The sequence below is a fragment of the Microtus oregoni genome, unplaced genomic scaffold (genome assembly GCF_018167655.1).
Source record: "Microtus oregoni isolate MIOR12 unplaced genomic scaffold, Mior012 000019F_ref0000042, whole genome shotgun sequence".
Classification (NCBI taxonomy): Eukaryota; Metazoa; Chordata; class Mammalia; order Rodentia; family Cricetidae; genus Microtus; species Microtus oregoni.
Window position 1 is genome coordinate 971983 of NW_024543078.1, and position 71311 is coordinate 1043293.

General features: G+C 49.9%; 1 protein-coding gene and 1 long non-coding RNA gene across 3 annotated transcripts in view; both read right to left on the reverse strand.

The window, feature by feature from the left end:
• Positions 1-6690: 6690 nt before the first annotated feature.
• Positions 6691-57284, reverse strand: LOC121459231. The gene is made up of 3 exons (XR_005975945.1): positions 57231-57284; positions 17929-17984; positions 6691-6730 (listed from the first exon to the last, which is right to left on the reverse strand). It is a non-coding gene; the product is annotated as an uncharacterized LOC121459231 (long non-coding RNA).
• Positions 57285-65046: 7762 nt separating this feature from the next.
• Positions 65047-71311, reverse strand: part of Smug1 (single-strand-selective monofunctional uracil-DNA glycosylase 1) — a 12773-nt gene continuing 6508 nt past the window's right edge. For both annotated transcript variants that reach the window (XM_041669806.1, XM_041669805.1), the window contains 2 exons: positions 69138-69439; positions 65047-68173 (listed from right to left, as the gene is read on the reverse strand). In XM_041669806.1, coding sequence (XP_041525740.1) covers positions 67625-68173; positions 69138-69428 — 840 coding nt within the window. In that variant the 5' untranslated portion in view covers positions 69429-69439 and the 3' untranslated portion in view covers positions 65047-67624. The remainder of the gene's footprint in view (positions 68174-69137; positions 69440-71311) is intronic.

A 71311-nucleotide genomic window follows, 5' to 3' on the forward strand; every position in this document is an offset into this window, starting at 1 on the left:
CCAGCCCCTGTTCTTAACTGCTGAGCCATCTCTCCAGTCCCACTAAAGATGCCTTTTAAAAGAGATTTATTTCTTAATTTTTATTTATGTGTACTTGTGTGTCTGTGTATATGTATGTGCACACGTGTGCAGTTACTCCTGAAGGCCGAAAGAGTGTGTGAGACCCCTGAAGCTGGAGTCACAGACTCTGTGAACCATGGACTACGAATGCTAGAACGCTAGGAACTGAACTTAAGTCCTCTGGATGTCACCAAGTGCTCTTCACGGCTGACCAACTCTCCAAATGTCAAAGGCTGCATTTTCTTAGCACTTGTTCCCAATCACCCCTGTGGACTCCAGGCCTGTGGGTAGGTACAATCCTCAGTGGGAAGCTCGAGGCACAGAGAAATGGACATTGTGTCCAAGACCACACAGCTAGGCGGAGGTAGAGCCCAGGCTCCTGCTGCGATAATCTGGTTCCAGATCTCTGGTGCTGCGCCAAGAACGGTACTTGAGCCAAAATTTGTCTGTCTCCCTTCCTGGTCCCTTACCACAGGTGGGGCTTGTCTTTACCCAAGCACCTGAGGTTCTAGCCCTCCTTTTGTGTGCTCCTGTGTCTTCCCACTACAAAATGAGAAAAAGGGAACTTGGAGGAACTTGAAGAAAATATCAATGAGATGCTTATCAGAGTACAGGTTCTAGGGAGCTACCGGGTTCCTCCTGTGGTCTAACCACAAGCCTTCCTGCTATATTTCTCCTCTCTGTTTTCAAGGAGCAGCAATAATTCTTCATTACTTAATGGGAACCGCTAGGAGAAAGCTGGACATGTTCATTCATCCAAATCCCTGCTCTGTCTCTCAGAAGTCTTGCGAAGAATAGTAAAATTGGGCTGGCCTGGGCCGGCCTGTCTCCTCCCCATCTATATCCAGGCAAGCCACTCACGTTCCAACATGAAATGAGACAGGTTAGGCTCTACAATGAAGAACTGAAGGAGATAAGAATTCTTTTTTTTTTTTTTTTTTTTTTTTTTTTTTTTTTTCGAGACAGGGTTTCTCTGTGGTTTTGGAGCCTGTCCTGGAACTAGCTCTTGTAGACCAGGCTGGTCTCGAACTCACAGAGATCCACCTGCCTCTGCCTCCCAAGTGCTGGGATTAAAGGCGTGCGCCACCACCGCCCGGCCGAGATAAGAATTCTTAAACACTAGAGAGGGGCTGAGGATGTGGCCCAACTGGCAGAGTGTTTGCCTGATACGCTTGAAGCCTTTGTGCTATCCCCAGCACCACAGAAACCCAGGGGTGGATGCACCTGAACGTTTGAACAATTAGGAGTTGGAGGTTGGAGAATCAGGAGTTCACGGTCAAGCCCTCTAGGATCTACAGTTCCAGATATCCCGGAAGTTGCTCAGTGGCTGGCCACGTAGCCAGTTTTCTCCACGCTGTGCTGTATAAACATCCACTATGTGCAGTCCTGATCCACTCGGGACAGCAGTGGCTTCCCTGCTCGGCAGCCTCCCTAGATGCTCTTTCTCCTGATAAATCTTGATCCGCACCAGCAGCTGAGGTACTCCTGGCTGGAGCCACTGCCAAGAGATGAGGAGAGAAAGACAGTGCCAAGGAGGCAGCTGAAGGATCATCACCCTGGGAGCCACAGTTCGGCTTTATTTTGCTAATGGGCCATAAAGACAAAGGGAGGCAAGGGGAGGAGGGCCTGCCAGCCTAGCTCCAGCTCCCAGATGCTATGGCTGCCTCAGGAACACCTGGGGAAGCAATTCCTTATAGACAAAGTCCAGGCCCTGGGCACAGGTCGCCTGCCTGCTGGCTCTGTGACCTTGGGTAAGATACTGGAGTTCTGTGCCTCAAATTCCCCATTTTAAAAGTGTGAATAGTAATGGTAGCTACTTTGTGTGGGCATAGAACAGAGACAAGTTAATAACTACAAAATATTTGGTGAGCTGGGTATGGTGATGTATACCTGTAATTCTGACACTTGGGAGATGGAGCATGAGGGTCAGGAATTCAAGGCAAACCTGTTATACAGTGAGCTTGGGGCCAGCCTGTGGTACATGAGACTCTAACTCAAAAGGAAAAATTGGCAGGGCCTACGGTCCATAGTTAGCCCTGTATAAATGTCACTATGTAAAATGAAGCAAGACAGATAGGCTGTAACGTCATGAACTACTTTGTGCAATCTGCCCGGCCTTGGCTCTCTTTTAATGAAAATAACATGTTCAAGCTAGCTGCGTGCCATCCAGAGCATGTGGAAACCCGCCTGGGCAGGTGCCAGGGGCACGGGGTGATCAGCCCTGCTGTGTGAGGACAGAGCTGCTTCCACACCAGCCGCTCTCTGGGTCACTGATAAAATCCAGCCCTCTTCATAGGGTAGCTCAGCAAGTGTTAGGACAAAGCCCAGGAAAGACCACAAACTGGTCCTTCCGTCCTCACCTGAGGCAGGAGTAGCCTCTATACAGTGAAGGAGGAGCCCAGCTGGACTGCTCTGGGCCGAAGGGAGGAGGCTGGGAGGGCCAGGATGGGGCTGTAGTCAGTTATTTCCTAACTTTAAAATGCTGAGACGGCTCAGCGGGAAAGGCACTTTATGCCACGTCTGATAACCTGAGTTTGACCTCTGGAACTCACACGGTGAGTGGAAGAAGAGAATGACTTGTGCCAGTTGTCCTCAGACCTCCGCACACGTGACTCGATGAGCAGATAAGTGTAAAGGGAGCTAGAATGGGCTTTATTATACTTGCTTGGGAGGTAAAAGGTGGGTCGGATGCCATGCAAGAAGCCCCGGGTTCCACTCCCATTGCCACAGAAACCACGTGTCTTGTTGCACACCTTAATTTCAGCACTTGGTAGGTAGAGACACGAGGATCAAAAATTCAAGGTTATTCTCAGTTACAGTGTCAGAATTCCAGGCCAGCCTGGGCTACATGCAACCCTGTCTTAAAAAGAGATGAAAAACAGATCCCTAAATACCTTAGTGCACAGCTGGTTGCAGTAAATGAAGCTATTGTATAGATAGCATTTCGTGCTCTCAGCACCTGCCTTCGTGAAGAGGTAACGCTGATTTCCAGACTAGGAAAGGGGTGGTAACAGTTAAATTCCAGAGAGCACGGAATAATTCCCTCATCCACTCATTCAACAAATGCAGCCTGGCACTGTCTGGCCCTTGTTGGCATCTTGCTGTTCCCGCTAGCATGTCAGGGTTGGTGCAGGTAGGACAGAGTCTGGTGCTGACAGAAAGAGCCAGTGAAGAGAGGTGAGGTGGGGACTCTGAAGAAGCCACGCCTTCAAGACCTTGACTTTCCCTTGGCCCAGGAGCCTCCAAAGGCTCCCTTTGCCAGTAGCACACTGGAGACAGAGGATTATGTGGAACCAAGCTCAGGGAAATGCCCCGTGTTTATGCTGGCTCTGAAGCTGCAGGAGAGGGGTCTGAGGAGTCAAAGGACCTTCTCAGCAGCTCAACACAAGGAGAAGCACTAGGCCAGGGCAAAGGCCTAGCTACCATGGGAACTAGACGCTCCCTCAGAGTCAGGCCTGTTCCTGGCCACAGACCTCATCTTAGATGATTACAACTGCCTAGAGACAAAAAGCAAGAATCATATAATATCTGGACATGGGGAACAATCTGAATGCCCAAGGACTGATGAACACACTTGAAATATGATGTGTCTATTGTCAAGACAACCCAGCCATGATGTATCCAGCCATAGGATGGATACATGCTGCAACATACAAACACGCAGGAACCAAGGCAAAGCAGCAGCCACAGGACAGGAAGTCATTGCTATGGCAGTCCTAGGGAGGAAAGGACATTGAGGTGGGAAGCAGCTCATTGGCTGCTCAGTTGGAAGGGAAACAGCGAATAAAAAAGTGGTCACCAGTGGGCAGGAGGCTACCTCTGAGGAGGCGAGAATGTTCTTCAGTTGATTGTGCTGATGGTTGCCCACGCCCATGAAAACACAAAAGCCATGACCTGTTCGTTCCAAGTGGGGCTGTGCTCTGTGTGAGTTACACCTTAGGAAAGTTGTTTTGAAATGAGCATCAGGGGAAAGGGGCCTCTGAGATGAAGCAGAAAGGCTGAGGTCAGAAACAAAGGCCAGGCAGTGCTATCCTGGCTGCTCCCCAACTCGCAGACTGCATCTCCCACAGCATAGCTGTGGGAGTCCCCAAGCCATGCCTGGGGAAGATAAATTGACCCCTCAAGGTCTGGGGCTGGGTCCCTTCTCCCCTGACAGCTCCCTTTCTGTGTTTTTTCTGGCACAAGAAACACACTGTCTTCTTGTATAAATAGGGGGATTGATGGCAATTTCCCTTTCTCCTTCCTGGTGGGCTAAGAGGTGGGGCCAAGGGGAAGAAGGAGCCCTGGCTTCCAGATAGAAATATGCAGAGACTAGAGAGGGACGGAGCCTGCTCTGGCTCTGGCCCTGCCTTCCTAGCACTTGAACATATGGTAACAAGAGGACGGCGGAGAGGTCCACACCATTCCTCCTCAGGGCAGATGGCCAACAGAGAAGCTGGGAGGCCAAATGCAGACTGTCTTCCCAAGCTCTAGCCAAGGAAACACAGGCACCACCCTACTTCATTCTAGGTGATCCGGGCTGTCTGGAGACAGGAGAGAGAATCACAGCTATTGGAGGTCTGGACCAGTTGCTGCTGTTTGGTTCTTTTGCATTGCGTGCCAGTGCTAGCACGCCTACCCCCTTTTCTTTAGTAAAGCCTTACACAGCACCCCAGCATGTAAAGTGAATGTCCCCCGTGATTCTTGATGGAAATACAGGGATTCCTGGGCCCATGTGGTTAATTGTCAGGGGATGACCTAGTCCAGGTTGCCCTCCCAGGTTCCCTCCAGTTCTGACCTGAGGAGTGGATTTGACCCAAGGTGAAGAGTGTGCCCTGACATGATGGTACACATCTGTAATAGTAATACCAGCACTTGAGAGTTTGAGTCAGGAGGATTATGAATTCAAGGCTAGCCTTGAATTCAATACCCCTCAAAGATTACCAGGCCTGAGGGCTCACAACTCCAATTTCATCATTTGGGAGGCTGGGCCGGGGGAACTGAGGCAAAGGCGAAGTCAGCCTGGGCTGCACAGTGAGCTGCAGGCCAGCTCCTGCTACAGCGTTGACTCTATCTCAAAACACCAAAGTCAAAGCAAAACCCAAATAAAAAGTGTAAGTCAGTCTGCTACCTACAGTGTTCATTGGCACATCACGTCCTTTCTTTAAATCTTCCCTGTAAGATGAAAAGTATAATACTTTCTCAGAGGGTTGTCGGGAAGACTATACAGGCTTAGAACCTTCAGCCTGGTCTCGGGCTCAACAAATGACATCATTATCATAATCCCATCTTGGGTGTGATCCTCAACATGGTTCAAGTCAGGGATGTGCTGTGAGAAAGGGTATAGGAAGGCTGATCAAGAAAGGCCTCGGCAGCAGCCTAGGAAACAGTATCTGTCGTGGAAATGACTGCAGGAGGGGCAGGCAGAGTGCAATCAGCTCTCCTCCCGCTGTCACTGGGGGACACTGTTGCTTTGCTCTCCATTAGGGCCAACCACTCACTCTCCAGCTTCATCTCAGTATCTATCCAGGGCATGGGAGGTGGGGCAGAAAGAGCTTACTGTGCCCTCAGACTTTGGGGACCTTCCTGGGTTCTTGCTTCCACTGGCCACACCTGACAGAGGTGCTGGGATGTGAATTGTTGAGAGAGAAGGCTCTCTGCTGTCCTACAAGGAGAGAACGGGCTTCTGTGACAACTGGCACCCTTCACTGAGAACTCAGATCCCCAGAGGGCATCCATTGCCTGGGAAATGGTGTGGCCCAGCTGGGGTCCTGTGATTCAGCCACACTCAGCAGTCCCAGGAGAGCGATTTAGCAGTTTCCCCTTACAGAATTCTTTCGTCCTTCTCCATGTAAATACGAGAGTAGTTCTTGTCTCTACTGCCTGACCGCCACTCCTTCTCATGGTCTCATTAACCCTTTTCCCCAGTTACCGGTGTGACTATAAAAGGCAGGGCCACTGGACAGTCTGGATCCAGAATGGAAGTAGTGACAGGGACAGGGTGTGTGGATGTCCAGCTGTGCTCGGGTCCTGGCCCCATTCTGCCCCCAACTTTACATGTGTCCTGCCTTTTCCTTCATCTCCTCCTTCAGAAGTGTACAGCATGAAGATGTGTTTCTTTTCTTTAACGTGGGGATTTTGATTAAGAGAAAGGGAATGGAAAAGGCAGGGAGGGGAGGAAGGAGACCATCCTCTGGGGACAGGAGCAGCAGAAGAGAAGAGAGAGTACAGGGGTGGGAGGAGATGTGTTTCTACAGACCAGATGTGATGGCTCCTACCTGCCTGTAAGCCCAGCACATGAAAGGTAGAGTCAGGAGAACCAGAAGGCTACATAGCAATTTCCAGATTGGTATGGGCTTCATGAGACCCTGTCTCAAAGCAAAAGAAGTCTCAGGGCTCCACTATAATTTAAGCATGCAAACCATTTTGTATTCTTTTCTTTTTTAAAAAATTATTTATTTTTATTTTGTGTGCATTGTTTTTTTGCCATGGTTACCGAGGCCCCTGGAACTGGAATTACAGATAGTTTTGAGCTACCATGCGGTTGCTGGGAATTGAATCTAGATTCTCTGGAAGAGCAGTCAGTCCCCTTAACCACTGCATCATCTCTCCAGCCTTGGATACTTTCTCACTTTGACTCTGTCAGGTCCTCTTCTCCTTGGATCTTGTTTTATCTCCTGCTGAATGAGATCTAAAACATAGAGGGTATTTAGGGTTGATCTCTCTCTATCATATGCACCTCCCCAGGCCACTCTCTGGAGACTACCTTGTTTTTTTGGTTTTTTTTGTTGGTTTTTTTTTTTTTTGGATTTTTTTGAGACAGGGTTTCTCTGTAGCTTTTGGTTCCTGTCCTGGAACTAGCTCTTGTAGACCAGGCTGGCCTTGAACTCACAGAGATCCACCAGCCTCTGCCTCCACCACCGCCTGGCTACCTTGTCTTTATAGAGAGGTACGGGATCAAGCAGGCAAATTCTCCATCAATAGCAGCTCAAGGGAAAGAGAAGGGGTTCCTCTTTCAAAGGATAGACACTGGGAGGGCATCATCGACCCGAGAGCCAGACAGAGGTTCCCCCATACCTCCCGGTGCTAAGGATGGTCTTGGGTGATGTGCTCACAGGCTCTCAACTTTCTGATTGCTCACCCAAAGGGCAACTGTGTCCACAGCAGCTAACTCTCATGCAGCGTGGGACTTGCTGTTCTGGGCACCTTGCCCTGACATCCCCTTCTTTCTTTCTTGGCTAAGCTCAGGTGCTATTAACTCCAGAACCACGGAGAGCTTTAGTGATGCCCTGAAGAGCATACAACTGGTTCAAGGCAGGACTGAGAACCAATGCAGCAGCTGACCCCAGGGCTCCTAACTACTGTATCAGAAAAGAGCCAGCACATCGTAGTGGTAACCACATATGGAGCATGATGCAGACACATCATGTGTGCTGCTTGGAATCCCAGACAACCCTAAGACAGGTCCTTCATTATATAATCCATGCTTCACAGACCAAGAAATGGAAGTGATAGAAAAATCTAAGGTCACATGCTAGCAGCTGCAGGACCCCAGCTGCACGCCCTAAATTCTGGGGTTGGGTTTCCAGCTGCTTGGGCTGTTCTTCATAAACCTATCCCATTCCTGGTTTCCAAGTTTCTGTTCCTCTCATTGCCACCTTCCCGTTTTCCTAGCCCCTGTTCTCCACCACACTGCCCCCATCTACCAGCACTCTCCCACAGCTCTGCTTTACAGAATGATAAAGGGGGGCACTCGGAACACCCCCCTCGTCTCACATCCCCAGGGAAGGCTCAGCAGTGGCCAAGCTAGACAGCCAGACATAAAATCCTGCCTGCTCCCCCGCCCTGTTTCCCATCACTCATCTGGGAATCCTGGGTGAGGGAGGGAGCTAAAGTGCAGAGTGTTCATTTAATATTAACAAATTGAAATGAATTCTTTTAATGCCAATTAGCTTGGAGCGGCCCCTTATTAATAGTAATTTAGATTCATACTTGGAGAAGCGGATGGGGGCTGGGCCATATGTGCCCAGAATGTCAATGTGACAATGGGGCTGGGACCAGAGGGAAGCAGCTCTTCCTCTGCCCAGAGAGAGGAACAGATACAGTCACCCCAAGGCCATCTTTCTAGAGTGAGCTACTCTTACAGTTTTATTTTTGTAGATTCAGTAATTCTGAATAGACTGAAACTCTAGACACACATTCCAGTCATTTACCTTCTTAGAAACAATTTTAAAAAGGAAGGATTAGCCAGGAGTCACAGTGCACGCCTTTAATCCCAGCACTTGGAAGATAGAGGCAGAAGGATCTCTCTGAGTTCAAGGCCAACCTGGTCTACATAGTGAGTGCTAGGCTAGACAGAGCTACATAGTAAGACCCTGTCTCAAAAACAAACAAACCAAAGGGGTATTGCCACCCCTGTAGACCCCGGCTTGACCAATAGTAAAGTGAGAAGAAACATCATGTTCCTCTTCTGGGCCCCCCCAGGAGGTAAAAGCCCAGCAGGCTGAAATGGAACTGGCTTGCATGTTTCTAAAACTTAAGGGGAAAAGCAAGAATTAAAAACTCAACTCCTGTACCTAAGAGTTGCCCAGAATAGACAAGTGGCAATGAAAAGTCGGGGTCATCTGATCTTCCTACCTCCACTGACTTTGGAAGCAGAGGAGGTGCCCCAGGTGGAGGAGTGCAGAAATAGGACAATTGCTTCTTCTTCCCGGGCATTCCTCTGAGGGCTGGGGAAGGGCGATTTAAATGCTGAGAGTTCTGGAAGGTGGAGGAGGCTAGTGTGGAAAGGGGGCTGGGGCAAAGGGAGACATGGGCAAGATGGTGAAGCTTAGAAAATAAAAACAAAACCAGCTTAGTATACAAAGGAGCAGATAGAGGCCAGGTTTCTTTCTTTCTTTCTTTCTTTCTTTCTTTCTTTGTGGTTTTTCGAGACAGAGTTTCTCTGTAGCTTTGGAGTCTGTCCTGGAACTAGCTCTCGTAGACCAGGCTGGCCTTGAACTCACAGAGATCCGCCTGCCTCTGCCTCTGCTGGGGTTAAAGGTGTGTGCCACCACTGCTACTGCTACCACCACCCAGAGAGGTCAAGTTTCTTAAACTGAAGTGAATACATAAGAATCAAGGCAAAATAAAAGGGGAAAGAATGTGTTAAGTATTCTATATTGTTCTTCCCACAGGGGGATTGGAACTGATCAAAGGAGAGCTTGTTCACACACTATAGGGTGTCCCAAACAATAAAGTCGTTTCCAAACAAGAAAAGGTACCAGGACAAAACTAAATGCCAGTCCACCTGGAATTATAAAAAAAGCCTGGATATTCTGAACAATATAAAAGCTAGTAGGGGAAAAGAGAGACGAAAATGTAAGATGTGGGAAGCAATTATTTGTAAATGCTGACCTGCAGGATGGCTGGAGAAGGGAAGTGAACTTGATACCGCTGAAGAGTTAGTGTACAAAGATGGACTTCGTCCCCAGGGAAACATAAGCTCGCCTGGAGTGGAGTTCCCTAGCGTCGCCATCGTCCCCCCCCCCAGAAAGTCCACAGATCTTAATATCACCCCCCCCCATAGGAGTACACTAAAGAAAACAAGAGGATTAGTTTTCTTTCAACTAAGAGAAAAACAAAATTGGATTTCAGTTGTCTGCTGGGGCTAGAAAGGAGGTTAGTCTGCAGGTGCCTGAAGAACTGGGTGTTGAGGGGGTAGAGACTAGCTTACCTGGCTGCGCTGTGGGTCAGGAGTGGGTGAAGAACCCTGCTCGAGATTGCTTGTTACGGAAAAGAAGGGCCGGGGTTCCGAATGACCCTAGACAAACAGGCTGGGCTGAAAAACTGGGGGTGCTGTCTGCCCCTCCACCAGCCTCCCTCCCACTGGTACCTAAGCCTAGAGAGCTACTGAAAGTTACAAATTGCTTCCATTATTAGCTCATCCCGGGCGGCCTGGTCATTGGCCAGCCCAAGAGCACGTGGTGTCTTGTACCAATAGATCGAATTTCTAGTTGCAATTCTCAGTCTGTCCCCCGGCTCTGGGGAAGGGGGGGCAGTAGCACAGGGGTGGGGTGGGGCTAAGGGGACCCTCATCCTCCCTTTCCGACAAGTGGGGGTCCTGAGCGCTGCCCCAGAAAGGGTGGAGAGAACGTTGTGGGTTGGAACACACCGTGGGGGGCAGAAACTGGAGGACACGACGGACATCGCCAGCGTCCAGCGCTCTGTCCCTCCTTTCAGCTGCACCATGTTCACCACCCCTGCGTTAGCACCCTGTGGGCCCAGAGCTGTCCCTGGGCTAAAAGACAAGGCGCTCTCGGATGCTCGGCAATCGCCTCTTCCTTTTTACTTTGGGGACGGTCACAGGCGCCCGCTTCCCCCAGCCGCTTTAGATCAGGCGCCAGGGCCCTCTCGGGCATCTCAACCCCGCCCCCAGGGTCAAATGTGCGGCTCTCTTGGAACTTCTCTGAGAAAGGGACAAACTTTTGAGTGGACGGAAATCTTGAGGACCCTGTCTGAAGCAGGTGAGCGGGACGGGAGCGCGAAGCTTTAGTCTGGAAATCTGCGGCTCCTCTTTCTCTCTCCTCTTTCTCCATCCCTCTTGCTTCGCTTTCTTCTCTGACGCTGACAACTCCGACCTGCCCGCCTTTGCCCTCCAAGGGACCTGGGCTGGGGGTGGGCAGTTACCAGTCTTGGGCTTAGGGCATCTTTTCCCTCCTGAGTTTGGGTGCTAGGGTGGCAGGTGGTGGGGGTGGGAGGGGTAGGGAGACTTCTGAGATTAGGAAAGAAAGGAAAAATTAGGGACAGAGAGACCCAGCGTCCGCAGGCCATTCTTTTTCCCAAATGCAACTTGGAGGAACTTCAAAAAAGTTTTTTTTTTTTTGGTTTGTTTTTGTTTTTCCCCAAGGGAAGGAGAGTTGGGGTTTGAGATTGTAGGTGAAAGAAGTCCACCCCCCTCCAGAAGCAAGGAAGTGTTGCTGGCTCCGGGGACTAGACTAAGTACACCTGAAAAAGCCAAATGCTCACCTCAATGAGACCGTAGGGACCCTTGCAGATCCCAGGAACAGGTGCACAGGGAGGGAGGGGAGCCAGAGACTCTTAAAAGTGGCTGTGCTGGGATGCTGGTGTACGGCACAGCCTTCCCAGGATCTGCTGCTGATTTTAAGTCAGGAGTAGTAAAGGTACTCCCACACCTCTACTACTCTAAAATGCTCTCAAGGGAGTTTGCAACTCTTCCCACTCCCACGCAAACCACAACCCTCCCACCTTCTCCAGGGCCCCAGGGAGGCCAAGGAAAAAAGTCCCCCCCCCCCACACACACACACACTGCTTTGGGGCTAACTGCCCCTCCTCAAGGAAGATACCTAGGGGAAACGATAAGGAGGTTTTCAAAGAGAGGTTCACAAAAGGAATTAAAAGCAGAGGTCGGGCTCAGGGAGGAAGTTGGAGAGGGTGGGAAGGGAAGCAGGAGCAGACTGCAGGCCACAGCAGGTGCCTGACTGGTGCCCACCTGACAGAGGTGTTTGAGGTCAGGCCCTTCTGGGAACCGGAAGTTGGAGGAACCAAACTGAAGGCAAATGTAAAACAAAAACAAAAATTGCATTTGGATCGTTTTTTGAATGAGTGCTGGGTCCCACTTTGAGCCACTTTTGAGTTTTTGATGTGGCTGCCGCTAGGCCCCATTTAGCCTGGAGCATATGTGGAGGAGGGGGAGTTTTGTTTTCAATACTCTAGAGAATTTCTTGCCAAGCACCAGCAGCTGCCCAAAGTCCCGGGGAACTGGGTTGTCCCAGATGACACAGCCACACTCCCTAGAATAAGTTTGTCACGCCAAATCTGGACCTTTGATAGGAACCCTAAAGAGACAGGCACCAAAGCAGCGGTGCTCAAACAGAAGTGCAATGTGTTGGTCCGTGCCTGTAATCCTAGCACTCTGAAAAAAAAACAAAGCTTTTCAGAGAGAAGCACAGGGTCATAGGCTTCCCCCTCCCCTTTCAATTAATCTGCTCCTTTTTGCTCCTCCTCCTCAGCACCCCCCCCCCATCTGTGGGCTCACTATCCTTTTCTTTTCGCATTTCCCTCATCCTCTTTCTTCTTAGGATTGACGGGGTGACTCCAGCTTGGGACAGCTTTCCTCAGCCTGTATTGGGGACCGGCGGACCCCACCTACTCTGACATGTTAAGTAAAGGGACACCCAGGGTCCCAAACGGAGGGGAGTTGAAAAAGAACAGTGTGAAGGATGCCAGACAGACCTTCCTCTGGGAAAGGCCCACTAATGCCATCTGCACACTGCAGAGGGAAGACGTAGAAACAAAGGAAGACAGCAAGAAGTGCCAGGAAAATGCAGAACAACAAAGGGAAGAGACTGAAGGGCAGGAAAGATGCCTGCAGGCACCCAGTCAGAGGAAGGGACTCTGGGAGGCCAGGAAGGAGGGAGCACTGATAGAGGGCAGAACCAGAGGCTGTGGTTCATTTGGGTTTGTGTTTGTTTTGTTTTAAGATAAGGGGTAAAACAGAAAGGAGAGAGGGTGAGAAGAGAGAGAGAGAATTCATCCCCAATGTTTCTCACTGGTCTCACCCAGCCCAGGTAATGTCTTGCACAAGTGAGGTTAGGCTAAAGCCAGCCAGGAGACCAGCAGTACTCTGTGTTGACCCTGCTGCTAAGTAAGGGGTCTGGAAACCAGGCCACTCTGCTCTGGGTTCTGGGTGCTTAATCTCCGTGGCCCTGTAGTTCGATCACCTGTCAACAAAGCTCTCCACACTGCAGGTTATGCAACAATTTTGGCTTCCTAAATATGGACAGGAGAAAAGGGAGAGGAGAGAGGGTCTTTGTTTTCTTCATTGGTAAGAAGAAAAAAAATCATGATTTTGTTGATGTTTTTCTAAGACAAGGATGCATTCTAAATCCTAGGCTGTCCTGGTACTTCCTATGTAGCACAGGGTGGTCTTGCACTCACAGCAGTCCTCCTGCCTCAGCCTTTTGAGTGCTGAAATTAGCATAAGCCACTGTACACTGTTTGAAGAAAAAAAAAACCTTCTATCCTTAGCAAAAGGATACCCTTTGCTACCCCCTCCCCATCAAGTATCAAAAAACAAAACAAAACAAAAAACTCTACAAGGTTAAGAGGTACCCTCATGCTAGGACAGGTGAGATTCATTTGAGAAGAATTTGGTCTGAGGTTTGTAAATCCTGGAAAATCAAAGAAGGAATTCTGTGTGAGGAAGAGAATAAGGACAGTCTCTATGACAAGCAAGTCTCAAGTGCATAGGGTAATTTACAGAACCCATACAAGAGATGAGTTGTTAAAATGATTTTAGACTCTGCCTGTAGAGGGATCCACTTGGTATATTTGAGTATATGTTGCCTGTTGGGCCTGTCCTGCATCTCCTATGCCCTGACCCTGGTGTACTGGTAGAAACTGTCCAGTTAGATTCAAGTTTTAGTACTGGGAATCAAATCCAGCACCTCATCTATGCTAGGCAAGTGTTCTCCTACTGAAACTATACGTTCGCCCATGCCATGACTCCAGCTTCTGTGTGTGTGTGTGTGTGTGTGTGTGTGTGTGTACATGACTCAGGTCCATCTGTGTGTCTGGGCATGTATGAATGGAACATTTCCCTAGCATTTGTGAGGTCCTGGGTCTGACTTTAGCACTAGAGTAAATAAATAAATAAATAAATAAATAAATCCCCTTTGTTTCTCCAAAACGGAATGGGATAGGTCTTTGGGTCAGATCTTCCAAGAGCCATGCAACCCTGAGTGTAGACTGGGAACCCAGTCCAACAGCTAGCGAGGCAAAGCTAGTGCCACCTTGCTGGTACCTGCCTCTGTCCAGCACTCCTTCCCTCTCATCCTCCCCTACCCTCTCCTCTCCTTCCCTCTCTTTCTCTCCCCCACCCTTTGTTTCTTTCTGGTGCTCTTTCCCCTTTTGTCTAGACCAAGCCAGGACTCTTGCTCCTTGTATCCCAGCAGCCTCTGCTCTGAGACCCTGAGGCTGGCTGGCACACACTCTGCCTCTGGAGTTCATAATGAGGATTCAAATACAGGGATTCAAAGAAGAAGCTGAGCTTTGCTAACCAGGGGCAGGATACCAGTTTGCTCTCTGTATCAGCTGTGATTTTGACCTTCACATCCCCTAGACTCACTGTAGACAATTCTTCATTTCCATTTGTTTTTTGTTTTTTGTTTGTTTGTTTGTTTGTTTGTTTTTGAGACAGGTTTTTTCTGTAGCTTTGGATCCTGTCCTGGAACTAGCTCTTGTAGACCAGGCTGGCCTCGAACTCACAGAGATCTGCCTGCCTCTGCCTCCCGAGTGCTGGGATTAAAGGCCAACACCGCTGGGCCCCTTCATTTCCATTTCTATCCCATCCCTGTTCTTAGAACACAGGTGCTAGTGCTCTTGGGGTGAAGGTCAGTGACACATATTAAAATCTCAAAATCTCCAAAACAGAAATCATGTTTCCCTATTCTTGGTGCATTTAGGGGTCTTATTTCCCTTGGGTGAAGAGGCTGTCAGATTCTGGCTCCTGAAAACCAGAACATGGATTGCCCCTATCCGCCAGCACCCCTGCCCTGCCAGAATCCACATCTGCAGAGGAAAGAAAAGTGGCCCAATCCAGGTGATTGTGGAAAGGACTGGACTATCTACCCACACCCATTTCTCTACTCTCTCCTGGCTCTGAAAAGGAGAGAACCCAATGAACTTCAGAGGAGCCCGGATCTCGGCCTATGGAGCAGACATGGGGAACAAAGCTTGCTGGCAAACAGCTCCTCCTCTGAGCTCCTTGCTGTTCTCAGTTTTGTATGGTTTTCATTGCCCCCCCCCCAGGTTTGCAGACAGGATGGTGAATGTTTAACCCCATCCTCCAATCGCTTTCCCTGTGCTCCTGTCAACCTCAAAGCTGGGGGGGGGGGGGTTGCAGCTTCCAGCCCTGCCAATAATCTAAGAAAATTCAAATTCTCTTCTAAGAAGGGCAGCCGCTTTCTTCTCCGTTCTCCCTGCGCACACTGATCTGTTGTGAGGGCACCTGGGTCAGAAGAGAGCGAAGACTGTTTTAATTGGTCTAGAATTAGCATTTCCTAACACCAAGGCCAGGATTTCCACACCGGGAACAAGCGGTCTTTGCCCAGACCCATGCCTGTTCTCGGCAATGGTGTGCACATTTGCTAAGGTGGAGAACGAGGAGGGAAATGAACAGTTTTGTCCATTTTGCATCCAGTGCTTTAGCTGTCATGCTTAATGCTTTCTTTTGTACTCATCTCGGGCAAAGCATCACCTCTACCTCAGTGTGCTGTGGACAGATAGACAAATAAACAAAAGGAAAAAAGGAAATTTGACTCAGTTCAGTTGGTTTTCATCCAGCCTTGAAGATGTCAAGTCTCAGGGCCTCTGTCTTCTCAGCTCTATTTCTGTGGCCCCAGCCAGATGAAAAGCGGATGGCGCTAAGCCCTTCCCACCCTGGGAAAATGCACCGGATTTGGTGCTTTCGTCAGTGAAATGAAGGGGGGTGTGGGATGGACGGAAAAGGGGTCCTGGGTGCCGCGCATCTTTGTGGTGTACGCTGTGTCACAGTGTGGTGTGGGTGTCTGATGTAGGGGTGATACGCTTTCTCCAAGCTGCTAAACATGTCTGGAAGTTTATCTTGGTATAAGGTGGTGGCAAGAGTGCGCATGCGCAAGCGGGTTGTAGCGCTGGAGAAATACCCAGTCCAGTCCGAGGTACCCCAGGTGCAGAGACCTGTGTGGGTGCAACTGCCCATGTGTGGAAGGGATATGGGTGTGGGGTCCTGAACATACATCTGCATATGTGACCCTCTATGTGCCAGCGTGTGTGTGCCACTGAATTATTACAAAATTACACCGACCCTTACATAAAATCCATATCAGCCTCAGCCCTTCTTTGCCGACCTCTCGACCTCATGGGTGCCTAAGGAAAGAGCTGACCGGGTCGCAGCCGCCCCTAGTCAATGAGTCTTCCTCCATTAGCATAAAACATGAATCTGCTGGCAGCTTGACAAATTATAACTAACAGCCAGAGTTTTGCCAACTGGCTGGCTTGGACGCTGTCTATTTATCATTGAAAATGGTAAATCATAAGAATCCAGATGACTTAATTATTCAAATCCACCCAGGACCCAGAGAAGCTGCAGTCCCGTCAATCTCAGCCCTGGGCTCAGGGAGGCTGACAGGGGCCACAATGCTGGCTTGGTACGAGGAGAAGGGGAAGCAGGTCTGTGTTGCCAGTGGGCAGGGCTCCTCTCCTCCCTGCCTTCCTGCCCACCTTTCCTGAAGAGGACACTGCCTCCCTGGGGCTCTCCCTTGGGCCTCCCTGCCAGCCAGCCCTTCCCAGCCCCCCACTACCTCTCCTGCCCTTTGTATGAATCTGGTAGTCTTGAGCAGGCTCAGGCCTTTGTTTGAATTTCTTCTTTTCTTTTCACCATTCCCTTTCTCTTCCCTCCCCTTCCAGACAGACAGACACCCACTCTCCTGACCCTTTGTCCCCACTCCTTGGGATCCCAGGGTCCTCACATGTGGGCCCCCACCACATTAGTCATCTGTTCCTTCTTTAGCTTAGGGCTACAAGATAGCCCAACGTCACACAACCTTCCTGTGCTAGGCTTCTATACAGTGTACGGGATGGTGGGCAGGCCATCAGCTGTGCCTCTCTCATCCTTAAAGCAGGACTGTGCTCCTTTACTGTCTGCACCGAAGCACCTTGAACCTCAGCAGGAGACAACGTACACTGTAAAACCAACGCCCCGAGGCTGCCTGCTGTGCTTCTGGAGGCTCTGGTAGGAAATATGCTGTTCCTTCCAGTCCTGCTCCCCAAGGAAAACTGTGTTCTCCAAGCCCTAGAGGGACTCGAGGGGGGTCATTGTGTTCACTGTTGCTGAAGTTCCCTCACACCAGAGTCACCCCAGGCTCTCTGGACCATCGAGGGGCTGTCTGCAGATGCTTGTGGGTCTCGCCCAATGCGATTATGACTCTGCCAGATTGTATGTTTGTGTGGGTGACACATACCTCTGTAGGCATGCTGCCAGGTCCTGCCTGGCGGTGAATATACCTGCACATATGCGCGTTTGCACATGTGTGGGCACACACTGCTGGAAAAGAGCTCTGTGCTTCAACAACAAATGACAATGTCCTCACCAACAGGACACCCGAGGGAACAGCGCCTTTGCTCCATTCTGTTTTAAGATCACATTGCTCTAATGAAATACTAAACCTGAATTTTTATAAAACTCAAACAGAGCTGTTTCTGCGGCTAAAAGAGTCCGGATTCCTCTTTCCTTCAGGGTGAAGTTAGGGTTGGTCAGGGATCTGGGGTGGGGGCTCCCATCAGAAGGGCACATCTAACAGACAGGAGCCCCATCCACAGCACGGCAACATGGCATCCCACCTCCCCACGCCGCTGATATTTGACCAGGGCTATGGTGAGAAGAGAAACTTGGTGGAGAGGATCAAGACTCAAAAGTGGCCAAGCAGCTGCAAGGCAGGAGATCAATAGGAGAGACAGATTGCAAACAGGGTTCCCTCACTCTTTTTTCCTGCTGGTTCAGCACTCAGGCCTTAGCCCTTGAGAGCAGGTGGGGGACAGAACCAAGCCCTGGCCTCTCTCTGCCCTTTTAACTCAAACAGGTTCCTAATCCCTGGGAGGAGGGTAAACAGTTTCAAGAACAGCCAGGATTTACCGTAGAAAGGTTTGGAGGTATGTTCCCTACCCTGTGTTACTCATTAGCCCAGAAAAGCCAGGCAATGTGGAGGATTCCTTTGTACAGGCCCTCCTGTGACTTCAGTGCCTTTGCCTCTTGCCTCTGGAGTGACACCGCTGTGGAGGTGGTGGAGGGATTCCCACCTTCCCTGCTCTCTGCTTCCTGAACCAGGGCAGGGGTGGGATGCTCCTCACCTCTGTCCTTCACCGCTGGGAGGCAGGTGGGCAGCTAGTTGGGAGTGGAACCAGCTCTGGAAATCAAAAAAACTCAATAAAAAAATTAATCATCTAATCAGAATTCACAAGGAAGTCCCTTGCCAGTTTCAGGGCTGTAAAGGCTAGGGATTAGGTCCCTTCAGCCTACAATCCTGGGATTGCAGCTCAGACAACCCGCAAAGCCTCATTGAACTTTCTGCCTTGTGGGGCCTCTTGGAGGTCACCCTTTCCTGGCCTCAGCCTGGTAACCCACCTAATCCGCCTGAGACTCAAGCCCTACACGAGCTCTTCTCAAAAGGACAGCACCCACTGCCCAAAGCAGACAAGAGTTCCTACTTGCCTCTGTCTCCCTGACCTGTATTCTTTCTGCACTTTCTTTGAGACAGGCAAGCTCTAGAAGTTTCCACAACTATAGCTCTTCATTTAGGTTTGTTAAGACTCCCCTGCCCCCTCTTTTTGTTTATTGCTTGACAGAGACCCAGGCCGGCTTCAAGCTTTGGATCCTCTGCCTCATTCTCCCAAAAGCCAAGATTATAGGTGTGCACCACTGTGGCTAGCTCCTGTCTACTGTTGTGAAAAGTGCACTTTACATAATTTATGAAATAACAGATTCCCTCTTTTAAACCTTAGAGCTGATTTTTGTATGTAAATCGTATGTAGACAAATAAGGAATTAATCTGGGGCTGAGGAAGTAACTTAACCCAAGGACAAAGTTCTTGGCTAGCATGTGCGAAGGTCTGGTTTGATCTTTAGCACCGTTCATAATTTTATTGTTCTTTTTGAGACAGGGCCCTGATTGGCCCAAAAATTGTTTGTAAATCAGGATGGCTGAGAATTCAACAGAGATTAGCCTGCTTCTACCTCCAGAGTGCTGAAGATTAAAGGTGTGTGCTAATAAATAAGTTTAAAGAAAAGACTCTTAGGTCTAGAGAGATGGCTCAGCGGTTAAGAGCATTCTGTTCTCACAGAGGACTCTGGTTTGGTTCCTAGCACCACAGTGTAGTTCAGAATCCTCCAGAACTCCAGTCTTCCCATCATCTGACACCCTCTTCTGACCTCCTTGGACGCCAGGCACGTACATGGTGCACAGGCACCAGGCACATACACGGTGCACAGGCATCAGGCACATACATACATGGTGCACAGGCACCAGGCACATACATGGTGCACAGGCACCAGGCACATACATACACGGTGCACGTGCACCAGGCACATACATACACGGTGCACGTGCACCAGGCACATACATACACGGTGCACGTGCACCAGGCACATACATACACGGTGCACGTGCACCAGGCACATACATACACGGTGCACGTGCACCAGGCACATACATACACGGTGCACGTGCACCAGGCACATACATACACGGTGCACGTGCACCAGGCACATACATACATGGTGCACGTGCACCAGGCACATACATACATGGTGCACGTGCACCAGGCACATACATACATGGTGCACGTGCACCAGGCACATACATACATGGTGCACAGGCACATATGCAGGCAAAGCACTCAGACGCAAACAGTAAACACATCTCAGACAAGAAAGGAATCTGAGCCCTGAACTAGAACCAGGCAACACCTTTCCAACCAAGCAAGTCCTCTGGAGAGTGGACAGAGCCAGTCCAGAGAGGGTGCGGTTGGACGTGGCTGCAGTGCAGGTAAATGCCCCACCTTCCCTTGGGCCTGCCTTGTGGGCACAGCAATGGGGCTCTGTTCACTCCTTCCTTTAGCAAAGGCAAACACGAATGTGCCTGTGAGAATGCCTTTCATCCCAGCACTCCGGAGGGAGAGGCAAATGGATCTTTGTGAGTTCGAAGCTAGCCTGGTCTACAAAGTGAGTTCCAGGATAGCCAGAGCTACACAGTGAAACCCCATCTCGAAAAACAAAAACTAAGAGAGAGACAGAGACAGAGACACACACAGAGAGAGAGAGAGAGAGAGAGAGAGAGAGAGAGAGAGAGAGAGAGAGAGAAAGAGAGAGAGAGAGAGAGAGAGAGAGAGAGAGAGAACTCACCCCTGTCCCTGTTGGAGGGAAGGGAGGCTGGCAGAGTATATTCTGTTACGACAGAACATAGAGAATATTTGTCCATGATCAGCATCTCTAAGCCAGCGCAGTGAGACAGCTGAGGGCTAGCCTTCAAAGCAATTATGGTAGGAGGATATGCACCTCTGTTGATAATAACATTTCTGCAATCCCATCTTTAAAAAATGTCCTTAGCCTTAACATAAAGCCAACCAACCACACTGAACCTTATAGAAGAGAAAGTGGGAAGTACACTTGAATGTATTGGCACAGGAGACCACTTCCTAAATATAACCCCAGCAGCACAGACACTGAGAGAAACAATTAATAAATGGAACCTCTTGAAACTGAAAAGCTTCTATAAAGCAAAGGACATGGTTAACAAGACAAAACGACAGCCTACAGAATGGGAAAAGATCTTCACTAACCCCACATCAGAAAGAGGTCTGGTCTCCAAAATATACAAAGAACTCAAGAAATTGGTCATCCAAAAACCAAATAATACCATAAAAAAATGGAGTACAGACCTAAACAGAGAACTCTCAACAGAGGAATCTAAAATGGCTGAAAGACACTTAAAGAAATGTTTAACATCCTTAGTCATCAGAGAAATGCAAATCAAAACAACTCTGAGATTCCATTTTACATCTGTAAGAATGGCCAAGATCAAAAACACTGATGACAACTTATGCTGGAGAGGATGAGGGGAAAAGGGAACACTTTTGCGTTGCTGGTGGGAATACAAGCTGGTACAACCCCTTTGGATGTCAGTATGGTGATTTCTCAGAAAATTAGGAAACAACCTTCCTCAAGACCCAGCAATACCACTTTTGGGTATATATCCAAAGGATGCTCAATCGTGCCACAAGGACATGTGCTCAACTATGTTCATAGCAGCTTTGTTTGTCATAGCCAGAACCTGGAAACAACCTAAATGCCCCTCAACCAAAGAATGGATAAGAAAAATGTGGTACATTTACACAATGGAGTACTACACAGCAGAAAATAATAATGACATCTTGAATTTTGCAGGCAAATGGATGGAGCTAGGAAACATTATTTTGAGTGAGGTAACCCAAACACAGAAAGACAATTATCACATGTACTCACTCATAAGTGGTTTTTAAACATAAAGCAAAGAAAAGCAGCACACAAATCACAATCCCAGAGAACCTAGACAACAATGAGGACCCTAAGAGAGACTTAATAGATCTAATCTACATGGGAAGTAGAAAGTAGAGAAAGACAAGATCTCCTGAGTAAATTGGGAGCATGAGGACTTTGGGAGAGGGTTGAAGGGGATGGGAGAGGCAGGGAGGGTTGCAGAAAAATATGTAGAGCTCAATAAAAATCAATAAAAATATGCATTTGAAAAAAATGGCAAAAAAAAAAGAAAAAAAATGACTTTAGGAGACCAGGCATGGTGTACACCTTTAGTCCCAGCACTTAGAAACCGAGGCAAGTGGATCTCCACGCTGAAAGCCAGCCTGTTCTACAGAGAGAAATCCAGTACAGCCAGAGCTACACAGAGAAACCCTATCTCCAAAATTAAAAAAAAAAAAAGAAAAAGAAAAAGAAGAAAGGGCATTAGGCGCTGAAGGCATGGCTCAGTGGTCAAACGCTGGCTGCTTTTGTAGAGGTCCTGGGTTCAGTTCCCAACACACACATGGTCACTCATAACTGCCTATAACTCTAGCTCCATGGTATCCAACACCCTCTTCTGGTCTCCATGGACCCCTGAACACATGTGGCATATATACACACAGTCAAGCAAGTGAGAGCTCGCACACACAGTAATATATATGTATATTTAATTGACTTTAAAGCCAGTTTATAAAATATTTGAATCAATCAGCATAAACTATAAATTTCAGTGACTTAATACAAAGCAAAAAACACAAATAGCAATCCAAAAATTGAGTCACAGATCCTAAAGACATCACAGAAGAGGCCTCAAAAAGCTGTGCAGCTGTGATGTGAGTGCTCCAGGCAGCCCATCCAGCCCAGCCCGGTGGCCCCATCTGGAGGGTGTTACTTATCATTCCCAACGATCCTCCCTTCATCTGGTTGTTATTTTTCATCTTAAACAATGAACTAAGCTTTCTTAAGTAGAAAAAAGAAGGAAATAAATTCCTGACCCCCATCTGGGCCAAGATTCCATTTCTGATTCCAGCGATTTCCCATTCACGAACACAAGTGTAACCCGTGTGGCCGAGTCACTCAACCCTCAAGACCCCAAATCTGGAATGCAGGCTCTGCTTCCTATTTACCTCCAATTAGATGTGCGCCAGCTAAGTACCAGGCCCCAGTGAGCACTACCTGTGACTTATCTTCCTGCATCCAGGATTTGTTATTTGTTTCTTTAAAATAGGCTTTTTTTGTAGCCTAGGATGACCTTGAACTCATGGCCCTACCACTTCAGCTTCCCAAGTGCTGACCACTGTTTGACCACTACCACATTTCTATCTAGGGCTTTGTAAAGATCATTTTTCTTTCCTGATAGATGTACTCTGTCATTCCTGCTTCCTGCTAATCTTAGACTGCACACCGCTCCAGGGTACAGCTCCATTTTCCAGTGCCTATGTCTCACAAGGACTTAACTTAAACTGTCATTTTGTCCATCTTTGTTTCACTTGAATATTGCTGGTTCTCCAAGAGGCATTAAGATGGCCCACCACCCACATTTCCCTACTGGGGGTGAGGGGTCTACACATGAAATTCTGTGTGAATGGCGCCACCTAGAGTTGTGCTCTGGGAGTGCAGGCGCTGGTGTCTAGAGCTAAGCAACTCAGAGCTGCTTAGCAATTCTGTCAGCCTCACCCTCTGGGATAAAAAAATGAGTTTTGATAACTGAGGTGTCAACACCTCAACCCCTAAAAGGGGGCTCAAAGTGGAGATCCTCCTCACCACATTGGCGGTGGAGAAATCTGCGCTCAGCATACAGCTCACCAATCTTCAGGTCATCCGCTTCAAAGGCAGTGGAAGCCCCCGGAGGAGCCTTCTAGGATACAGGGCAACACCATAGTCAGTGTTCAGTGATGTTGCAGTTAGAGGAGGCATGGAGATGGGCGATGGAGGAGAGCTGGACAGTGAGGCTGGAGGGCTGAGGGGGAGGTGAGTCGGCCAGGAGTGCAGGATGAATGCCCGCAGCTGCCCAGGGCACCCAGACGCCAGCCCAGCTCGCACTTGCATCCTCACCAGCAGGCAAAGTTGTTCTTCCTCTTTGCTGTCTGCCAAGCCTTTCCACCTGCACAACCCTTTTCTTTTCTACCTTGCCCTTCCTTCCCTCCTCTCAGCCACCAAACTGTCTTCTGATTTCAAGCACAGGTCCTCCCAGCCTGCAGGATCATCCAGACCTTGTGAATCCTTATCTCACTGGGACAGAATTCCAAGTCACCCAGATAAGACAAACTCCCCACAAGAGCTCAGTCACAGAGCTCCACAGGACTCCATCTTTAAGATTAACATTTATTTTTCTGTGTGTGGGGTATGCCATGGCGCAGTGGGGGGTATTGGTACCATGGCACATATGGGGGTATTGGTGCCATGGCGCATGTGTGGAGGTATTGGTACCATGGCACATATGGGGGTATTGGTACCATGGCACATATGGGGGTATTGGTACCATGGCACATATGGGGGTATTGGTACCATGGCACATATGGGGGTATTGGTGCCATGGCACATGTGTGGGGGTATTGGTACCATGGCACATATGGGGGTATTGGTGCCATGGCACATGTGTGGGGGTATTGGTACCATGGCACATATGGGGGTATTGGTGCCATGGCGCATGTGTGGGGGTATTGGTACCATGGCACATGTGTGGGGGTATTGGTACCATGGCACATATGGGGGTATGCCATGGCACATATGGGGGTATGCCATGGCACATATGGGGGTATGCCATGGCACATATGGGGGTATGCCATGGCACATGTGTGGGGGGGGCAGGGGACAATTTGCAGAGTTAGTTCTATTTATGCCATAGGGGTCCCAGGGGTTGAACTAAGGGTGTCAGGTTTGGTGACAAGTTCCTTCACCCACTGAACCATTACAGAGGCCCAACGCTACTCTTTCAAAGCATGGACCACTCCAAGAGACAAATCCAGGAAATAGTCAAAAGATAGAGCATTCTGAAAGCTAGTCCACCTGTCAGTGCTTCCCTCAACACAGGGCCAGTCAGAGCTGGACAGTGTGGGCCCAACAAGCACTTGGCCTCTTGTGGCCAAGAGAGAAGAGAGAAAACAGAGAGAGGAGGGGGAAAGGAAAGAGAGAGATTTTAAAGTGACAACAATAAAACCAGCCAGTGAGGAGGAACCTGGTGAATGAGTCTCAGAAGCTAAAGGAGTAGCCAGAAGACCCCAGGAGAGGCCAGCTGGATGCCACCGGGGGAGCCTGGAAGGCAGAGAGTCCTCCAAGCCCCTAGGTTGTTAAGCAGTCATTCATTCCCTGTTCTCCAGTACAACAGGGACCTTGGTCCAGTGCTGCAGGGTAGCATTGCCCAGAGCTAGAAACAAAAGGCAGACATGATTGCCTATTTGGCAAGAGAAGATCCCCAAATGAGGCATGATAGTTTTGGAGGTGGGGTGGTGATGGTGGTGGAGGTGGTGGTGGTGGTGATGGTGGAGGTGGTGGTGGTGGTAGTGATGGTGATAGTAGTGGTGGTGGTGGGGGTGATGGTGAGGATGGTGATGATGGTGGTGGAGGTTGGGGTGGTGGTGGGGTGGTGGTGGAGGTGATGGTGGGGATGGTGATGATGGTGGTAGAGGTGGTGGTGGTGGTGGGGGTGATGGTGAGGGTGTGGGTGGTGATGGTGGTGGGGTGGTGGTGGGGGTGATGGGGTGGAGGTGATGGTGGGGGTGGTGGTGATGGTGGTGGAGGTGGGGGTGGTGGTGGTGATGGTGGTGGAGGTGGGGGTGGTGGTGGTGATGGGGGGGTGGTAGTGGTGGTGATGATGGTGGTGGTGGTGGGGTGGGGTGGGGTGGGGGGTGGAAGGTGCTTGAATACACCTACACCTCTGAGAGGGAGGAAAAATCTTTATAACTGACTTGCTGATGGGGACATATCAACAGCACCCCATGTTCTGCCCAATTGAAGATTACTTTCCACCCCCAAAATAAATCCCCGGCTTCCTAAACCACAGTCCCAGTCCCAAGTCAGCAGCCACATTAGTTAACTCAAGCTCGGGTGGACTGATTTAATCTGAACCAGATTTGATTCCAGTCAGATGCACCACTCTGCCTGCAAGATGCTGGGGTGCAGGCACCTACAAGAGCCAACTGACTCCCAGATCCCCGCCTTTGTGGAAGGTGCACGCTTCCCCAGCTCCCAGCAGCAACTGCCCACATTCCCCCACACTGGAAGAATGTGACCCCCCCCCCCCTTCTGCTCTCCTCCAGGCGCAGACAGGGAGGGAGACAGCATATGGCCCCACTTTCTTTGGCCCGGGGAAGCTATTTGGGAAATGAGAAAATCCCTTGCCCTCCCTCCCCTCTGGGGAGAAGCTGCCCTCCCCCTGCACATTCTCTACAAGTTCTCCGACACACAGCCTCCCTACAAGCAGCTATGTGGTGAACTCACCACGTTCCTCCCTCCACCCACCCCCAGAGGCGCCAGAGCGGGGGAAGGGAGCCTCCGAAAACCTTTGATGTAGGCACGTTTTAAAAGGCCCACCTGTCCTGCGGCTCCCCAGTACCGCCTGAACTGCTGGAGCCCCTTACCACACAGCTTTAAATCCCAAGCTTCCAGAGCCTTAAGCATGACCGGTCTGGGTCACACACCCTCTCCCGCCAGGAGAAATCAAACCCAAGCAAGCTCATTTGGGGACATCTGTCTCCGGTGAATCAGTCAGATACCAAACTTACTTACGAGTAGTTCTGTGACCCTTAAAAACTTCAAGCAGGAAGACCTGCAATTTTTCTTGGACCAGGGCCTGTGGGCAGGGTCGCTAGGAAACCCTTGTTTGATGTTGTGCTTTCATGGCAGCATTCTGATCCAGATGTTCCCCAGTTGTGGGATTTCTTCTTAGAAGGAAGGCACTTGGCTGTGAAGGCTTTTCCATCATGTGCACATCTGGAGCGTGCTGATGGGGAGGCTGCACTTTTGGCTCCCTCCAGTCTGCTTAGTCAACACACCTCCTCCTCTACAAGCACCCCAAAATGGTTCTGCAACTCTGTTCTCCTGGCACCATAAGATGGAGCTGAAGGTGTTTCCCAAAAATGGTTCCCAGACAGGGGGTTAGGGGAGGAAGACAAGGAGACAGGTTTCTGGACAAAACATGGATAGTCGCAGAGGAAACCGAATAGAATTGGACTGAAAGTGAATGAATCGGGGCTCTGGAGCAAGTGATTGTCCCTCTCTGGGGTTCAGTTCTGAAGAGGCAGAAGTGAATATGTCCGGGTCCTTTGGTCTTTCTGCTACCTCAGAGTTTGAAAGCGTGAAATATGTTCCTGTTGTGCCACCAACCACGACGGTCCTTGAATTCCTGGAACTCTTTCCTTTAAGAAACCAATCCTCTTATCCTGGCAGTGGTGGCACACGCCTTTAATCCTAGACTTGGGAGGCAGAGACAGGCGGATCTCTGTGAGTTCAAGGCCAGCCTGGTCTACAAGAGCTAGTTCCTGAACAGCTAAGGCTGCTACACAGAAAAACCCTGTCTCAAAAAAATCAAAAAAAGATAAAAGGAAACCAGTCCTTTTTTGTTTTTGTTCTTTGTTTTGTTTGGGTTTTGTTTTCCTTTTAAATTTAGTTTTGTTTTGGGGGAAGATGCACAGGCAGAGGTGGATGTGAAGGGACAGGGGCTAAGTGGGATCTGGATGCAAGAACCCACAAAGAATTAACAGAAGTTAAGAAAGAGAGAGAGAGAGAGAGAGAGAGAGAGAGAGAGAGAGAGGTCAGTCCTTGAGGGCTGGAGAGATGGCTCAGCGGTTAAGAGCCCTGGCTGCTGCTCTTCCAGAGGTCCAGGGTCCAATTCCCAGCACCCACAAGGCAACTCATAACTGTCTGTAATTCTAGTTCCCGGGGATCTGACACCCTCACACCAATGCACATAAAATAAAATAATTGTTGAAAGAAAGAAAGAAAGAAAGAAAGAAAGAAAGAATCTGTCCTCGCCATCCGCCTGAGGCGGATTCTGGGGAAGGTGTGTGGGTCCCACGCAGGTCCCCGGAGGCCTCTGGTGTCCTTGTTGACTGGGGTTGTCTGGCTGACCCAGAGACTTGAGGATTCCTACCTGCACTGTGAGTCTAACAGCCTGAATTAGACATGTGGACAAGGAACTCAGCAGATGAAAAGTCCCAAAGGAACAGCTATGGATGGACCCCAAGGCCCTCACCAATGCGAGTTTGGTGAGTGGGCTTTTCCAAGGGAGAGCCTGAGTAGAGAGAAAAGCTGCCTGGGTGTGGTACAGTGGGAATTCAGAGGGTGCACAGGCCGGAGCCACCCAGAATTAGGAGACTAGGGGAATCTTGAGCAGCAGAGCAGTGGGCAACCAGGCAGGGACTAAAATGGGGAGAGCAGCTTCACACCCTCGCCCACAGAAGTGGTGACTGGTGCTGCGTTCACAAAGCCTGCTCCGTGCACCATCCCAGCAAGGCACGGTTTGGGGTCACACAGGTCCTAAAGGCCCCCACTACCCTCTTATCCACTCTGGTATAGATGGATTGGGTAGTATAGAATGGGGTAGAAGGAATAGGGTCCCCTGCCTGAATGTTTCATATTTCCCCCACATCCTCTTCGGTAGTCAATAATTCTCACTTTGCCTGGTCTTATATACCCCATATGTCTTGAGCTCTAAGAACTAAGAAACACCCTATCATTTTAAAACCAGGTCTCACCCACCCCAACTCTCCCTATACTTCTTTTCTCTCTGAACAGGGGCCTGTAAGGGACCCTCACAGCTGGACAGCAGCTGGAGGCCCCATCTATTATGTGTACTCAAAAATACTTCTTCAGGGGACCCACATCTAGGGAAGAAGGGGACGACTCCTCCTGACCTGCTCAGGTCTAGGGCATGGCAAACGCCCAGTCAGAGATCCCAGTCAAGTTTGTTGACTCATGCCTATAAGCCCAGCACTCAGGAAACTGAAGCAGATGTGCCCATGAGTTCAAGACAGCCCAAACTACATAGCAAGTTCTAGGCAGCCTGGGCTCAAGAGGGGCATCTCTGCCATGTCCTTTACATGTTCCTGTCAATACTAGCATCTCCGTCATGTCCTTTATATGTCCCTGTCAATACTAGCATATGCAAGCATAGGCTGGCTATCTGGGGCTCTAGAGCTCAGCGGTAGAGGCCTTTCGTAGCACGTTTGGGGTCCTAGAGAGAAAGAGAAACGGGGAAGAAGAGAAGAGTGAACACAGTGGTACACACTTTTAATCCTAGCCCTTGGGATGGCTGAGACAGGAGAATTACCATGAGTTATTCAGGAGTTCAAGGCCCTGCCTGAATAACACAGTGAGACCCTGTCTCAAAAGAAGAAAAGAGAAAAAACAGAAGGTTGACAATGAGAACAGAAACAGGACTTTCTTCGGTATTTACTACAAGCGTGGTTGAACTGAGGTGCTGGGATCCGGCCTTTGAGGTTCAAGCCCAGCCTTCCAAGTCATTCCTTCCAATGAAAAACTCCCAAGCACTGTCAGCCTTGTGTATGGACCCATGGGCACTAGCAAATCAGATCACAGACATGGAACAGCCACTGTGCCTCTGTAAGTGGGTAGGACTTTGCTCACAGAAAGAGGGGAGAAACCATCTATGTCACTAGGTTTGTGCCCCAAACACCATATTAACTCATAGAGGGCCATTTTACAAATCTCAGAGGCTCCCCTGAGTAGAATCCCATCACCTTGTCGTCGCACCCACCCAGACATGTGAACCCCAAGCCCGCAAGGTAGACTGAAGGAAGAACTTCCTTAGAGCGTCAGAGCAGGACAGTAAACTAGACTGGAACAATTCTCTTCTGGAAAGCAATGAACCAGGAAAACCTCACCTTGCTGGACCATAAGTAATGTAAGGCTTCTGGTACAGGAAGAAGGGTTGCCAAAATTAATCTCTCAACAGATCCTGGGACAAGGAAGAGAAGGGGAGACCCTAGGAGGGGCCCAGGGAGGGACTGACAGGAGACGAGAGTTGGTGGGGGGAGCAAAGGTGGGGAGATGAATGGTCTTGGCAGGACTGATGGCCGGGGCCAGGATGGATGGATGGCTGCTGAGGTTTCTTTACTGGCAGCCCCCAGCCTGCTGCTGCCCAGGGAGAGCAATGGTAGCTGGCACATCAGAGGGCTCTTAGAGAAGCTCGGGGAGATGATTTAGATGGGAATGAATCAGCTCCATATGGATTAAGTGTCCCAGCAAATCCCAGGATCTTACAGATGAGGGTCCAGGGCAAGGGCACTGAAGGGAACAGCATGCAAGTGAAACAGAGAAGCACAGGCAAGCTCGGAGCTGCAGAGGACGCCTGGGGTGCGGCAGGGCACCCTGGCTCTGTCACACTCTCTCTTCCCTGTTTGCCACCAGGCTTTAGAGAAAGGTCTCCTCCTCCTCCTCCTCCTTCTCCTCCTCCTCCTCCTCCTCCTCCTCCTCCTCCTCCTCCTCCTCCTTCTCCTCCACTGTCCCCCTTGTCCTGTCTTCTCAGTCTTCCTGTATCTTCCCATCTCTATTTTTCTGTCCCTCATCTTCCACTTTCCCAACCAGGTCTCTGCTGCTGTTTCTTCCCCTAGAGGCATAAACAGCTTGAGGAGCCTGCCTGGTTTCTTTTGGCCCTGGTCTCCCTGCCTCCCTTCCTCCTTGCCAGGCCTGGCATGATCTTCCTTCCAGTTGCGTGCTCTGTGCTCGTCTCTTGTGAATCCTTAGGTTCCAAGAATGAACAGGACGGTCCGGCGTGAAAAGCGACGTTCTGGCTAGGATGTTTATTCTCTTCCTCTCTTGCACTCTGCTTAACGCTGCCTGTTTCTCTGTGATGGAGGCTCAGGAGGTTGTTGCTGTTCTCTGGCTACACACCTTACTCTCAGGCCCTGTCCATCTCCATATACCATTCCCAGGGATCCTCAGGCTATGAAGCCAGCCTGTGAGCGGACAATCTGGAGTCAGAGCCTGGGATAGTCACATATGACGATTGGTTGAATATCACAGCCTCCCCCTCCCCCATTGGTGATCTATGGGCTGTGTGCCCTGTAAAAATTATTTATCGAGGCCTCAGAGTGTCCTGATTTAGTGCATCTGCCTCTGGGGCCAAGGGACCTGCCTGTCCACTGGAGCCTAAGCGTTAAATGACGCTAAAAAGTTAAACGGCCAACGTTGGGGGCTCACTCGAGGAGGCACATAAAGCTGTCGGAGCTGCTTAAATCAGGAATGAGGATTCCCTCAGACATCTTCTCTCCATATGCTGCAAACCAAGAAGCCCCTTCTTGTCCCTCTGCTGCGCCCCAGCATGCAGCTCATACAGGGCAGGCTTGCTTCTGGAAGCAGGCACAGTCACAGTGCCCAAACATCTGGCCAGGGGTCTCCACATGAGATAACAGTCTCAGAAACCCTCAGCAGAAATAATGAAGATAAAGGTGCAGCCTTTCCCTGGGGGCCTTGTCAGGAGCTCTCCTTTTAGGTTTTTGTTGTTGTTGTTTTGTTTTTTGTATTTTTGTTTGTTTGTTTACACTTGATTTCTCATGACCTGGTTTCCCAGTGTAGCTCTGACTGTCCTGGAAGGCTCTCTAGTCCAGGCTGGCCTCGAACTCAAAAAATTCACCTGCCTTTCCTGGGATTAAAGGTTCATGTGTGTGTGTGTGCTTTGTTCGCACGCGCGTGCACACACACACGTACACACACACACACACACACACAAAAGCTCCCACCCCCAGCAAACATGTCTTGATTCAATCTGCATTTCTGTGAAGGGAATCCTCTGGAATTCAGTGTCTTGAGTTTGAAGAGAGAGTTCTGTTCAAGCCAGGATGCACCCTCTGACTTCCTTGCCCACCAGCCCCACTTTCATGACTCCCTGAGAGCCACAGTATATCCCTGAGTATCACCCTTCACTAGGACACTTGAGTGCCAGCATTACACTCAACCGAACCCCAGTCCATGCTGCCACCACCCGGCCGCTGACAGATAGGAGGGAAGGCGGGTCTCCACGGGCTGTCTATCACGCCTACTTTCAGCAGCAATAAAATGTGCCTCTTAAAACCTCCACTCTAGTTCCTAATATTTGCTGGCCGTATATCTCCAGTGATATACGGGCAGGAATTGCTCATAAACAGCAATAAAACCTCTCGGAGCTGGGAAGGAGGCGTAGAGTCTAAGCTGCAGGAAGATGGGAAGTGGCTCAGCTTCCGATCTTCCTGCACCCCAAACTTAATCCTGCATCCCAGTGCTGGATGGAGAAAGGTGACCCAGAAGAAGGTCCTGAAGCCCCTCGTGTTAAACCTCACTGCTCCTGGGATGTACTGTGTGGCCTTAGACAAGTTATTCAGCAACTCTATGCCATGTTTCCTATCACTAAGATCAGGATGGCAATTGCCCATGACCCCAAGAACTCACCCCATTAAAAAAAAATTTAGTACAGGCACTGGGCACAGTCTGGAGATGGGTGCCGTGTATTTGGAGAGCACACAAGCTGGATACAGTCATCTCTCATCTATAACACCCTGACATGTAACTATTACTGTTATCACTTCATTGGGGTCAAATCTGAGGCCCTGAACGTGTATACAGGGAAGCAGTGTCAGACAACTGACTCCAAGACTGGGGTGGGGGTGTCCTTGCCATTCCCATCTTTCAGAATGAAAACCTGGAGGTCAGGGGGCTGAAGGGGACCTTTTCTCCTGGGACTTACTCCTCCCAGGCACCCAGACAGACAGCTTTCAAAGTGGAGGGTGCTTTAAGGGAAGAGCCCCTCTTTTCTTGGATACGGGTGGGCGCTCTGGGTGGATCAGGCAGAAGAGATCTCAAGGGGAAGGAATACAGACCACAACCGCTAGTTCCAGGGTCCCTGGTCCAAAACCCCACAAGCCATCAGCCTGCTGTCTCTCTGGTCTCTGCTGCTCCCTCTCTCATCTCCTGAGTACCCTTTCCTTTGCAGACTCCAGCCCTCTCCCCACCCCCACCCTGCCTTTCTCCTCATAACAGACGCTGTCTCCTCCGGTCAATCCATCTTCTCCACTCCCACCTGGAGTCCCTGCAGCCCCTGGCTTCTCCTTCCCTATAGCATGGCCTCTGATTCTCTAAGCAAATCCCTGCTGCCTCAGCGGTCTCCTGTGACTGCTCACCTCCCTCTCCGATGTCCTGCCTCCTGGGATACTTAGCCCTGGCCCTTCCTAATGTCCTTCTAGACTCTAGCCTGCCCTCAGAACTCCTACCTCAGCCATTGCCTTTTCTCACATTCTGGGATTTCACTTCAAGAGGCCACAGCCCATCACACTGCCTGGCCAGAAAAAAAAAAAAAAACAGCTGCAGCAAAGTCCTGTTTGCTTGGCTAGGTTCATGAGGAAGGTCTGTCACCTCAGAAAGTCTGAGGTCTCCTGAGAAGGATCTGCAGCAGTAAGAGAGAGCTAGGAAGCTTAGGGTGAGGCCAGAAGTGACCAGGGGAAAGGGACAAGGAGGTTGCAGGCAGTCAGGCCCTGCACCAGACTGCCTTGATATTGAAGTCTAAACCACGGCCCAAGCTTCATCTATTGGCAATGAGGGTCTGGAAATAGAGACAAATATGCCACAGCCAACAGAAGGAAGGCCACCATTATGCCCACACCTCCCTTTCCTGGTTAGTTCCCACCTCCAACCCCACTTTTCTTTAAGTTTCCAAATCAACCTTCCTGCAATAATAATGATAAAGCAGGAAGCTGGGCCAGAGGACAGTGCAGATTTTTCTTCTTGACACGGAGTTTCCGATTAAAGGCAGAGGGACATAAATCCTCCTGCGTAATTGCTGTGCTCCAGCTCGAAGCCACTTGGGAGGGGGCTCTCACCCCCCCCCCGCCCACCTCTGTCCTGAGTGGGTTGGGAAAGGGAAGGAAATGTAGCTTTGGTCCACAGGCTGTGGGAGGGGTGCATGCCCATTCTTTTGCCAGGGGTCCCAGCAGAGAAAGACTGAGACCCACACTGATGTTAAAGCCCCTGTTTCTCCCACCAAGGAGTCCTCACCCTTCCCTAGAGCCGCCCATGACTCCTGGGACTCATGAGCTCCTACACACAGTCATAAGACCTTAAATTTTACAATTTAAGACTGTTTTACATGTAAGACTGATGTAGGGAAACTGAGGCCTGCTGAAAGGACTGGAAGGTGGCAGAGCTCGAACTGGACAGCTATCCTAACTTTGTCACACACAGGGAGGGGCTGACAGTGTTTATAGCTATTAAACCTCAGGCCCAAGCAGTTTCCTGTAGAGTAGGAACACACACATACACACACATGCACGGACATGCATGCACATGCACGCACATATACACACACCCCACACTCAGGGAGAGGGAGAGAGAGAACTTTTTGAATAAAATCAGGACTATTCTATACATCTATCCCCACTGTACAAACACAGGGAAACGAGCCCTCAAAGCAATAGTCAACAGTCCCAAAATCTCTTGACTCAGCTTCATGTGCTGGCCTCTGTCTCGGAAACGCCCTTTGCTGACGCCTTTCCTTCTCAGCTTGAGACCAGCTCTCTTCCTCTGTGCAGCCCTCCTAAATTAAAATCCTTGTTTCTATTCTCCTCTTACTTAAGCTATTCCTAGATGTGAGTCTCTTTTCTCTCACCAGACATGGGATGTTTGGGTCCATGTCTCCTCCACTGTTCTGCTCCCCTTAACCCTCGTCTTTACTACTGCTCTCTTCCTTACAAACCCACACCCCAACAGCTCTTTGCATGTGTGCATGTGTGGCCACGGAAGTTCTGGCCCTTCTCCATCAATGGAAATCCCACAGAAACTCCAGGGACTGCATATATCCTTCTATATCCAGGAGACAACTGACTTGCCTTACTCTTGAGTCCTGTCTAACCTCTCAAGAAGCCCTCAGCTGAAACTAGGGAAAGAGATGCTACATTGTCACTCACCGATCTCCAGACACTGGAATTAGGGAAAGAGATGCTACATTGTCACTCACCGATCTCCAGACACTGGAATTAGGGAAAGAGATGCTACATTGTCACCGATCTCCAGACACTGGAATTAGGGAAAGAGATGCTACATTGTCACTCACCGATCTCCAGACACTGGAATTAGGGAAAGAGATGCTACATTGTCACTCACCGATCTCCAGACACTGGAATTAGGGAAAGAGATGCTACATTGTCACTCACCGATCTCCAGACACTGGAATTAGGGAAAGAGATGCTACATTGTCACTGATCTCCAGACACTGGAATTAGGGAAAGAGATGCTACATTGTCACTCACCGATCTCCAGACACTGGAATTAGGGAAAGAGATGCTACATTGTCACTCACCGATCTCCAGACACTGGAATTAGGGAAAGAGATGCTACATTGTCACTGATCTCCAGACACTGGAATTAGGGAAAGAGATGCTACATTGTCACCGATCTCCAGACACTGGAATTAGGGAAAGAGATGCTACATTGTCACCGATCTCCAGACACAACCAGACCCAGCTGATTTCCACTGAACTCTTTAGACCCTCTGACATGGTGGCACTGGCTGGATCTCCACCAGACCCAACTGAAGTCCTGCACTACTAGCCCAGGGGTGCCCTGTGCACATACTCTGCCTCACCTACAGTATCACTTAGTGGAGTCCTGTCTAGGCTGGAGAGGATGAGAAGACAGTATGGAAGACCACCTGCAGCAGCCTCTGCAGAGTTCCAGGCAGTTTGAAATTTCCAGGGCAAAGGGTTTATATGATAGCAGAGAGCAAGCTGAGAAGCATGAAAAGGAGGACAGAGGTGTTTAGGGGAGGGGGAAATGAGGTCCTGTTCTACCCTGCCCTGGGATCCAAGTCCAAACTGTGGTAGTGAGGGTCCTGGATGGAGATGGACCTTTGCTTCCCTGAGTGACCACAGAGCAGACTTCCTACTGGACAGAGGAGTGTGGTTCCCAGCAAGGAACTCCTGGGTGTATATTCCCAAGCAAGCTCTGAGCTTCCACCTCTCCCTAAGATCCCGGCCGTGGGTACTGATGAGACAGGGAGAGCCTTCTCCCAGTTGACTCCAAACTCTCAGGGATGATAGGCCTTCATTATATTCCAGGCAAGCAAAAAGGTAAGTTTTTCACAGCTTAATCCCATCAGACTTCCTGAGATGAATATACAGAGCACAGATTGGGTAGAAAGGTAGTTAGGGAAAGTTTGAACAGCAAGCTAAGGTCATTCAGAGGTGAGCAAGGATGCCCTGGAGACTTTGGGCAGAGACAGAGCCTATGCATCATGGTGAGTGGCTAGATAGTAGGCACAGGACCAGAAGGAGCAGAGATGACCTGAGAGGCAGGGACAGCACCTGGCCTTACCACTCAACTTATGACCTGCCCCTTCCTCAAGGTAGGAGAGGAAAATTCACCTGGGCATCTTCTGGGCCCTGGCTACAGCGGGAGGGACTCAGACTAGACACTCAGAGCATTTACCTAGTGGTAGAGAGGACTGAGGCCAAGGGCAGATGAGTGAGCCTGTGAGGCCAGGACAGATCCGCAGCCAACTTAGCTTCTCACTGGGAGATGCATCGCTCATCTGCCCAGGGGTAGACGGGGGCAGGGGGAGGGGATGAAAAACACCCACAGCCCATTAACCTACTTTTGCAACTTCATTAAAACAGAGTCTCCGCCATGTCGCCATAAATTGTCTTCTGAGGAAGAAGCCAAATCTAACGCGAGTATGAGCAGCCTAAAGAAGAGGCGGTGATACCCAGGCTGGAAGAGGAACTGTGGCCTGGGGTGGGGAGAGAGCGGGCGCTGAGAGGTTCTGTAGGGATCTACAGGCTCCACTCAAGCTACTGGCCTCGAATGAGAGGCAGGAACGAAGTTTGGACTTTCTTTTGGAGAACAAGTCACACGGTGTAACACAGGCCAGTATCAAACCTGTATTCCTCCTGCCTAGCACTCCAAGTGCTGGGATCAGAGATGCAGCTACAGCCCTGACTAAAGAGCAAGCTTTTCTTCTTTCAGTTCTTGGAGTTGAACCGAAGGCCTCCTTGATGCTAGGGAAATGGTCTATCATTGAACTACATCCCCAGCCTGGGGAAGAGAGCTCACACAGCATTAGATAGATAGATAGATAGATAGATAGATAGATAGATAGATAGATAGATAGATATTTACATATAATATATATGCAATGCCCTGGCTGAGAACCCTCAGCACGCCCTAGGGTCCCTCTTCACAAAGCTACAAGCTCCTCTCACCCTGACACAGCCTCCTCCAAGAAGTCATGTTCTAGAGCTGGGTGCAATCCCTGAACTTAGGAAGCTGGAGCAGGCGGATCTCTAGTTCAAGACCAGGCTGGACTACACAGCAAGAAATCATAGGAACCCATGCTGCCCTGAGGCCTCTTCTCAAATATGTGTTGTGGAATGCTCTGTCCCACAGCCTGAGCTCAGCAGACCCTGGGGGTTCTGGAAAGCTAGAGGCTCACTGTCCTGGCTGAGCAGGTAGCTGAACCAGGGAAAAGGAACACTGTCCCACACACAGCAGGGCCAAGTTCCTGACCCTGGTTAGGAGACCTGGATCCAGTCCTTGTATGAGTGACTGAGAGCCAAGCCCTAGACAGGGGTTGCCAAGGTTCTGATTCTGCCTTTGCCACTTACAGGTTCAGTCACTTAGCTTCTTTGTGCCTTGGCTTCCTCATAGAAATAATGCTATGTCATCATGCAGTCGAATCTGTGGTTAGTGCACACACAGCTCTTAGGACCCAGCACATCCTAGGGGTGGGTGTTACCATTGCCGTGTGCTCTCAGTACACCCTAAGGGTCACATACCGTGGGTGTTATCATTGTCGTGTGCTCTCAGTACACCCTAAGGGTCACATACCGTGGGTGTTACCATTGTCATGTGCTCTCAGTACACCCTAAGGGTCACATACCGTGGGTGTTATCATTGTCATGTGCCCATTTGCCCCAGGCTTTCTCCTCTGAAGTTCACAGAATACTAGCTTCATGTCTTACACATAGAGAAACTACAGCCCAGAGAGAAGAGACTTGGGTCAGAATCAGAACCCAGATTTCCTTTGACCTTTCCCTAAGACACGCTCCTGCCCTTAGTGGAGCGATGGGGTGCTGTTGGGTCCCTGTCACTGCTACAGTGCCTGAGGAACACCTTAAAGGGTCATGCCTCTGCTCACAGTTTCAGACCTTCCCGTTACGGCTGGGCAATGCCATGTCCAGTGACGCAGATCACCATAAATGGGATGGTGTAAGGGGTAGAACTGCTCGCCTTACAGCAGCCAGGAAACAGAGAGAAAAGTACATGATACCTCAGAGGTATGACCCAGCTCCTAATATTTCTACCACTTCCTAAAACAATACCCCTAGCTGGGGACCAATCTGTTCCACATGCAAGCCCGTGGGGCCCACTTCATATTAAAACCGTAACAAGTACACAGTGGCCTCGTGTCATGACCATTCTATTAGGGTGAGTACTTTAGATCCTGTTTTCAAAAAGTAAATAGCCGGGCGGTGGTGGCGCACGCCTTTAATCCCAGCACTCGGGAGGCAGAGGCAGGCGGATCTCTGTGAGTTCGAGACCAGCCTGGTCTACAAGAGCTAGTTCCAGGACAGGCTCTAAAACCACAGAGAAACCCTGTCTCGAAAAAAAAAAAAAAAAAGAAAAAAGAAAAACAAAAAAAGTAAATAGAAAGGAAAGAAAAACAAAATAACTCACTCTGAATCCCACAGCAAAGGTGGATCAAGGAGCTGGAGCATTGCAGCCTCATTGCGAAAGTGCTTGCCTAGAAAGCATGACACCCTAGGTTTAGTCCCCATCACCATATAAGCCAGGTGCCATGACACACGCCTAGATCCCCAGCACTCAGGAAGTGGAGGTACGAGAACCAAAAATTCCAGGTCATCCTTGACTATATATCAAATTCCGGGCTAGCCTGGGCTACGTGGAACCCTGTCACAAAAGAGAGACAAGTGAAAGAAATGGTTTGGCTATCTGAAGAAAACAAGAGCGAGACAGCCCGGAGCTAAGCTGAGGGTCCTCTTCCTCTACCTCAGAGGCCTGTCAGAAAGCGCTGGGGTGTCACAGACCCCACATTTAGACCCTGGCAGGGTGGTCTCAGAATTCCCACTTCTGAGGCTCCAGAAGGTGGGTCCCAGAAAGGACATGGGCTCTCCAGGGACTCCTTGGGAGAGAAGCAAGGCCCCAGGAAAGAGTTCCCGGGGTAGGTTCTTTGGACTTGTCTACTCTGACCAGCAGCGGGGTGCCAAGGAGTGGAGCAGATGGCCTCTGGGAACAGCTATATCAGGTTCTGCTGATCCAGGTGTTATACACTGCCATTCCTCTCAGTCCTGAGTGATGCTCTACCCTAGCTACAGCCCAAGAAAACATGCCATAAAACGGATATTGCTTTAATTTTCCTGTGAAGGGCAATTTAGCACAGGCTGTTTGCAAGCTGTTGGGAGTTAAGAAGTCCTCTCATGTTTTCTGTGTCCTCCCCAAAGTGGATTACTGAGGTCAGAGTTCACATGTATCCATTCAGGAGGAAGAGGGTTGGAATAAACATGGATTTGCTGAGAGTGGAGAACACATGTATTTTTCAAGTTATATGGAGGGTGGCTGGGAAAATGGGAGCAGAAGAAAGCCAGGCCCAGCCTGCCATGAAGAACAGACAACAGTGTGTGACTGCCCAGATCTTTTCCCTCCTGGGTTTTGTAAGCAAAGATCAGCCCCCCACCCATAAAATAAGAAATGTGTGTTTGACAGGGGGTGGCAGTGCACACCTTTAATCCCAACATTCAGGAGGCAGAGGCAGGTGGGAGGTCTGGTCTACAGATAACCAGGACTTTAGAGTGAAACCCTGTCTTGAAAAACCAAAACCAAAAAAAAAAAAAAAAAAGAAAAGAAAAGAAAGAAGGGAGGGAGGGAGGGGGAGAGAGAGGGAGAGAGAGAGAGAGAGAGAAAGAGAGAGAGTGATGGGGAGGGGGAAGGGAGAGAGAGACAGAGAGAGAGAGAGAGAGAGAGAGAGAGAAAGAGAGAGAGAGAGAGGGATAGGGAGGGGGAGGGAGAGAGAGAGTGTGGGACTCAGTTCCCTCTCCAGGGCTCATGCCTACTTGAGATGAGATACTCTGATAGTCGCATTTGCAGCCCTAGCATTTTCCTTTCTGGGATCTTGCCAGCTCTTAGTAAGAGCAATGACAGCCGCCCAGCAACACAGACCTCTGTCCTCAACTTCACCCCCTTTGGAGAAGGTGAATTTTATCTGACTGCTCTGAGGAGGGAGCCACCACCCTCAATGCTTTCTTTCCAGGGTTTTCCCATGGCCTTTACCCTCCTCTTTCTAGAGCAGGGCTGAGAGGCAGCTGTTCCTGGGTCTGGATATATTCAAGATCCTTAGGAAACACAGGACTCTAGTGGGCCTTGAACGTACTCCTCTTCGGCTCCTTGCAAGGTACGACTCCTGTCCCTCTGTGAAGCTCAGGAGTTTGAGGTGCTCTCTGGAGTTTCTACCCAGTCCTCTCCCAGGAGTGATGTGGGAAAATGAGGACCAGCCAGAAATGGAAACATAGGATAGGGGTCTCATTCACTTGGGAGCCCTCCTCCTTCCTCAGACTTTGGAAGGATTTTTCTGGTCTCTTAGAATCCTAGCCTGTGTTCTCAGGGAAGGGTGATAAAGCAAGGGGGCTGTTCTCAGACTGTAAGGGGCCCCAGAGGTCAGGGTCAGGGATGGAAGGCAGGATATGTTGGCTGTGGGCCAGGGAGCAGGAATATGGGAACTCAGGGTGATGGGAAATTCTGGTCCCCGAGGTAGCAACAGTAGCAGAGGAGACCTCACCAGGGGCGCCCACTGGAAATTTGCCCAGCTTCTGCAGCCCAGGCTTCCCCGTGGGGACATTGGGCTGGTTCTAGGGGAGGTAAGTGTATGTTCTCCACAGCAGTGGCCGCGGGGAAGAGAAATAGAGCAGAGCTGAAGAGCAGGGAATAAGAGGGAGGGGACCAGACACAACTTCACAAATACTGGGGCCCCTGTTTCATTGTTTGTTTTTTGAGACAGAGTCTCTCTACATAGTTCTGGTTATCCTGGAACTCATTATACAGACCAAGCTGACCTCGAACTTACAAAGATCTACCTGCCTCTGCTTCCCAAGTGCTGGAATGAAAAATATGTGCCACCAAGTCTGCTTTAGTTCCCATCTACTTAACCTCCAAATTCCAAAAGCAGTCTGTGTTATGATTGTTCGTACAAGCCACACCCACTCCCTCCCCCATCTGCTGTTCTTCAGCTCCCAGCCTGAGCTCTCTCTCTTTTCTGTCTTCCTCTCAGAGAGGCAGCTTTGCTTCTGCCTTTGTCCCCACTTCTCTGCTCCCCCCCTCCTCTCTCTCTCTCTCTCTCTCTCTCTCTCTCTCTCTCTCTGTCCTCTTCTCCTTCTCCCCTCCCCTCTCCTCTAAGTAATAAATATCCAATTCTATTCTGTACAATGTGCCTGTCCATGTGCCTCCTACCCACAGCCTGCTTACACTGCCAGGCTAGCTGGGACCAGCCCTCCCACCATGTGTCTCCCTGCCTGGGACCAGCCACTGCTTGGGGACCGGCGGCTGTCTCTGCCTGGGACTAGCTGCTCCCAGGGCCTGCTGCCTGCCACCACATGGCCCGCTACCACCATTTGGGTACCTACAGCATTTCTGCTGCCTACTGCCACCAGGGATCTTGCAGCATTTTTTTTTATTTTCAAGACAGGGTTTCTCTGTAGCTTTTTTGGTTCCTGTCCTGGAACTAGCTCTTCTAGACCAGGCTGGCCTCGAACTCCCAGAGATCCGCCTGCCTCTGCCTCCCGAGTGCTGGGATTAAAGGCGTGCACCACCACCACTCGGCTCTTGCAGCATTTTTACAAAATCATAACAGTCTGTAACACTAATATCATTTTAATATAAATAGACTGGAAGTATAAGCAATAAAAAGTGACTGCTATCATGTGGATCTGTCTAAACTGTCATGCTCACCTGCTTTCTCTGGATCCAGAGCATTTCCAGCTCGATTCAGGGCTGTCCATGGGTTACCACCTACCCTCCCTCCACTCTAGGAAGTGGCTGTCTTCGCACCCGTGTGAAGCTGAGCCTGTCTCCAATCTTGTCACCACAGACACACAAAATCTCAGAGTAGGGAAGCCCAAGCACCTCGTGGTACCACCCCAAAACTGAGAGGAGAAACTCAAGCTTGCTCAGGTCACACAGCAAAGAAGAGACAGGACAGGGACTTGAACCACTTCATCAGGATGCTGTTCTCCGGAGCCAGGCGCTCTGCCATCTACACACAGAGATGCCAGGCACCATGTTAGGTCAAGTAAATGAAAATTAACAGGAACCCGAAGAAGAGAGGACCATCCACATCAACTTGCAGAAAGATTCACCCTCTCCAAATGCAAAGCACCAACTCCTAAGGAAGAAGTTACTTTAAGCAAAAATGGTCAGAACAACCTCTGAGGGTTGGAGATGTAGCTCGGTCAGTAAATCAGTAAGGTTTTTACCTGTGACGCATGAAGCCCAGCGTAAACCAGGGGCGGTGATGGGACACATGTAATCCTGATGCTTGGGAAATAAAAGCAGAACAGAAGTTTAAGGTTATCCTAAGTCACCTCCTGAGCCAAGTACAGGGACACGCTTCTGTAACCCCAGCACTCAAGAGGGAGTGAGGTGACAGGACCGTAGCTCGTAAATAGGAATGGAGAGAGCCAGGCATGGTGGTGCACACCTTTAAGAGGCAGAAGCAGGTGGACCTCAGTGAGTTTGAAGCCAGCATGATCTACATAATGAGTTCCAGGACAGCCAGGGCCACATAGTGAGACTCTGCTTCAAATTTAAATTAAATTAAATTAACCAAGCAAAAACAAGTTGGAGAGGGGTTAGAGAGATGGCTCAGCTGTTAGGAGCACTTGTTGCTCTTCCACAGGACCAGGCTTCATTCCCAGCAACCACAGGACAACTTAAAACCATTTGTAGTTCAAGTTTCAGAGGATCCTGTGCCCTCTTCTGGTCTTTGTAGGTACTACATGGTATACAGATAAAACACCCGCACATAAAATTAAAAATACATATACTTGTTAAAAAGTGGAGCTAGTTCCAGGACAGGCTCCAAAGCCACAGAGAAACCCTGTCTCGAAAAACCAAAAAAAAAAAAAAAAAAAAAAAAAAAGTGGAGCTAGCCTGAGAAATGACACCAAAGGCTGTCCTCTGCCCTGTCCCCAAGTGGCGCTGTGACTCTGGCACTCAGTCAGGGGCAGTGCAAGCAAACGTAAATCACAAGTCCTCATTGAAGGCTTATGAAAGAAGGCGGGAGGCAAGCTGGGATGAGACCAGAGAGTGCTGTTAATTCCTACTGGAAGTCTGAACACTTCTCCATCAGCACTGGGGAGTTACTGAGGCTTCCATCTGGAGTGAAATGAGGTCTCATGCAAAAGGACTAGAGACTTTGCCCTGGAAGCAGCACACAGGACAGACTGCCTGTGAGAAAACTTGAAGCAACAAGAGTTTTGGTACAATACTGTCTTTGGAGGTGAGTGTGTGCTCCCACAGACACACTCCTACATAAGCTGGTGCTCAGCCTAGGAATGCCTGCTTTCATCAAACTCCCCAGCCTGCTGTGGTGCGGAGATGGTGGATCATCATCTCCCTTCCCCTTTCATCCTCATCCTCCCAACTGCCTGGCTGGGCAAGAACACAGCCACATTCCCCGGGCATCCTGTGTATCCAGGGTCTCCCTCAACCTCCTGCTCTAACTCCAGTCTATTTCTGCAGCCAGAAACAAGAGTGAGCATGCCTGCACCTGGCAATGTCCCCAAATCCAATGCCACCAGTGCCAGGGCATGGGCTGGAGACGGACCATCCTGCATCTTAATGAGCTCCAAAAGTGTAGTGAGCAGTCAGGTGCTTGGAGGGACAGAGGGATATTGCTAAAGAGGGCAGGCCAGCTGATGGGGACTCGTATAAACTCTGAAAAATGACACCCTAGAAAGATGTAAGTAGATCTGGAGAATTATCCAGAAGAGGAATCAATGGCGGAACTAGGGGTCTCCTGCCCATTCCCTCCTGCTTACTACACTCCTCATTGAAGTCAAGGGGAAACCCGCTGGCATGATTTGAATCTGCAGCATCCCTCATAGTCACATGTATAAATGCTTGCTGCTCAGCTAGTGGTGTCATTCTGGGAGGCTTCGGCATGTTTAGAAGGTGAGCCTATACAAAGAACTCAAGAAATTGGTCACCAAAAGAACAAATAATCCCATAAAAAAAAATGGAGTACAGACTTAAACAGAGAACTCTCAACAGAGGAATCTAAAATGGCTGAAAGACACTTAAGGAAATATTCAACATCCTTAGTCATCAGAGAAATGCAAATCAAAACAACTCCGAGGCCGGGCGGTGGTGGTGCACGCCTTTAATCCCAGCACTCTGGAGGCAGAGGCAGGAACCAAAAGCTACGGAGAAACCCTGTCTCGAAAAATCAAAAAAAAAAAAAAAAAAAAAAACTCTGAGATTCCATCTTACATCTGTAAGAATGGTCAAGATCAAAAACACTAATGAAAACTTATGCTGGAGAGGTTGTGGGGAAAAGAGAACACTTCTGCATTGCTGGTGGGAATGCAAGCTGGTACAGCCCCTTTTAGATGTCAGTGTGGCGATTTCTCAGAAAATTAGGAAACAGCCTTCCTCAAGACCCAGCAATACCACTTTTGGGTATATATCCAAAGGATGCTCAATCGTGCCACAAGGACATGTGCTCAACTATGTTCATAGCAGCTTTGTTTGTCATAGCCAGAACCTGGAAACAACCTAAATGCCCCTCGATCAAAGAATGGATAAGAAAAATGTGGTACATTTACACAATGGAGTACTATACAGCAGGAAAAAATGACATCTTGAATTTTGCAGGCAAATGGATGGAGCTAGAAAACATCATATTGAGTGAGGTAACCCAGACCCAGAAAGACAATTATCATATGTACTCACTCATAAGTAACTTTTAGACATAAAACAAAGAAATCCAGCCCACAAATCACAATCCCAGAGAACTTAGACAACAATGAGGACAGTAAGAGAGACATACATAGATCTAATCTACATGGGAAGTAGAAAAAGACAAGATCTCCTGAGTAAATTGGGAGCATGGGGACCTTGGGGGAGGGCTAAAGGGGAGAGGGACGCCAAGATGACTCAGTTAGTGAAGTGCTTGCCACAGAAGCATGAGGACTGAAATTCAATTCCCATAGCCTAAGTAAAAAGTCAAGTGTAGGCTGGGTGGTGGTGGTGCACGCTTTTAATCCCAGCGTGCAGAGGCAGGCGGATCTCTGTGAGTTCAAAGCCAACCTGGGCCAGCCTGGTCTACAGAGTGAGTTCCAGGACAGTCAAGGGAACTTGTTGTTCCTCAACAATGGGAACATGGAGAGAGAAGGATGCTTATAGCTACTAGTCAGCTGACCTAAGCTAATCAGCAAGCTCTGAACACAAAGCTCCTGGGGAATAACACCTGAGGATGACCTCTCACCTCCATATGCAGGTACACTCATGTACAAGCAGATAAGTACCTGCACACATGTGAATATAAACATACACAGAGAAAGTGGGCCTAGCTGACTGACGTGGGTCACAAGGGGCAGCTTCCTAGTCTGCTATGACATGAAGCCCTCAGCCAAGCACTCCTACCACCATGGTTTCCTCACCATGACAGTAGAAACCAGGAGCCAAAATGAATCTTCCTTTCAGCTGATTGCCAGTACTGTGGTTATAATGATACTACCATACCACCACCAGACAGTACTGTGGTGATTAGGATGCCACCATACCACCACAGACAGTACTGGGGTCATTAGGATATCCCCATACCACCACTGGACAGTACTGTAATGATTAGGACACCACCATGCTATACCACCAGACAGCTCTTTTCCCTTGTTCTTTTTGGGAGCCCAGGATGCCAAGATGCTTAGGTGCCTTACCCTTCCTCCCTCACCCAAGACCCCCAAAGATAGGTGATTGCAAATAGTGAGTCCCGGTAGGGTTATCATCACTGAGATGTAGCAATTAACAGTGGTTAGCAATTATCATGGCTACCTCATCCTAGCCTCTGCCACCTGGAGAACAGAGACAGGCTGGGTCCTGGTGCGGCCACCAGGTCGGTGCTCGCCCTTCTTCAGCCTCCATTCTTGGCACGCATGGCCTCACTTGGAGGCTCAGAGCAGCTTGGATTCAGCAAACCTGGTGGAGGTCCCATAGCTTCCATCTCTGTAGGCTTGCCCCTCAGGCTCGTGATGCTGAGGAGTTGCTGAATGCATTCTTCTGACCCTTACAGCCTTCATGCCCCTGGGGAAGGGTCAGCAGGAGCTTCCTTCCTCCTTTCCCAAGCCAAGCCAGACTGAAGCTCCTGCCCCAGCACAACACCCTTCTCAAAATGCCAGTCACTGTCACCCACTCCTCTGCTCCAAGCGACAATCCTGGGCTTTTCCTCACGCCCTCCTGCTTTAACTCAAACTACTTCCGCAGCTGACGCCTGCGGGCCACCCACTGAGATGCAACACTCGTCCTTGATCTTGCCCTCTGTGGGAGGCCACGGGCCGTTTATTTAAAGCCCTGCGCTGGTGTGCCAGGCCACTGCACTGTGGCTTTGACAAGCTTTCATTCTACGGGCCTTCCAGAAGCGCTCCCCTCTTTTCACACCTCTGACCAATGCTCCCGTAACCCCATCACCAGGGGCACTGGGGGAACACCTGTCTCGGGCTCAGGATGGCAGCCCTGGCCCCAGAGGGAAAGTTGTCTCCGACTGCCCAGCCCCCAGCCCTCGTTCTAGAAGGAGGTAATTAGGAGCTGTGCAATCCTTGTCCCCCAACAGGTACAGTTAAGCAGCAGCATCCATCATCAGAGGCAGCTGTCAGAGATGGGAAGGATCACGTGATGGGGCAGGGCCAATAGGAGGGTGAGCCGAAGCCTCTAAGCTGGGGATTGGCTGGGCTGAAGCAGGAGAGTTGAGGGCTGTTGGGGATAACCTGAGAATGACCTTGTACAGATTCTAGTGCCCCTGGCTCGGCCCTGTCTCCCCAGACATCTCCCCCAGCTCCTCATCTGAGGCCACCTCCCCAGTCCAGCATTTTCTCCTGCCTTCCACATCATTGATTGGGACTCCTCTTTCTCCCTTTAAAGGACAATGCCTCTTGCGTGCTTTCCTAGTCAGAATGAGAAGGAGACAGTTTTCCAGCCTGATTAGGTAGGTGCTGACGCCTCCACGAGGGAGAAAGGAAAGAACAGAAGCGCTGAGTGGAGAAAAGGCCAATGCAGGTGTAATCCCCAGCTGCCCATGTGCACGCCAGGCCATGCCAGCCAGTGTGTGCTGGCAGCTGTACATATGGTATGGGTGCAGCCCAGGACGTGTCTTGAATGCTTACAGAGATGGGACACATCCGCAGTGCACGAGGCAGAGTTGGACACAATGACCTTGTACTTTATTTCTGTGAGTGTGCACAGGCATGTCGCATGTCCCTGGACCTGTCTGCATACACTAACACAATGGATTTTCACCTTGACTGTTTCTGATCCAGGTAAGGGAACTCCTGTCACTCATTTACCTCCACACCAGATAAGGAACCCCCTCCCCAAACCCAGAGCCACAGGTCAAAGTGGCAGCGGGCAGGAGAGAAGAAAGGGAAAAAAGGAGGGGGACTTCCCAACACCTGTGAAGGGTCTTCATTACACATGCAAATGTGCTCATTAGCAATGCAGAACACTTCCTGAGCTAATGGTTGCTGCTTTTCCTGAGCAGGGACTGTGGTCAGGAGAAGCGTGCCAGGGCTCTCCACCCCTAAGGCTGATCCTAGACAGGCTACAGAAGGGGACTGAGGAGGAGTCTACTACAGGGACCAAAGGCAGCTACGGGCAGGCAACCAGAAGGCCTCTGCCGCTGGAGGTCTTTGCATAGGGTATTTGGCTGTGCTTGAGTAGACTGGACAGAATACAGCACAGCTCCCTTCAGGACCAGGACCAGCAGGAGGAATGCTGGTGCCAAGTTCACCATTCTGCTCATCCACACCCGCACCTCTTCATCCCTCAGGCCCAAATGCTGTGGTCCTTCAGGTTCCTGTGAAGGGTGACCCTGGTCCCAGCCCCATAGGACACTGGGAGCTTCCTCCCTCTTACTGGCTTAACCTGCACTCAGACCTCTTTTCTTCCCACCTATGACCTTGCACACCCAGAAAAAGAAGAGTCTCACAGTCTGTCACCCCAGCTATAGAGAGAGGAGTCAGACTCTCCTTCCCTGCCCCTGCCTCTTGCACACAGTGATGTGCAAATGAGCCATTTCTTGGGGCTCATTTGTGTTGTTTCAGCCTGTCGCCAACATGGCACGAGAAACAAACACAAACAGTCACAGTCACCTTACGAGCCAGCAAGCATCCTCAGAAACTCACAGGCGAGACACAAGGCATCCTGCTCATACTAACTTGCTCTTAAACACACACCCATGCTCTCTCCGGTGTCTGCTGTCCTTGTGCATGCATATAACCCCATTTTAGGGACAGCAGCCACAGAGACCTCCCCTGCCCTACCCCCTACCTCTCCTTTCTTTGCTTCTTCCTCCTTCTCCCTCCCTCATCCCTGGGCACCCGTTTGCCAGGGTTATTTATAGAAGCAAGCGATAAATTCAGTGTGTTTCTCAGCGCGCAAAGCTATAAATAATGGCACAGATCATTAAACCCCGAGAGCAGGCCCAGCCGCCCCGCAAACAAGATGAAGTGCAAACCACCGCGTGAGAGGGAGAGTGGGAGGTACAAGGGAGAGCCCCAGGCCCAGGGCCATTAGGTCCCAGCCTGCACCCCTCAACCCAGGCCCAGTGAGCCTGGGCCTCCAAGGTACCTGCTGGGCACAAGGGTGGTTGGAGCAAGCACAGGGGTGGGCGAAGGGCTCACACATTGGTCTGACAAGCTATCACAACCCCCATTCTTTCTTCCTCTGCCTTTCTCCATCTCATCCTCGCCTCTCTTCCCATCCTGCACTTGTCTCCCAGCCTTCATGTGTCATCTCTTTGTGTGTGTGTGTGCTGACAGGGTTTCTCTGTGTAGCCCTGGCTGTCCTGGAACTCACTCTGTAGTCCAGGCTGGCCTCAAACTCACAGAGCTCCATCTGCCTCTGCCTCCCAAGTGCTGGGATATAAGATGTCCAGCACCATTCCCAGCTTTTTTCTTTTTCAAACAAATTAATTATCCTTTACTTTCCTGTCAATAGGGTTAGGAGTTATTTTTTAAAATATTATTTATTTTTATTTTATGCTCATTGTTGTTTTGCCTTCATGCATGTCTGTGTGAGGTGTCAGAGACCTGGAACTGGGGTTACAGACAGCTGTGAGCTGCCATGTGAGTCCTGTGCATTGACCTCTTCCTCTGGAAGAGCAGCCAGTGCTCTTACCACGGAGGCATTTCCCGGTTCCCTCCCTCCCTTCCTTCCTTCTTGCCTTCCTTTCTTCCTTCCTTCCTTCCTTCCTTCCTTCCTTTCTTTCCTTCTTTCTTTCTTTCTAGACAGGGTCTGACTGTGTAGCTCTGGCTGTTCTGAAACTCGCTCTGTAGACCAGACACTCACAGATCCACCTGCCTCTGCCTCCTCTGCTGGGATTAAAGGCGTGTGCCACTGCAACCAAGTCTTCCCAGTTCCCTCTCCAACTCTCCTTTAGTCTCTCCAAGGTCCCTCCTGCCCTCTTACCTTCTGTCCTTCACCTCTCCCTCTCCATCCACCAGTTTCCCTCCTTCCTCCTTTCCTTCCTTCCCCCCACTCCATGTCTGCAGGCCCCAGGAGGGACCCTGGTCTCACCCAGGAGCCCTCAGAGGCAGAAAGTCCCCTGTCAGCAGAACACTGGTTAGGGCTGCTGATTCAGTGTCTGTAATTTCCCAGGCGGAGGCGGGGAGGGGGCAGGAAAGATGGATGAGGAAGAGAATAGCATGGACACCAGGGCCAGGCTGTGGATGAGGGGGCTTCTAGGGAGCAGAACCAGGGCTCCAGCAGGATCCCACCGCCAACTGGTCATCCCAGGGAAGAGTATGGAGGGAGAAAAGCGGGAGTAAGGAGGACCCACAAGGAGGAGCCACTGCAAAAGAGGTGTCAGAAGCATCAGAAAAACTAGCAGACATGACAGAATGTGACCTCCAGATCCAGGCAGACCCACAGAGGACACATTGCCTTTCTGAGTATGGTCCAAAGTGTAGAAAGTTTGGGGATCCCAATTATAGCTACCCACCCTCTCTCCTTACCCTCTGGAGTTCATCTGCCCTTTTCTGGTCTACAACACTGATCCCTACATCCTAAACTTTTCACCCCTTCCCACTGAGCCAGGGAGTTGAGGCCACTTCTAGAGGAGACTAAGCAAAGCCAAACTGGAAGACAGAAACAGACCTAGGGCAGCTTTCAGTTTTGTCCTTGAGGGGGCGGGGTGTCAGGTGAACAAACTCCAGATCAGACTCTGCCAGAGCCTGCACCCGAAAGATGGAGGCATAGGGCCGGTAAGCCCTCCAGATGAACATTGTGTGGCCTGGTCTTGTGGCCAGGAGCCTTCCCCACCTGCCCCTCCCCATGGCTACACAGCCATCTGCTCCCCCTCACTCCTGGGCAGCTTTGATGCACAACTTCGTTATTTGCCCAGGAATTTATAGTAGGAACCAGGGCGACAGCTAAATCCCCCAGCCACGGAGTTAAATCAGCTGCTGCAATGGGCCGGAACGAGGAAGATGTTGGGCTGGGAGGCTGCACAGTGGGGCTGGAGAGGAAAACACTTGTCCTTGCTCCCGGGGGATAGCTGTCTATAAATCCCTTCAGGTACCCATCAGGGCCAGCAGTCCAAACAGACTTCAGTGCTGGTGGCACAGAAGACGCTACTGCCGGCAGTGCTGGCAGAAGCAGGCTGTAGCCAAGGGCTGGTGTAGACTACAAGAACAGCTTACAGTATCTGGCTAGTCACAGTGGGTGCCACACTACTCTGCATTAAGAGCTGTGTGAAGTGGCGTCTCTAATGAGAACAGGTCCTGGACAGTAAGAATGCTGGACCCAGAGCCCTTCTCAGCCACTCACTGTGTGACCCCAGACAAGTTGCTCCACTTCCTTATGCCTTTGTCTCATCATTGGTAAGGTGATGAGCAGCAGACACCTCCCAGGATTGGTGTGACTGACTGAGATACAGTGGACAATGTGTCTCGATCTGTGCCTGGCATTACGGAACAAAGTCTTAGGGCCAACCTAGGGATGAGAAAAGGAAAAGGGGTTCCAAGACTCTTGGAAGACTGGAGGTGCCAAGGATGTTTCTCAGCTCCCTCCTCATGGGGGAAAGACAATAGGTCCATGAGGAGGGGGCTGAAAAAACAGCTTATTGTGCAAGCATGAGAAAGCGTTTGGCTCTCCAGCACCTACATAAAACCCAGGCATGGCTGAAACCCCAATGCTGTAATGCTAGTGCCAGAAGGTGAAGTTAGGAAGATCCAGGGATCTCTGGCCAGTCTAGCTCAGACACTGCAGGCTCGTTAAGAAACTGTCTCAAAAATAAGGTGAAGATCAAGGTGGGAAGATACCTGAAGTCAACCTCCAGCCTCCACATAGGCCATCCATTCATATATGTGTGTGCATACACAGAGAGAGAGAGAGAGAGAGAGAGAGAGAGAGACAGAAAGAAAGACAGACAGACAGAAAGACAGACAGACAGACAGACAGAGAGGAGACAGAGACTCTGATTCTGGCTGAGATTCTCAATCTCACTGGGAGATTGAACACAGCCTTTCCCAGGGCTATGGTTAAGAGCTCTATAGGAGGGCAGCCTGTATTTGCCTGCCCAGTGTGATTTCCTGAAAAGCCTTCAGCAAGCTATTTAGCTTCTTTAGACCTGCTCTTCTCATCAACAAAATGGACACAACAATACTTCTTCCAGAGTTACTGAGAGAACTACATGAGATTGGACGCTGCTCTGTAATGAGTGCTCATTAAATATAGGTTCTGCTGTTACTATGACTTCATCAGGTGAGCAAGTGAAGGTAAGCGTGGACCCTGAATCTAGCCAACAGCCCCCTGCATCCGATAGTGTGTCCAACAATGGGGTGCTGCTACCAAAGGAAAAGTAGGGAGAGGGGTGCATGAGGAGGGATGTGTAGATAGGTAGAAGGGTCGATAAGGAGACAGAAACATAAGAGGAAGATAGGAGTGGACAGGAACAGAAAAGACTGCAGGCTTACAGCAGAGAGAGAGAGAGAGAGAGAGAGAGAGAGAGAGAGAGAGAGAGAGAGGATGGGCTAGAAGTACATAAGAGAAAGCCCAGGAAGAGATAAAGAGCAACAACTCCCTTGGAATAGAAACAGACAGGAAGGTAGAGATGGAAAAGGGACGTGGAAGCCAACAGAGGAGCCTGGAATTGCAACCAGGGAGGCAGAGATGGGAGGAGCAAGGTTGCAGGTCTACTGAGAGCAAAGGAAGCAGAAGGGAGAAGCAAGAGCCCAGAGAACAGGCTTAAGACAAAGGAGGGAGCCGGGCGGTGGTGGCGCACACCTTTAATCCCAGCACTCGGGAGGCAGAGGCAGGCAGATCTCTGTGAGTTTGAGGCAGCCTGGTCTATAAGAGCTAGTTCCAGGACAGGAACCAAAAAGCTACGGAGAAACCCTGTCTCGAAAAATCAAAAAAAAAAAAAAAAAAAAAAGACAAAGGAAGGAACTGGCAAGGCAGAGTAGCAAGGCTTCCACCAGATGGCAATTTCAAGCTGCCTCTGCTCCACAGCCTCCTCCCAGCTCTCACTTTCAACTTGGCTTCCCTCAGTCTCCTTCCCACCACCTCCATCTTCATGTACATCCCTGCTGCAGGGCAGAGCAGTAAGGAGCATGGGGCACCTGGACTCTGGTTACCAGATAACGGGAGGAAGAGTCCCAAGGTGGAGCAGAAGCCAGATAACAGCCTCCTTCTGGTACACCCCCAGTAATGTAGGCAGCAGTTACCACAAACCGAAAGAAGACTGGCTTCCCAGTCTCAAACAACCTTGGGAAGCAGACAGCCCTCCCTTACTCATTACCGCCCATATATTCCAGAATGCTGTGGATACTGACTGTTTCCTGAAACAGCCCTGTCCAGGGCCGGCTATCATGAGATCAGAAGACTCCATGCCCCTGCCCCACCGCGCCTCTTCCCTTGATCCTCTTTCTATTGTCCAGTCTTCCTTTCTCCTTGCTATCATGACACCTCACAAATCTCAGACTGGTTTTCTGCTCACTTTCCAGGCTTTCCCAGCAGAGTCTGGTGCGTCTGCTTACAATCTGGAGCCCCTTCACTTGGATGAGCTGGAAGGCAACAGCCCAAAGAAATCACACAGCAGCTGCAGCACAATGTGACAGATGACAGTATCCTCAGGACCTCCATCTCCCCACTTTCCACACCACAGGATCAGAGATGACCCACCCATGACAGAACCGGAACAAATAAAGAAGTAGGGTGGGAAACATTCCTGGGGAAAAAAGCCAAGTGTGTACAGCTACTGAAGAGGAACCCAGGACTCAGCCCTTAGAGGCCAAGCCTAAAAGTAAAGCGAACCAAACATCAGCTGGAAAGATCTCCCCAGCCAGACATGGGGGTATTTGCCAGCAATCATACTTAGCATTTTAGAAATGGAACCTGGAGGATCAGGAGTTAGAAGTTGTCCCTGGACACATAATAAGTTCCAGAATAGCCCAGGCTACACGAGACTCTGTTCCAAATAGCAAAAAGTGTCCCCCGACAAGAAGGCTTGTCAATTCCTTTCCAGCACCACTTCCTTGCCAGGCATCAAAAGCATTGATCAAACACAGTCAGCAAGCTGCTCAGTGAGTAAAGGCGCTAAGTTAGATCCCTGGCACATGCACACATGTGTGCACACATACCCACACACATAATGATAACGGTGTGATGGAGGAAGGTCATTGGCTAATAAAGGAACTGCGTTGGCCCATTTTATTGGTTAGAGGATAGGTGGGAAGAGTAAACAGAACAGAACGCTGGGAGGAAGAGGAAGTGAGCTCAGTCGCAACAGCTCTGCTCTCAGGAGCAGATGCCTGAGAGAGACGCCATGCCCCGCTCCCGGGATGAAGCTCCGACCCAGGATGGACATAGGCTAGAATCTTCCTGGTAAGCGCACCTTGGGGTGCCATACACAGATGATTAGAAATGGGATAAATTAATATGTGAGAATTAGCCTAGAAGAGAATGGGCCAAGCAGTGTTTAAAAGAATACAGTGTCCGTGTAATTATTTTGTTTGTGTGTTGTTATTTCAGGCAAAAGCTAGCCGGGCAGGCGGCTGGGGTGTTGGGGACGCAGCCCCACCGCCGCCCTTATTACTTCAACGGTGCAAAGTTAGATCCCTGGCACATGCACACATGTGTGTGCACACATACACACGTGTGTCAGAAGAGGGTGTCTGATCCCTAAAAACTGGAGCTACAGATGGTTATGAACCACCATATCAGTACTAGGAACCAAACACAGGCCCTCTATGAGAGTGGCAAGCGCTCTAAACCACTTAGATGTCTCTCTATTCCACAAACCAAGTTAAAGGGGAAAACAGACAAAACAGGGCTCGAGAGGTTGTTCAGAGCACTTACTGCTTCTGCAGAGGACCTGGATTCAATTCCCAGCACCCACATGGCGACTCACACCCATCCATAACTCCAATTTTAGAGGATTTGATGCCCTCCTCTGGCCTTCAAGAGCACCAGGCACACATGTGGTATATACATTCAGGCAAAACATTCAAACATGGGCTGGAGAGATGGCTCAGTGGTTCAGAGCATTGCCTGCTCTTCCAAAGGTCCTGAGTTCAGTTCCTGGCAACCACATGGTGGCTCACAACCATCTGTAAAGAGGTCTGGTGCCCTCTTCTGGCCTGCAGACATGCACACAGACAGAACATTGTATACATAATAAATAAATAAATATTTTTTTTTGATTTTTCGAGACAGGGTTTCTCCGTAGCTTTTGGTTCCTGTCCTGGAACTAGCTCTTGTAGACCAGGCTGGCCTCGAACTCACAGAGATCCGCCTGCCTCTGCCTCCCAAGTGCTGGGATTAAAGGCATGCGCCACCACCGCCCGGCTAAATAAATATTTTTTTTAAAAAAGTTCAAACATATAAAATAAAATAAATATTTTCCAAAAAAATTAAAAAGGACAATGGAGCTAGGCATGGTGGCACAAACCTTTAACCCCAGCACTGGGAGGCAGAAGCAGGAGGATCTCTGTGAGCTTGAGACTAGCCTCCAGAGTAAGTTCCAGGGCAGTCAGGGCTATTACACAGAGAAATCCTGTCTCAAAAGGAAGAAGGATGGAGGGAGGGAGGGAGGAGGGAGGGAGGGAGGGAGGGAGGGAAGATGGACAATGAAAGGACTGGCAAGATGACTCTGCAGCTAAAAGTGACCTCTGTTCTTGCAGAGGACATGAATTCTGCTCCCAGCATGTCCATGATGGACAAAATTCCCACTTCAGGGGACCCAACAGCCTCTTCTGGCCTCTGTGGGTACCTTCACTCACATACATACACCTACATGCAAATACATTCATACACATAATTAAAAATAAAAATAAATCTTTTATTTTAAAGACTTCTCAATGTGCACACCTTCAATCCCAGCATCGGAGAGGTGGGGGCAGGAGGATTTCCGTAAGATCCAAGATAGCCAGGGCTACACAGAGAGAACCTCTCTCAAAGCTAAAAACAAATCAGAAAAAGATGTGATGGACAGCAAGGGTCTCATTACTATACACCTCCTAGATTTTCCTGACATGTGAGGCAGGGCACATCTGCTGTGGAACTGGAAGGCAGCTGGGCTTAGGATCTGAGAGAAAAGGACAAGACCCACAAAGCCCTTCCAGAACAGAACAGAGAAGCCAAATCCGGGAAGGAAGGTGCCAGTCCTCCCAGTGGGTTTCCTGCCTCCAAGCCCCTACACCGGCTCCCGAATGCCCCATGGGAACTAAGTCCCTGTTAGCCAGTTTCTCTACCTCTGCCCAGCATGAGGATCAGTGCAGCCAAAACAAATTAAAGGAAGATAACATCCCACACCTTCCACAGGAACAAAGTCTGCCCTCCTGGTTGGCACAACTTCTAGCCTACAGGAAGAAATCGCACCGGGAAGAAAGTGAGGTCAGGTGCAGAGACAGAAAGGGGAAAAAGCCAGACTTGCAAGCCCAGCTCCTTCCCACATAGAAAGATGCTGCCCTTGTTTGGCAGCCTGCACCTGTGTGCATGCTATACACGCTACTAAAGTTAAGCTGGCTCTTAGACTGTCAGGCATGAAAAGCCCTCTGGCACCAAACATAGGAGCAGCAGCACCCTCTCCAGGGCCTTAAATGCTGAGTTGAAAGATAGCTAAGCAGTTGATGGGGTCCTGGAGGAAAGTACAGTCCTGGGCAGGTGGATAAAAGCATGTGCCAGCATGGACCAATGAAGCTCCTTCATTCTAAAGAACAGCCTCTGGTTTGCCAGAAGTCTGAGCCCAGCCTAGGCGACACCGTGTGTACTAGGTCAGTTAGACTAGACAGGCATCTTGTCTCAAAGAAACAAGAACTGTCATAACTGGTTCTTATGGGGAGCTCCTGAGCAAAATCTGAAGTTGAGATAGAAAGCTCATAAAACCGGCAAGGCAGGCCACAGACAAAGGCCCAGAACCCTTCCCAGAAGCTCCCCTCCAAACACCTGTGTCCTGATGAAATTCTCATCAACAGCTTACACACACATGGAGAGAGAACTGAACCTGTGTTTGCAATAATTCCCCACTCTCCAGCTGTGGGTTTGCAGCAGTCAGCAGCACAGAAGAGCAAAAGAGGCTTCAGCTGAAATTCTTCGGGTGGAGAAACTACCTATACCTGCTGGTCTGTGGATTCAGGGTCCGAGTCACCTGACTGGTTCAGCAATCCAAGAGGATCCTGGGACTAGTTCTGAAAGACAGGGGCAGAGTGAGTGTTGGAGAACAGCAAGGACCTATGGGTAGAGAGGAGAGCCCATACTAGGAAGTCACCAAGAATAAAAGCAAGAGCAGATGACACCTCTGTGAACATTTCTGGAGAGTGAGAACTGTCTCGAGTCTCCCTCTCGTGGATGGACACAGTCCTGTGCTCAGGAAGTCTGCGCTGCCTGTGGCAGAGCGGGAACATGAAGAACAGCTCTGCTTTAGGACCCCCGGGGACTTGCTGGCAGAAGTCCCTGGGCGAGCTGTTTCTCAAGGCCTCGGTTTCCCTATTGGCAAAGCAGTAAAGATGAGTCAGGATTTCAAACCCTATTGATTTCCGGTGTTTTTCTGGGCCAGAATGCTGAGCTTCATAAATCCCTGCAGGTCCTGGTCAAGAGTGGCACAGGGCGGCCGATGTGGCTGATTGTGGAGTTCCTAGGAGAAGCAGAGCCTGCAAGTAGCCAGAACCATGCAGATCAGGCCCATGAGGGCTGCTCAGGATGAAGAATGACCAGATCAAGAGTCCTGAGTCCGCATCTCTTGCCCAGATCCTTTTTATTCTGTAGCGAAGTGCCTGGACCCTTGCCATCTGCTTCCACCCTCTGGTGGACCTCATCCCGCATCACTGGGGACACCTAAATCTCTACCTCCAGCCTGGTCTTCACAGGAAACTAAGACCCACGAGCCTCCTCTACCTGGATATTTAGCAAGCATCTCACACCTAATGTACCCAAAGCACGTCCCCTGAAGCCAGTTCCTCCGTATTCCAGGTAACAGTACAATCGGTGCTCTGGTCACCCACGTGACACAAACAAACCCTCTTAGTCTATCCTTGGCTTGCCTCCACTCTCCACCTGATCTCCACTGCCCCAGCCCAGCTGACTCTGCAGGATTCAGCCAGCCCTTCCCACCACCACTGCATCTGCCCTGCCCCTGAAGCACACTCTTGCACATCTTGCTTCTGCCCTTGTTTCCCACCGCATTCCCAGCATAGCAGCACTGAGCATCAAAGGAAATACACGTCACTCGCAGGTCCTGACTCTCCAGTGGCTCCCCATTTATCCGAGTGGAGTGGAAGATTTGCTGTGACTCGTTAGTCCCTGCACGATCGATCATGATTAGCTTCCTGTAACCGCTTTAGAAGCCACCATTCATTCCCTTCCCATTTTCCTGGCTCTAGTCATAAGGGACTGCTTACTGCTCCTCCATCGTGCAGGACATGCTCACTGGAGGGTTTTGCCCTTGCTGTTTCTCTGCAGGAAAGGTCTTCCCTAACTGCACCGGCCTACAGCATCTGGTAAACACCAGACTCCTTATTCCGGGGCCAGAACACAGATAATCAGGGAGGGAAAAGGAAGAGGAAACAGTGGAGTCAGGTTCCACACAAAACATGAAATGCCCTGTCTTGCTTTCTATCTTCCTGGAACACTGTCTTCAGAAGTTCAGGGAGTTTAGGGTGGGACTGCTTTGGTTCTTCAGCAAGAGGCCCCTTTCCATCCCATGGCAAACGGACTCACATCTCTCTTGCACCCTCAAGACTTCCGGACAGGAGCTGTCTGAAGACCTTGATCGGACAGACCAGTCCTTTCCGTGATGCAGAGACGAAGCTATTTTCCAATTATGCATTTGTTCCCCCTACCACCCACCTCTCCTTCTTCAGGTCTCTTACTCTGGTGCTAGGAGGCAGGCTTTAAGAGGAGAAGGGAAAGGACTCAGGGCAAAGGACAAGGAGGCTTCAGAGAGAAAAACTGAGGCAGAAAGGAACACAAGCTGTGAGGAGACGGTGACCCAGTGAGAGGCCGGGATAGCCTGGGCTAAAAGGGGTCCACGTCAGAGGTGAATGCAGCCAGCAGGCTCTGCCCAGAGGGCCAGGCTGACAGAGGACGCTAGAGGAAGGGACCAGCAGTGGCTCGGAAGAGGAGGAAGAGGAGCGGGAGGCGCGGGCGGGGTGGGCAGCAGGACCACACGCTGCCGGGCCGCGCGGGCGGGCGGAGCGGGCGGAGCGGGCGGAGGCGGCGGCGGGCTCAGCGGAGCGGGCGGGCGCCGGGAGCGGGCTCGTAAAAGCCGCGCCGCGCGGGGAAATTGCCGCCAGAATCGCTGAGCTCCACAAAACGCCGCCCGCGCGGCCCGCCGCCGCGCCCGCTCCAATCTCCAGCCTCATCGGCGCGCGGGCTGGTTATGCATTTAAATGTTATTTAATTGGATTGCGGAGGAGCTGGGGGCCAGAGTGCCCCCGCCTCCGCCCCGCACGTGCCACACGTCTGTTTCCCGAGTCACAGATTGCCGCGCACCCCCTCCTGCCCAATCCCCCCCACCACCACCACCACACGCTTCTCTCCCTCCTTTCAGAACCCAGCCAGAGGACACTCGGAAAGACACCGGTCTATGAAGATGGAAAAGTCAGAGGCTACACACACAAAAAAAAATCTGCCGACACACAAAGACACTGCGGCAGCAAAAACTGGGCTATACTCATAACCCTGAGTGTCCACCTGGAAGATTAAGAATAGCAGACACAAAAGGTCCCCTGGATCCCAGACGTACACAAATGCATGTCAACATACTTGAAGGGAACACACCACCTGACTTCTCCAGGAATAATGGCACTCACAAAGTGACACTGCCAAGCGTGGGCACAAGGAGATGCCAAAGCCACACTTGCCACACATCAGCCGCGCCTTTCTAGGATTGGAAAGCAAAGCCTTTTGTTCAGTGGTAGGTCCTTTTCCAAAACCACAGCAAGCAAGGCTTCAAGAGGCAACTGGTGAGGAAGTTCCTTAAACTGAACAAATAAACAAACGAGTCCAAATTACAAGTAGGGTAGACAGACACCAAGAGGGCCTTCCTGAGAAGACACCCCAAGGGGTGAGGCTGGGCATTTGTGGAAGGTGAGTTTCTCCCACCTCAATGCAGTAGGAGGCTAGATAAGGAGCCAACACCGCCACGCAGACAGAAGGACAGCGTGTCCTGCAGAGGCACGTCCTCCACACACTCCCAACCAAAGATGATCAGGGTCACACTACTTCAATTAATGAAAATGGAGACAGGAACCTGGCTTGGCCCACTCTGGGCTTTCCGCCATCCCCTCTGCAAGCAGGGCCCAGAGAATGACATCAGCCTAAGGATCTCTGCACTGGCTTTGGGGACAGATGAATGGGCAGAATGTGTGTATTCTATTGCAGTTGGCCTACTTGCATTGTGAGGGCCCAATCAAAGACGAGAAAGTGTCCCCACAGACATGATAATTCAACCTTGACTGCTAAGCACCAGTCCAGGCCAGGCTGCCACTGAGGCTTCTGAAAAAGAAAGCAGTTCAGCTGCCCCAAAGCAATTTATTTCTGCATCACCTGATGACCACAGCTGGGCAGTTTACCTATGTGTCTAACCTCAATGTCTCATGCTCCAGTTGAAGGTATTTACTTCTCTGGGGAATTGGCGGTGAGGGGAGCTGACATCCTAAATAGGAATATTAGAAGAATTGAGAGTTGGTTTGGGATAGGCCACAATCTCTAATCTCTATTTTTTTTGTTGTTGTTTTGTTTTGTTTTGTTTTGTTTTATTTTGTTTTCAAGACAGGGTTCTCCTGTGTAGCTTTGATGCCTGTCCTGGAACTCACTCTGTAGACCAGGCTGGCCCAGAACTCACAGGGATCCACCTGCCTCTGCCTTCTGAGTGCTGGAATTAAAGATGTGCGCCACCACTGCCCGGCTCTAATCTCTAGTCTTTTTTTCCCATTCTACCACTAGCTCTTGACCTCCGCTATGGCCAGGCTGCATCTCTAGTCTTGCTTTTATAAAGCATGTTGGGGGGTAGTAGTGGAGAGAGATCATGCCGAGTGTCTTCTCTTCAACAGTAGTGGAGAGAGATCACACTGAAATCACACCGAGTGTCTTCTCTTCAACAGACCTGCAGCCGGCCTGTCCAGATACCTTTGCTCTAGGACCGTAACGACCCCGACAGTGTCCTGCAGCTTTCCACCCCAGAAGTTACTTGATCAAGGCCTGCTTATATAGAAAGCAAACTCGACTCCCCATCTTACATAGTGATACACTGACCTTTGGCTCCTGCCTGATTCCTCGGAGTCTCTCCCCTCAACCCATGGCAGTTGGGGCTGACAGTATCTGACCTGTCCCACCAGTACGCGTCCATCTTAGGGATGTCCAGAATGCCGTGTGAACACCCTGTTCATAACATGCTTTCAGCTTGATCTCCCCTATAAAGCGTATGCTTGCATTCCTAGCACTGGACACGGCGCACAGCGAGCAGCCACTCAGGTGAGAAGAGTACGAGAGCACACACAGTGTCTCCTTTGAGCCGCTCTGTTTGGGAAAGGGAGGGAGGGAGGCAAGAGAATTCTTTCCCAGACAACTCTACCCCTCAACCTCAGAAGCATCACCATCCCAACCAAGCACAGCTTTGCTTTTTATGGGGTGCATGCTGGCACGCATGCATGCATCTGTGCACGTGTGTGCACGTGTGTGTGTGTGTGTGTGTGTTAGAGTAAGAACTTCTAAGCCCCCATCACTTCTCTAAATCAGAACCTAAACACTGTCACAGGACAAAAGCAATGGCAATAGATAAACTCATGGTCATGGGTGGATATATGGATCCTCCCGAACCAGGCTCGTGCTCACTAGCGTGTTCCTCATACAGAGGAGAGGGATATGAGCTCTGCTCTCCTCCTGGCCCTCAGGGCCCTGGCAGGACCTCGGAGAACTAACCTGGCTTGTGGAAGGGAAGCACACAGAGCAGGAGGCTCCTGGAGTCTCTCAAATCACAATCTCTTCAAGTAAAGCAGAGGGGCTTGAGTTTTTCTGAACCTCCATGGTCAATTCTAATTCACAGCAGGGTTGCCAGTCACTGACTGCATCAGAGCTACCCAAGAGGACTTCTGCAGTAATGCAGTTCTTTATCTGTGCCATCCTGTTAGCGGCACCAGCCATGTGTGGATGAGCACCTGAAGTATGGCTAGTGAACTGAACTGAAGGAAATGTTACTTAATTCTTAGTCATCTAAAACGGCTTCACATACAGGGCAGGAGACGTAGCTCATCTGGTAAGTTTCCTGCCCAGCAAGCACAAACCCTAGGTTCGATTTCCAGCTCTATATAACACCAGGTGTGGAAGTGCACGCCTGCTATCCCAGCACTCAAAGGGTAGACTCTCATCAACATAGCAACGTCAAGTCAAGCCTGGGCCATGGGAGATGTATTAATCAATTAATAAACTGCACAAGGTTACTGATTGTTATATCAGACCACAAAATTCTAGATGACCCTAAATTCCACATATTGTTTTTATTTTATAGATTCATTTATTTTATGTGTTTGAACGCTTATATGTTCATGTATATATGTCTGGTGCCCACAGGTCAGAAGAGCTTTGAATCCCCTGGAACTGGAGTTATAAGCAATTGTAGGCTGCCATGTGGGTACCGGAATAGAAACCAGGTCTTCTGCAAAAACAAATGCTCTTAGGCACCGAGCCATGTCTCCAGCCCCCATTGGTTTTTAAAAATTTAAGGCCAGGCATGGGATTCCAGTGCTAGGCAAGCAGAAGCAGGTGAATCTGAGTTCAAGGCCAACCTGGTCTACAAAGTGAGTTCCAGGACAGCCAAGGCTACACAAAGAAACCCAATCTCAAAAAAAAAAAAAAAAAAAAAAAAAAAAAAAAAAAAAAACCACTGTGTGTGTCTGATGGATGTGTATATATTTAGTGTGTGTCTGTCAGCAGACAACTTTGTGGAGTTGATTTTCTCCTTACACTTCTACGTGAGCTCTAGGGATCTGATCCAGATTGCCAGGATTGTATGAAAAGTGTCTTTACCCAGTGAACCATTTGGACAACCTCCTAATTTGATTATAGACTTCACTCCTCATAACAGGCTTTATATGTTTGTGTTTCTGTATGTGTGTACATGAACATTCCTATATGTACGCTCATGCCTATAGTGGCCAGAGACTGACAACAAGTATCTTCCTCAGTTGCCCTCTCCATTTTGGCACAAGCGTGTGTATGTGTGTGGTGTTGGGTATGAGTGTTCATGTGCATATGTGAATGTATATAGTAAATGTATGTGTGTACACCTGTGTAGACCTGTGAGAGCATATGTGTGTGCACCTGTGTAGACCTGTGAGAGCATGTGTATGTACACCTCTGTAGACCTGTGAGAGCATGTGTACACACCTGTGTAGACCTGTGAGAGCATGTGTGTGCACACCTGTGTAGACCTGTGAGAGCATGTGTGTGCACACCTGTGTAGACTTGTGAGAGCGTGTGTGTGTGTGCATACCTGTGTAGACCTGTGAGAGCATGTGTGTGTGCACCTGTGTAGACCTGTGAGAGCGTGTGTGTGTGCACCTGTGCAGACCTGTGAGAGCATGTGTGTGTGCACACCTGTGTAGACCTGTGAGAGCATGTAAGTGTGCACACCTGTGTAGACCTGTGAGAGCATGTGTGTGTGCACACCTGTGTAGACCTGTGAGAGCATGTGTGTGTGCACACCTGTGTAGACCTGTGAGAGCATGTGTGTGTACACCTCTGTAGACCTGTGAGAGCATGTGTGTGTGCACACCTGTGTAGACCTGTGAGAGCATGTGTGTGTGCACACCTGTGTAGACCTGTGAGAGCATGTGTGTGCACACCTGTGTAGACCTGTGAGAGCATGTGTGTGTGCACACCTGTGTAGACCTGTGAGAGCATTGTGTGTGCACACCTGTGTAGACCTGTGAGAGCATGTGTGTGTGCACACCTGTGTAGACCTGTGAGAGCATGTATGTGTGCACACCTGTGTAGACCTGTGAGAGCATGTGTGCACACCTGTGCAGACCTGTGAGAGCATGTGTGTGTGCACACCTGTGTAGACCTGTGAGAGCATGTGTGTGTGCACACCTGTGTAGACCTGTGAGAGCATGTGTGTGTGCACACCTGTGTAGACCTGTGAGAGCGTGTGTGCACACCTGTGTAGACCTGTGAGAGCATTGTGTGTGCACACCTGTGTAGACCTGTGAGAGCATGTGTGTGTGCACACCTGTGTAGACCTGTGAGAGCATGTGTGCACACCTGTGTAGACCTGTGAGAGCGTGTGTGTGTGTGCATACCTGTGTAGACCTGTTTCTACCTCTATCACTGTCTCTCAGTGAAAACAGCTTGCTATTCAGCTGGACTAACTGCCCAGCAAGCCCCAGTGATCTCTCCACACAGCCATGAGACTCCTTCCCCTAAGGATACTCTTATCTGCACTAGGAAACCTTCTATTTAATTGATAAGTCAGTCCAGTGGAACTAAGTCTGAACAGCCAGGTAAGCACCCAGACCAGGTTCCAAGCAAGGGGAGGAGGGCTCTCCTGAGTGCACTTTCTTACTTGTAGTTAACCTTGGTGAGAGATAAAATGACTTTGCTGCTATGAACTGAATTATGCCCCACAAATCCATATGCTAAAGCCCTAATATTTGGAGATAAATCCTTTAAATAAATGAAGAAGCATTAAAGAAAGGTTAAATGAAGTCCTGGGGGTAAAGCAATAATCCAATGATGGCTCTCCTTCCAGGAAGAGGGCAACGGAGCCACACATGGCAGAAAGGCTATGGAAGGATACATCAGCTGCCTCATGAAGAAAGGCCTCAGTGGAGCCTGAGCTGTTAACACCGTGACCACAACGATGAGAAAATAAACCTTTGTTTAAGCCATCCAGACTGTGTTGCTTTGGTTATGGCAACCTCAGCAGGCTTGGGACCCTACCCTAACACTGACAAGTCAGAGCATGTAGTGACCCTGCGTAGGAGACCTTTCAGGCACCATACTAGTCTTTCCCCGCCAAGCATGCCAGGCCAGGCTTCCCCTAGGCCTGCATATCCTCACTACATCTTAATCCCTTCATCTCTCATACCTCCCTACTGGTGTAGGAGGTTCTTCTGTTCATGTGTTGCTTTTATTGGTTAGTGAACAAAGAAACTGCTTTGGGCCTGATAGGGCAGAACTTAGGTAGGCAGAGAAGACAGAACTGAATGCTGGGAAGAAGGGCAGAGTGAGAGAGGCCATGTATCCTCTGACTGAGACAGACGCTAGTTAGAATCTTGCCAGTAAGCCACAGTCACATGGTGTTACACAGATTAATAGAAATGGGTTAAATTAAGATGTAAGAATTAGCCAATAAGAAACTAAAACTAATGGGCCAAACAGTGTTTTAATGAATACAGTTTTGTGTGTGGTGATTTTGGGGGCTAAGCTAGCCCGGCGGCAGGGCTGAACAAGTGGGCCCTCTCTCCCTGCAACATCCCTACAACAGCATCGCCTTCACTTCCTTTGCTAAAGTTTGGATCTTCAACGTTCCCCAGAAACCATGCCTCTTAGACTTGGCCACCAGCCTACTGTCCCACAGGGAGGTGGCAGAGCCTAAAGAGGTGGAGCCCAATGGGAGGAAGCACTGGCCATGTCCTTAGAGGGGATACTGGGACTCCAGTGCCTACCTCTTGGTTTACCAGCTGCCATTAGGCAAGGATTCTTCTGCCACACACCAAACATGAATAAACTGTGCAAGTATCTATGGGTTGGGAGTTCTCAAATGTGAGCAAAATGTTTGACTGACTGGGCTTCTTCATACGTGGGCTTCTATCAGGTGTTTCTGCACGTGTGTTCCGTGCATCTGACTGTCCTCACTTTTTCTCTCACCTGACCACCCCTTCCTTAATCCCCTGAAGAGCTCTGACTCTTCCAGTCTTCAAGACCACCAGAGCGTCTCCTCCCCACCTCAGCCAAACACACAAGCGTGCAGTGGCTTCCCCTCTGCAGCTTTCACGATGCAATCGTCCACCCGTAGAAGGAGCTAGAGAGACAGGAGACCACTCATGTGATGATGAGATGCCGCGAGGTAGCTCTGACGATGATCTGGAGTCTGCAGAGTCGCCAGCTTAGGGAGGTCCCCCCAACGTGACTGCTGTCCACACTTCTGCCAACTATCTATAGACACAAGTCTTCCCGGAAACCCTTCAGCTTTAGTAAATTGCAAAACAAAACTTAAGAAATAAAAACACTGTATTTATTATATTTTATCACAAATACAAATCAAGGGCTAGGGATATAGCTCAGTGATAGAGCAGTGAGCACTGTACATCCAAAAAACTCTGGGTTCAGTCCCCTGAATTCCCAAAAGACACACAGAAAGCATGACTAAATACACAAACCAGCACCAACTACCCAAAAAGAAACAGACATATGTGTGTCCACCAACCAGCAAGCTTGGCAGAAACCAGTGTACAAAGTTCTGGTCAGGGATAATTGGTAGAGATCATGGGCCACTCAGCTGAACTCAATCTCTAGCCTTGTCCCACCCTGACATTCAGGCTGAGATCACCCTTCAAAGTTCCAACCATCAAAACATAAAGCTGGTCTTTCTAGGGGGCTGGTCTCTATCCCACAGCAAAGTTCAACAAACCCTCCTGTGCTCTGAGGTTCCGACATGAATAATACTGACATTTCTATTGGTTTTTTTAAAAATTTTATTTTATTATTATTTATGTATACAGTGTTCTGCCTGCATTATGCCTGCAGGCCAGAAGAGGGCACCAGATCTCATTACAGATGGTTGTGAGCTACCATGTGGTTGCTGGGAATTGAACTCAGGACCTCTGGAAGAACCTCTGAGCTATCTCTCCCGCCCCCTGACATTTCTATTGTTGAGGAAACCTCAAAGTTCCCTCTCAGGAACCGAGACAGCTGATTAAAATCTTACTAATTTTTAGAATGCTGGAGATGACTTGAGTCCCAGGAAATAAGGAGCACATGCCCCTCATTAAGGTGGTCCCACGTTCCCACTGTAGCTTACTCCCTAGCCCTTACCACACATCACCCAACCAACCACTTAAGAGACAAAGGAGACATCAGCCTCCCCATCAACCCCAACAGTGCCACAAGTACCTGATGAACTACTGGACAGGCCCCCTATCAAACCCCCTGCAGGTTGGCTAGGTTGGCTAGAAGTCTCACATACCCCTCCCCAAGCTACCTGAGAAGTTTCTGCCAAAAGTGAATAGAGGAGGAGGGAGGGAATGTCCTAAAACCAACATTCTCCCACCAATGAAGCGCAGAGGGGAAAGAGAACCAACGTGAGAAGGCTTAGGGGTCTTTAATGCTTAATCTGAAAGTCACAGGTTGAAATTTTCCTAACATTGGCTTCCCCAGTAAGGAAAGGTCTTCAGGGCGGACAGGGAATACCCTCAATAGTGCAATGGTACCCCAGCTCAGAGAGAGGCAAGCGAGAAGTGTGTGATGGGCACCACAGTGTTCCCTCAGTCCTCACACCTCACATCAGGGGCAGGAGGCAGAAACCCCATTTTACAGAGAATCTTGAGACTTAGAAAAGTTGTTCATAAGCAGGTCAGGCAGGGTGGCATATGCCTATAATCCCAGCATTAGGCAGAAGATCACCACAAGTTTGCTGCCAGGTCGGTCTTTAGAGAAAGTGCCAGGACAGCCACTACTACACAGTGAGACCGTGTCTCAAAATTCAGAAGGGAACAGGATATGGTGGCCCATCCTTTTAAACCCAGCACTCAGGGCAGAGGTGGAAGATTTCTTATGCGGTCAAGGCTGGATCTTGTCTATACAATGAGTTACAGGCCAACACAATGAGACCTTGCTTCAAATTTTAAAAACAAACAACAATAACAAAAACAAAACAGGAGTTTTAATTTTTTAAGACAGTAGTAGCTCTGTGTAGCTCTGGCTGTCCTGAAACTCACTGTGTAGACCAGGCTGGCCTTGAACTCAGAGATCCGCCTGCCTCTGCCTTCCAAGTGCTGGGTTTAAAGGTATGTGCCACCACTGCCCAACTGAGAGAGGTTAAAAAAAAAAAATTCACAGGCTTCACAGGGAAAGGGGAATGAAGATCTAGATCTTTCCTAGTCTGCCACATATAAGTGTCCCTCGGATCCAACCTCGGTCTCCCTGAAGAAATTCACTTTTTATTATTTGTTTGTTTCTGAGACAGAGCCTAACCTGACCCTCCTGTCTCTGAGTGCTGGGATTACAAGGGTATGCCAGGACACCTGGCTCAGAAGCTCATTCTCAATGTGATGTCTGTCCTGGTCCCTGGGAGGAGAGGAGAGAAGCCGGCTAGAGGCAAGTGTTCTGTAAGGATGAGTAGGGATCAAAGATTGCCCTCTGGTTGGGGAGGGGGAGCTGTGGAGAGGACAGACTCAATCGATCACACTTAATGCATGTGTGGAAACGTCACACTGAACCCCACTAATATGTACAATTAGTGTCAAAAAGTCTGAGGTAGATCAGTATGAGCTTTCCTAGTGTGTATGAGGCAGTGCCAAAGACAATGCCAATAAAAACAAAACAGGAAAGATTAAAATTATCTTTCCTCCCAAAGTTCAAATATGACCCCAGACATCCCTATCAAGGACCCTCTGCACACAGAGGTCCCCACGGAAATGGTGAGGCCAGCGAGTGCCGAGGCCCCTCCCCCTCTGTGGACACTGAACAGAACAAGCCACTGGTGAGGCTCAAAGCATTAGACAAAAGCCCAGAGTGCTGAACACGTTTCCTCCAACAGGGAGCCCGGCAAAGCCTGCATGCAAGGTGATCTCTAAGGTGTGCTAGGCCTGGCTGAACTCGTTAGCAGAGGTAGGAGCCCCAACTCTTGGAGTCTTTCCCTGGCTGCCGCCTCCCAGCCCTTGTTGGCCTGTGGGCTTCGCGGAGAGGGATGCAGGAGCCCCTCCACCTGTACCTCTGGAGCCAGTCCAGCTAGAGCTCTTCGCGCCCGCTGTTCTGCCAAACGCCCCACTCCCACTACCAGCCGCACCCCTAGCCGCTGCACCTGCCTGCGCAGGGCTGCTTCGCAGATCGCCAGTAGCTGCTCCCGCTGCTTGGCCGGCAGATCAGCGGGGGTGAGGTTTCGTCCACTGGGAGCCAAGAAGAGCAGAGGACACAGATTGTGGACAAAGCAATGCCGGAAGAAGACTTGGGGCTGTCCACAGAGGGCCCGGAAAAGGCCCCAGAATCGGGCTCCGCTCACCTCTGACTGTGTGCACTCCAGTCCCAACACTGGTCGCTTAGGGTGCTCTTGGGGAGGGGTCAGCACAGAGCCCCCAATGCCCAACCAGTCCCGGACCACATTCACTTCCCCAAAAGGTACCTGTGGGGTAAGGAGAGAGAGACACAAGGTGATTCCAGCTGGAGATGGTCAGGCTGTCATGATGATCTCACCCACCTTCACCATCAAGTCTGTGAGGGACTCCCAGCCCTGTGGTTTGCCCCCGTCCATGTTTCCTCCAGTTTTTCCCACTGTGAACTGTGACCAGCAAAACCCATGTGCCTCTACTTTCTCCTGGCACTAGGATCACATACAGGCAGAACACTGGGACATTTGCCCGATAGGAGGCATGATTCGAATACTGGTGACAGACAGATCTCCTGAAACAGAAAGCTGGCCAGGGTGAAAGGAGACAAGCCAGGCTGAGCACTGATCTCTGGGTGCCCTCCCAGCCCAGGCCCCAGGCTGTCATTCCCATCGATCATCATTGATCACCTTTCATCACTTGGCTGGGGTCAATAAAAGCGATTGAGCCTTCTGCCCTGGGGCTTCTTTACCTCCTCCACCTGTAATGCAGCCTACTGAAACAGACACTCACCCAGATCCCTAAGGAAAAGCAGGCTGGCCTGCGCCTGACGCTATTAGGAACTTTTCGGAGACCCAGGGGCTGCCACCAGGATGGCCAACAGTTCCTATCCCCCCATCCTGCCCACAGTCAGTGTTCTGGGAGGATCCAGCAGCCCTAGCCTCTCTCCTGACTCCAACCACTCTAGGGACAAGGGAGATCCGGCAAGGTAAGGTACAGGGCAGGATGGCGGAAGGGAAAGTTCTCAGAGGCAATTAGTGGAGTGCTCACAGGGGAAATGGGACTGCCATTAATGTGCTTGGTTAACTATGAACAGAGAAGCAAGGGGAGTGCTTGAGACCACAGGAGACGATATATGCTCTGCAGGAGAGGGAGTGGGTGGCCCACCCACCTCCCAGCCAATTCTAGGTTCTTCCTCTACAACAGGCCCAGGCAAACCTCCACCTCTGAACCGCCCACCAGAGGAAGCCAGGCCTTTACCCCAGTCTGGGCCATGCCAAACGGCCCTGGGTTCATGCCCAGGAAGAGCACTTCCTTGGGACCTTGGCAGTAGCGGGTCACGTAGTTGCGGTGCGGCTCCCAAGCATAATCCACTGGGTTATAAATGACACCCACGGGCTCTGGAAACTGCAGCTGGTGAAGCTCGGCATTGAGCTGAAGCTCCTCCTCCAAGAAGCCCTCAGCCAAGCTTGGAGCGCAAGGCAGAGGCTCCATCAAAGCACCTGCAGGTTCATGGGTAGGCCCAGGCAGGAAAGTCGGGGACACAGCCATGCCACTGTTACCTGGAAAAGAAATGGACAGAGTTTCCTTCAGGCTCACCCCAGTATCTGTACTAGCTACCGGTTCTCACTGTTGTTTCCTGGCTCAGAAGAGATCCTCGGAAGCTCTGTCAGTTACTACAAGCTCACTCAGGTTCCTGGGAATGAAGGGACCTCTCCTCCCACTTCCAGAGTCCTCCTTTTTCTGATACTTCAAGCATCCTACATTAGCTACTTGTCTCACTGCAAAAAAGTAGCTGCAATAGCCACTGAAGGAAGGGAGGGTTCATCTCAGCTCTCAGAAAGTACAGTCCGTCATGGCTGAAGGAACATAAAGTGATTGATCACACTGCAGTCATAGTCAAAACTCAGAAAGTGATGAATGCCTATATCCAACTAGATCTCTCCCTCTCCCTCTCCCTCTCCCCCCTCTCAATGCACTGACCAGGCTGGCCTTGAACTCGAGTTCCTCCTGATTCTACCTGTGACTAAAGGTGTCTATTACCACACCTGCTAGAACTCTCCTTTTTATGCTGTGCTGGTTTGTTTTTATGTCAGCTTGATACAAGTTAAAGTCATGCTGAAGATGGATCCTCAGTTTGAGAAAATGCCCCGCCAGACCGACCTGTGGGCAAGCCTGTGCTGCATTTTCTTGATTGATGACTGATGTGGGAGGGCACAGCTCACTACAGGCAGTGCCACCTCGGGGCTGTTGATCCCAAGAGCTATAAGAAAGCAGACTGAGCCAGGTAGTGGTGACGTGTGCTTTTAATCCCAGCACTCCAGGAGGCAGAGGTAGGTGGATGTGAGTTCAAGGCCAGCCTGGTCTACAAGAGCTAGCTCTGGAACAGGTTCCAAAACTACAGCGAAACCCTGTTTCGAAAAACAAAGGAGAAAGAGAGAGAGAGAGAGAGAGAGAGAGAGAGAGAGAGAGCGCAAGCGCGCACAGATGAATGGGCTGGAGAGATGGCTCAGCGCTTAAGAGCACTGACTGCTCTTCTAGAGACCCAAGTTCAATTCCCAGCACTCACATGGGAGCTCACGACTGGCTGAAACTCCAGGATCTAACACCCTCACACATGCAGGAAAATCACCAATGTACACAAAAGAAAAATAAGTAAATAAAAAAAATTCATCTTAAAAAAAAAGAAATCCTGAACATGTATCTATGGTATGGTGTACATATAAAAGAAAGAAAGAGGGCTGGAGAGATGGCTCAGAGGTTAAGAGCACTGACTGCTCTTCCAGAGGTCCTGAGTTCAATTCCCAGCAACCACATGATGGCTCACAGACATCTATGAGATCTGGTGCCCTCTTCTGGCTTGCAGGCATACATGGAAAGAATGTTGTACACATAATAAATAAATAAATCTTTTTTTTTTTTTTTTGGTTTTTCAAGACAGGGTTTCGCTGTAGCTTCGGTGCCTATCCCGGAACTAGCTCCTTGTAGACCAGGCTGGCCTCGAACTCCCAGAGATCTGCCTGCCTCTGCCTCCCGAGTGCTGGGATTAAAGGTGTGCACCACCACCGGGCCTAAATAAATAAATCTTAAAAAAAAAAAATAAGGAAGGAAGCAAGCAAGCAAGCAGACTGGGCAAGCCATAGGAACAACCCAGTAAGGATGACCCCTCCATGATTCCTGCTTCAGTTCCTGCCACTAGGTTCCTACACTGAGTTCCTGTCCTGACCTTTGATAATGTGAAACACCAAGTTAAAACAAACCCTTTCCTCCCCTACTTGCTTTTGGTAATGGTGTTTTATCCCAGCAACAGAAAGGGAAGGACAGCCCACAGCCCCATGGAATGGTACCACACTCTAAGCTTAGGTCCTCTCACCTCAGTTAACCTAGTTAGAAACCCCTTCAGACTGCCCAGAGATTCATCTTCAATGCGACCC